The sequence below is a fragment of the Rhinoraja longicauda genome, chromosome 39 (assembly GCF_053455715.1).
Source record: "Rhinoraja longicauda isolate Sanriku21f chromosome 39, sRhiLon1.1, whole genome shotgun sequence".
Taxonomy (NCBI): Eukaryota; Metazoa; Chordata; class Chondrichthyes; order Rajiformes; family Arhynchobatidae; genus Rhinoraja; species Rhinoraja longicauda.
The window spans coordinates 6,127,936-6,181,174 of record NC_135991.1 but is presented as its reverse complement, the minus strand read 5'-3'; the positions used below and the strand labels follow the sequence as shown (position 1 = coordinate 6,181,174).

At 46.5% G+C, this 53,239-nt stretch overlaps 1 protein-coding gene and 2 pseudogenes across 1 annotated transcript; all 3 read left to right on the top strand.

Annotated features, from left to right (window-relative positions):
• Window positions 1-4,544: 4,544 nt before the first annotated feature.
• Window positions 4,545-8,117, top strand: LOC144611151 (tubulin alpha chain-like). Its single transcript, XM_078430215.1, has 5 exons — window positions 4,545-4,679; window positions 5,483-5,705; window positions 5,806-5,954; window positions 6,522-7,202; window positions 7,821-8,117. Exons 1-5 carry the CDS (start codon window positions 4,545-4,547, stop codon window positions 8,115-8,117), a joined length of 1,485 nt encoding a protein of 494 aa, XP_078286341.1.
• Window positions 8,118-34,900: 26,783 nt separating this feature from the next.
• Window positions 34,901-35,720, top strand: LOC144611116 (putative G-protein coupled receptor 139; annotated as a pseudogene).
• A 14,057-nt stretch (window positions 35,721-49,777) lies between these two features.
• LOC144611150 (tubulin alpha chain-like) overlaps window positions 49,778-53,239 on the top strand; it is a 3,580-nt pseudogene continuing 118 nt past the window's right edge.

Below are 53,239 nucleotides of genomic sequence, written 5' to 3'. Positions count from 1 at the left end.
CGGACCCTGACGTGAGAGGACGCTGGCGCTGTCTATTCGCCGCTTCTCCGTTAGGATAGTTTGTTTGTTTTTATGTTATGATTGTTTTTGTAAAGCGCTTTGAGCTTCTGGTAAGGCGCTATATAAAATAAATGCTTATTATTATTATTATTATTATTATTATTATTAACTCCACCTCCCATTCCCAGTCTGACCTTTCTGTCCTTGGCCGCCTCCATTGTCAGAGTGACGCCCAGCGCAAATTGGAGGAACAGCGTCTCATATTTCGATTGGGAAGCTTACACCCCAGCGGTATGAACAATGACTTCACTATCTTCAAGTAACCCGTGCTTTCCCTCTCTCTTCATCCGCCCCCTTCCCAGTTCTGGGACCAGTCTGGCTGTCTCCGAGTACATTTTGTCTCTGTTTTCTTTGATGTTATCTGCTCCCTGCTGAAAATGATCTATTCTACATTTTCCCTAATCCCCATTCCCGTTGCCCTGTTTTCACACCTTACACTTCCTTATCTATGTGTCCCCCTGTCCCCTGACATCAGTCTGAAGAAGGGTCTCGACGCGAAACGTCATGTAGTCCTCCAGAGATGCTGCCTGTCCCGCTGCGTTACTCCAGCGTTTTGTGGCTATCTTCATCGACAACTTATCCTGGTCCACCCATACAGTGGGCAAGAAACCACAACAATGCATTTACTTCCTTTAAAAGGAAGTTCGTCATGTCCCCAACAACTCTCACCAACCTCTACAGATACGTCCAAGAAAGCCCCCCCCCCCCTCCCATCATCGCTTCACAAGTACTCACAGAATGCTTCCTGTTTGCAAAGACTGGCCCCCTTCCCCCCGCCCCACTATATGCCTGAAAAGATATTAGTTTGAAAAATGCCTTTAAGATTGTGTCTGCTTACAATCGACGAGTACAGATAATGCTGAAGGGGAGGAGAATTAAATGAGAGCTTTAAACAGGAACAACGGGATAGGTCATAGCTGGAGGTGATCACCTTGTTGCGATTGGATTACAGGACTACAATTGGATAAAAGGTCCCCAAACACATTGAAAATCTAGCATGCAGCTGCTTCAGAGGCACATACACCCTGACAACACTGAACATCCAATATTGAATGGACAAGGGCCAATTAGGGAGAGTTAGCATGGTTTTCTAAGCGAAATATCTTGTCTCACGAATTGTTTTTTCGGAAGATGTGACCAAAAATGTTGACCAAAGCAGAGCTGTCGATGTTCAATATATGGGCTTCAACAAAGCAGTTGACAAGTTTCCACACGGTAGACAGCTCTGGAAGGTTAGTTCGCAGGGGATCCAAGGATAGATAGTTGAACTGATTTAAAGTTGGCAGAATTCTGGGGCGCAGACGGTGATGGCGGAAGGTTGCTTCTCGGATTAGAGGCCTGTGAATAGTGTTGTGCTTCAGGATTCGGAGATGGACCCCTTACTGTTTGTAATCAATATCAACAAAATTGGATGAAAACGTACATGGCAAGATTAGCAAGTTTGCAGCCGATACAAAGTAGGTTGTACTGCAGATGGTGAGGCAGGATGTGAATAAATGACAAGTGGGTTGACGAATGGTTGATGGAATGTTATACAGAGAAATGTGAGTTGTTGCCGTTTGGAAAGTCTCGCCTGGGCAGGGCCTACACCGTGCGTGGTCGGGATCTATGGTCTGATGCGGAGCAGAGGGATCTAGATGTGCAGGTATATAGTGCCCTGAAGGTGGGGGTCACTGGTGGTGGTGAGAGAGGCTTTTCGCATATTGGCCGTTACCAACCGGAATACTGAGTCTGGACGCTCGGAGGTCATTTTGTAGTTATATGAGATTGGTGAGGTCGCATTTCGTACTGTGCACCATGTTGTAGGAAAAATGACGTCAAATTGGAAATGGTATAGAGTGGATTTACAAGGATGATGATAGGATTCGAACGTCTCGGGAGAGGTTGAGTAGGATGGGAATTTATTCCTTGGAGGGCCGGAGGGTGAGGGGTGCTCTTCTAGTGGTGCATTAAATTATGAGAGAAATCGGTCGGGTAGACGCACGGACTCTCATGCCCAGAATAGGAGAATCCAGAATGAGAGGACAGAGTTTTAAGGTGAAGAGGGAAATATTTAATAGGAATCTGAGGAGTAACATTTTCACACAAAGGGTGGTGGGTATATGGAACAAGCTGCCAGATGAGGTTGTTGAGTCAGGGCTATTTCAAAGGTTAAGAAACAATTAGACAGGCACATGGGTAGGGGACGTTTGGAGGAATATGGACCAAATGCAGGCACGTTCGAATAGTGTAAATGGGGCAGGTTGGGCCGAAGGACCCGTTTCCACGCTGTGTGACTCTGTCACTCTATGACTCTACAGAACTCCTAACGATTGCTCAATTGCGCTTAAATGGTGCAAATCAAATATAAATGTCACATTAATTATGTCTCCTCACCAATTCCACTTTAAACGTAATTGAAAACAATCGAATCGAATACAGAGGAGATTCACCGACATGTAACCTTGAATGTGATATTTTGGTAACGGGGAGAGAATGGATGGAATGGGTTTAATGTCCGCTGAGCCTCGGAGGTTGAGGGGGGAGCAGGTGAGATCCGGTCAAAACTGTGAGGAACGAAGTCAAGGTGGACAGTAAGACACCTTTCCTCAAAATGCTGGTAAGGCATTATTATAGCTGCTTTTATCGAGATACCATGAACAACGGTATCTGCACGCTATCCATTCGGATCGTACCATACATGAATACATCAGGTAAGTGAAAAGAAAAAAATAAACATCGTGTTGCAGCTACTGAAAAAGTGCAGATAAAAAAAACTGCAAGGGGAGCAACGATATAGATTGGACGACCAGGAATTAGGCCTTCGCTTATGAGAGGTATGTTGAAGTGTGTGGAAACAGTAAGAAGGACCCTGCCCCCAATCTGATGATACAGGCTTTCTGGGTTTTGTATCTTCTGCCTGACGGTAGGGGGAAGAAGAAGAAATAATAATATATTAAATAATAAACATTTATTTTATATAGCGCTTTTCCAAGTGCTCAAAGACGCTTTACAAAAACAGTCAAGACATAAAAACAAACAAACGAACTGTCCAGACGGAGAAGCGGCAAACAAATGGCGCCAGCGTCCTCTCACGTCAGGGTCCGGCAGTAGACGATAAAGAACACAAGACACACAATTACAATTTTAACACAAACAGCCATCACAGTGATTGCTCCAGGCACACCCTCACTGTGATGGAAGGCAAAGAAAAGTCTTATCTCCTCCTCATTCTTCTCCCGTGGTGCCACGAGGCGATCGAGGCTCCCGACTTTTGAAGCCCCCACCGGGCGATGGAAAGTCCCAGGACCGAGCCGAGCATGCCGATGAAGGTCCTGAGCCCCCACCGGGCGATGGAAAGTGCCGCGGCCGAGCCACGCAGGGCGATGAGGGGTCTGCGAGCGGGTCAATCAAACCTCGCGCTTCGGGGCGGTCGAAGCTGCTATGGCTGGAGCTCCCGAAAGCCGGTCGCCAGCCAGGGACCTGCGAACTCCAGATGTTGCGGTCTGCAGGGCCCACGGCCGAAGCCTCCGAGATGGTAAGTCCAGGCCCTGCGACCGGAGTCTTCAAGGTCGATCCCAGCTGGAGGCCGCCAACTCCACGGTGTTAGGCCGTAGCGCGAACGGAGACACAACACGGTAAAGGTCGCATCTCCGTTGAGGAGGAGATTGGAAAAAAAGGTTTCCCCACCCCCCCCACCACCACCACCCCCCACATATACAGAGTTAAAAATAAATCAAAAGAAACATTTAAACGATAACAAAGACAAAAACAAAAAAAGACAGAGAGACTGCCGGTGAGCCGCAGCTGCAGAACGCAGCCACGCCCCCACTTGGCCGTGTGTGTGTGTGTGTGTGTGTGTGTGTGTGTGGTTGTGTGTGTGTGTGGTTGTGTGTGTGTGTGTGTGTGTGTGTGTGTGTGTGGTACTTGATTATGTTGGCTGCTTTCCCGAGAGGACGTGAAGTGTATATGAAGCTCATGGGGGAAGTTGGTCTTTCTGATGGACTGGGCTACATCCACGATCCTCTGCCATCTTTCGCGGTCTTTGTCAGAGCTGTTGCCAAACCAAGCTGTGATGCATCCTGAACTTGGGACGATTAATTGGACACATGGGAAATTCAACTACGCTTCGGAGAAAGTAGAGGCACTGGCGTGTTTACTGGCCCATGGCCTACTCCGTTGTAGACCAGAGGATATGGGTGGAAGGTAGAGACTGAAAAAAGATGTAAGGATTATTTTCCGCAGAGTGGTATTGGAACCACAACGCAGAGCCGAGCAATGGGATTAGTGTGGATGCGTTAGTGAGGATGACTGGTGGGCCGAAAGGCCTGTTTCTGTGCCATATTATTCCACTCGCTGATGGGATTAGGTGGGCGCGTTGGAGGAGGGGTTGGTGGCTGGATGATGCTAGCTGAAATGACGTAGACAAACCTGACTTGCTCGTTGCTAAGTGCTATTCGTCAGCTCAGGTGTGACGCGCATCACGCCGGCCTTTGTTTACTACAATGTCTCCGAGCAACCGCGGATCAATTGTCCCGAGAGGCCAATCAGAGGCCGTTATTGCTGGGCGGGCCGGCGGTATAAATAGGGCGAGCGGCGAAATCCGCCACCGACCGCCGCAACAACAGAGAGAGAGGATGGTAAGCCCACGTGACAGAACCCCAGCGCCGCCGCGTTCCATCGAGCCGGGCCACACAGCGCAGCGGTCACCAATCACCTTTCACGTCCGGTTTTATCTGTTGACCGGAGGATCCATTCACACCTTGAGCGGAGGTGTCGCTAACCGAGATCACATCCAAGTAGAACAGGGACGTGAAACGTATAAGATTATTAAGGGGTGGACATGTTCGAGGCAGGAAACATGTTCCCAATGTTGGGGCAGTCCAGAACCAGGGGCCACAGTTTAAGAATAAGGGGTAGGCCATTTAGAACAGAGATGAGGAAAAACTTTTTGAGTCAGAGAGTTGTGAATCTGTGGAATTCTCTGCCACAGAGGGCAGTGGAGGCCAATTCTCTGAATACATTCAAGAGAGAGCTAGATAGAGTTCTTAAGGATAGTGGAGTCAGGTGGTATGGGGAGAAAGCAGGAACGGTGTACTGATTGAGAATGATCAGCCATGATCACAATGAATGGCGGTGCTGGATCGAGGGGGCGAATGGCCTACTCCTGCACCTATTGTCTACTGTCTATTGTCTATTGGGACACATTGGTTCCTCATCCGCATCTTTACCTTGCCCTCAATCGATCGCGTCTTCCACAAATGTTCAACGTGTATTTTGTTTTTTTATGTTCTTATTTATTGGCGAACGGGGTGTCGTAGAAAGCATCTACTACAATTGAGAAGGGATAGGTGATCCAGCATCTGTTACGGCCCCAGTCCCTCTGGTGTCAATGAGTTGTAATTGTAAATATTGTATTTTTGTTATTTCACATCGCCTCCAGCGCGAGTGTATTTCAGTCCACATCGGCCAGGCCGGGTGCCAGATCGGCAACGCTTGCTGGGAGCTGTATTGCCTGGAGCATGGGATCCAGCCGGATGGACAGATGCCCAGCGACAAGACCATCGGAGGCGGCGACGACTCGTTCAGCACCTTCTTCAGCGAGACGGGGGCGGGCAAGCACGTCCCGCGGGCTGTGTTCGTCGACTTGGAGCCCACGGTGATCGGTAATTTGGAATGGCGGGCGATTGATCACGGATTGTCTCAGAACCGCCGCCATCATGCCACGCTGGTTAATTAGCCGTTCTCTGCTCCCCTCCCCTGTAGATGAGGTGCGTACCGGTACTTACCGGCAGCTATTCCACCCCGAGCAGCTAATCACCGGAAAGGAGGACGCGGCCAATAACTACGCCCGGGGTCACTGCTCCATCGGCAAGGAGATCGTGGACTTAGTCCTGGATCGAATCCGGAAGGTGGTAAGTTGATTCGCAATAGAACTTCATATAATACGTTCGTTACTGCCGCATTTCCGGGATCAGTTTCTTGTCCGGGAACCCCCCTAGAATTTCTATTGTGCACCGAAAATACCTGCTGACTTTACCCTTCCAAGTTGACATTTGCGTAATGCAAAAGGCGTTCGGAAAAATGATATCCCATCTATGCCTTTCATATTTTATACACTTTTATCATGTCTCCGCTCATCCTCCCATGTTTCATAGAACACACTCCCAACTTGCCAATGCTTTCCTTAACCTTTTCTGCTACCCTCGAATCGACGAAGCAATCTTTCTAGTAAATTTATTCTGCGCCCTTGCTTAAACTTCGACGTCCAGAACACCTTTGCGTATTCCGAATGGTGCCTAATGCGAATGTTATAAGTTTATAACATGTGCGTTGTGTCCAATGCAGACATATAGGTCGATCATTGACTGCAAACTTATTCTCTATGTACGTGTTAAGTGGAAGTGAAAGAACAATCTCATCCCAGCTCACGAACGTTATATCCTGTATTCTATTCACGATTCCCGCTTTCCTTTCCTCAGGCCGACCAGTGCACCGGACTCCAGGGGTTCCTCATCTTCCACAGTTTCGGCGGCGGCACCGGCTCGGGTTTCACCTCCCTCCTCATGGAGAGACTCTCCGTCGACTACGGTAAGAAATCCAAGCTGGAGTTTTCCGTCTACCCAGCGCCTCAGATCTCCACCGCCGTAGTCGAGCCCTACAACGCCGTGCTGGTCACCCACTGCACCCTGGAGCACTCCGACTGCTCCTTCATGGTGGACAACGAGGCCATTTACGACGTGTGCCGGCGGAACCTGGACATCGAGCGCCCCACCTATACCAACCTCAACCGCCTGATGGCGCAGATCGTGTCGTCCATCACCGCCTCGCTGCGCTTCGACGGCGCCCTCAACGTGGACCTGACTGAGTTCCAAACCAACCTGGTCCCTTACCCGCGCATACACTTCCCGCTCGCCACCTACGCGCCCCTCATCTCGGCGGAGAAGGCTTTCCACGAGCAACTGTCGGTCCCCGAAATCACCAACTCTTGCTTCGAGCCGGCCAACCAGATGGTGAAGTGCGATCCCCGCCAGGGCAAGTACATGGCGTGCTGCATGCTGTACCGCGGGGACGTGGTGCCCAAGGACGTAAACTCCTCCATCGCCACCATCAAGAGCAAGCGCTCCATCCAGTTCGTGGACTGGTGCCCGACCGGATTCAAGGTGAGTGGAGGGATTAGGATAACATGACCCGATGGGATGATTGGACATTGCCTTCTAAAAAGCAATACCCCAGAAAAATCGTTCATCTACATCTGTTTAATAAATGCCCCAACTTTCTTTCACAATAATTGGACAGAAAACCTCCCTCCCCCCCTACCTGTGCGCTCCCTCAACAACACCTCAAGCCATCCTGATCCCAGCACACATCCAAATGAATATTTCTTGTCAATTTTCCCAACTCAATCCTTGAATCCCGGCATCAATTGCTCAGGTTCGGCACAAGCCTGAAGGAGGCGCTATCGAAGGAGCAGGGGAGGATGGGATTGATAGGATTGTTGTGCGCGTAGACGGCAGTGACCCAATGGTATGAATTGGCACATTTTGCCAAGTAATCCTTCAGACCGACTACTGCAGGAAACGTTCGACTTTTGGTGGTACAGGAAGTAAATAATTGCATCACTTCTTATTGCATCCCTCCCGCCTTACAACGCCACCTTGCGGGAAAACAGCATTGCATTTCTCCCGCGGCAGCGGGTTTTCAGAGCGAAAGAGTTGGGACTAACGAACTAAGAGTTGAGACACAAGTGTGGGATTTAATTCAATGTTTGCGCGTTGCAGGTGGGCATCAACTACCAGCCCCCTACCGTGGTGCCAGGGGGCGACCTGGCCAAGGTGCAACGCGCGCTCTGCATGCTGAGCAACACCACCGCCATCTCCATGGCGTGGACCCGCCTCGACCTCAAGTTCGACAAGATGTACGCCAAGCGAGCTTTTGTCCACTGGTACGTGGGAGAGGGGCTGGAGGAAGGGGAGTTCCAGGACGCGCGGGAGGACATGGCGTCGCTGGAGAAGGACTACCAAGAAGTGGCGCTGGATTCCTCGGATCTCGAGAAGGCTTCGGAGGAGGAAGAATAGAGGAAGAATTATATAAAATTAGATATCATATTAAAATTAGAATAGATTTAGTGGTTCAAAAGTTTAACAATTCAACACACATTATAATCGCGAAAATAAATTAATTTGAAAGTGATTTTTCAAAGTGTGATTTTTCGAAGTACTTGATATATCGGGGGGAGGGGGTTGGAGAATGTGGATGCTCCACCATAATCATGGGCACAAGTTTGGTGCGGACCACACCTCGTATAATAGAGGGGGGTAATGTTGCTAATCTATTTATTAACAACATTAGAGGGAGGGTCTATTTCTCTATCTTTCTTATTTCTTTTCTGTTTTTATACCTGGACTATGGAGGGGAGCACACTGAAATACGGCACAATGTAAATACCGGAAGAGGTATCAAGGTAAGGGAAAAAAAAAAGGAATGAATGGATAACACATTAAATTTTTTAAGCTATAATGTGAATGGGTTAAATGGACCGATAAAAAGGAAGAGAATTTTAACACAGATGAAAAAATTGGAAGTAGATATAGCTTTCTTGCAAGAAACACATCTAACGGAAAAAGAGCATCAAAAGTTAACGAGAGATTGGGTAGGAAGTATGGTCGCATCTTCTTTTAACTCAAAAGCAAGAGGGGTTGCTTTCCTATTTAAGAAAACGCTACCAATTAAGATACAAAATATTGTAAGTGACCCAGTAGGTAGATTTGTAATGGTACATTGTCAAATTTTCTCAGAATTGTGGACCTTAATGAATATATATGCACCAAATATAGATGATGAGAAGTTTGTGCAGGGCACCTTTTTAAATCTGGCGGAAGCACATGAAAATATATTGATAGGGGGTGATTTCAATTTTTGTTTAGATCCAGTAATGGATAGATCATCAAGGACAACGACAAGGACAAGAGCAGCGAAGACAACCTTGAATTTAATGGAAAATTTAAATTTAATAGATGTTTGGAGGAAAAGGCATCCCAGGGAAAGAGACTACTCCTTCTATTCCAATAGACATGATACATATTCTAGAATAGATCTATTTTTGATTTCAGCTCAATTAAGGGGTAGAATAATACAAATAGATTACAAGGCTAGATTGTTATCGGATCACTCACCATTATTAATGAGAATTACGATGCCAGATAAAGAACAGTCAGTCTATAGATGGAGACTCAACTCTTTACTATTGAAAAGGCAAGACTTTTATGATTTTATTCGAGGACACATTGAATTATTTTTGGAAACAAATTTAAATTCAGTTGATGATAAATTATTTTATGGGATGCAATGAAGGCTTATTTGAGAAGCCAAATTATAAGCTACTCATCTAAGATAAAGAAAGACTATAGGAAGGAATCTGAAAGATTAGAAAAAGAAATCACCGTATTAGAAAAAGACTTACAGAAAACGTCTTCAGATACGAAAAAAACACAATTTGCAAATAAAAAATTTCAATACAATACTTTACATACTTACATAACAGAAAAACTAATATTACGAACTAACCAAAGATATTATGAATTAGGAGAAAGAGCGCACAAGGTATTGGCATGGCAACTGAAAGAAGAACAAATATCAAGAACAATAAATTCAATTAGAACAGATCAAAACATTATTACTTATAAACCTAGAGAAATCAATGAGGTATTTAAGCAATTCTACACTCATCTGTACCATTCTGAATCTGAAAAGGATGAAATTAAGATAAATATTTTTTTATCCAAGATACAATTACCAACAATCTCTAATGAGGATCAGATGGGACTTAATGCCTCCTTTACTTTGAGAGAGGTGGAGGAAGTATTATATTCTTTACCAAGTAATAAATCTCCAGGGGAAGATGGTTTCCCGCCTGAGTTCTATAAAAAATTTAAAGATTTGTTGTTACCAGTATTTATGGAAATGATACATCAAGCGGAAAGAACTTCTACATTACCAGAATCCTTCTCACTGGCAATTATAACCGTAATTTAAAAAAAGGGAAAGACCCTTTAAATGCATCTTCTTATAGACCAATATCATTGTTGAATGCAGATTATAAAATAGTTGCTAAACTTTTGGCAAGGAGATTGGCAGAATATTTACCGAAGCTAGTTAAAGAGGACCAAACTGGATTTGTCAAAAAAAGGAAAATATCTGATAATGTAGCAAGATTTATAAGTATTTTACATTTAGCACAGAAAAGAAAGGAATTGAGCGTAGCAGTTGCTTTAGATGCTGAAAAGGCGTTTGACAGGATAGAATGGGATTTTTTATTTAAAGTATTAGAGAAGTACCGATTAGGAAATGGTTTCATTAACTGGGTAAAAGCTCTTTATAAACAACCTAAAGCCAAAGTGGTGACAAATGGCCAATCTTCTCAATCATTTAATTAGGAAAGATCTAGTACACAGGGATGTCCCTTGTCACCAGCTTTATTTGTATTGGCCATTGAACCTCTGGCAGAGCTAATAAGATCAGATTTAGACATTGAAGGATTTAAAGTGAATCAGGAAAATCACAAAATTACTTTATTTGCAGATGATGTTTTAATTTGTCTTACTAGACCATTGGAATCCTTAAGAAAATTATATTTCAGACTGGAAGAATATGGGAAAGTATCAGGATATAAAATTAATAAAGATAAAACTGAAATAATGCATCTTTCTGAAGGTAATTATGATCAATGTAAAAGAGAAAGTCAGTTTAAATGGCAAAAAGAAGGCATGAAGTACTTAGGGGTTAAAGTAGATAATAAGTTAAATAATCTGTATAAACTAAATTATAAACCACTAATTAAAAAAATTGAGGAGGACTTGAAGAAATGGATGAATCTTCCAATTACATTGCTAGGGAGAGTGAACTGTATTAAGATGAATATTTTTCCGAGGTTACAATATTTATTTCAAACACTGCCTATACCTTTACCAAATAATTTTTTTCAAGAATTGAATAAAATTGTGAGAAGTTTTCTTTGGAAAGGTAAAATGCCAAAAGTGTCTGTGGAAAAATTAACATGGAAATTTGAATTAGGAGGACTGCAATTACCAAATTTTAAAAATTACTATCTGGCAGCACAAATGAGTTTTATTTCATCCTTTTATCAAGAGGGTGGAAAAACAGCATGGGTTAAAATTGAAATGGATAAAATAAAAGAACTATGCCCAGAAGAATTTATCTATAAATGGGAAGCGAAGCTATTAGTTAAGGATCAAGAGTCACCTTTGCTAAAACATTTAATTAATATATTGTTGAAAACAGTTAAAGCTAATGATAAAAGATTTTTTCTAACAGCTAAAACTCCATTAGTAAAAAATAGATTACTGCCGTTTGCTTGGAATAATCAAATATTACAAGCCTGGGAACAGAAGGGTATTAAACATATGGGAGATTGCTACGAAGGAAATAATTTTTTGACATTATCTCAATTGAGAAACAAATATCAAATTCCAGGGAATAGTGTTTTTTTCTATTATCAATTACAATCTTATTTAAGGGAAAAGTTAGGTAATTCAATGTTTTTATTTCAAATTAAAGGAATTGAATCCCTGATTCAGGGCAAGGGAACTAAAAAAATTATATCTTCAATGTATAAATTGTTACAAAAATCTAGTCCAAAGACAGGAATTCAAAAATCAAGACAAAGATGGGAAACAGATCTGAATATTAGCATTGCTGAACCAAGTTGGGAAAGATTATGTTTAGAAAGTATGAAAAATACTATTAATGTGAGATATAGTTTAGTGCAATACAATTTTTTACATCAACTATATTTAACTCCGAAAAAATTAAACAATTTAAATCCAAATTTACCTGAAATGTGTTTTAGATGCAACCAGGATGTGGGTACTTTTTTCCACTCCACATGGGCATGTCCTAAGGTAACTCCTTTTTGGAAAGACCTAAAAAACTTTCTGGAACAATTGATGAATAAGACCATACCATTGGATTCAAGGTTGTTTTTATTGGGAGATACTAAAGGAATATTACCAAGATTAATTTTGGATAAATATCAGGAAAGATTTCTCAAAATAGCAACAGCAATAGCAAAGAAATGTGTGGCGGTCACTTGGAAAGATCACAATGAAATAAGAATTGCAAAATGGTATGCAGAAATGCGTAGTTTTATCCCATTAGAAAAAGCTACTTATAATCTGAGAGATAAATATGATTTCTTTTTGAAACTTTGGAACCCATTCACTTTAAAACTAGGATTAAGAATTGGAAATATTTAATTTCAGGATTCTTTTGATACCCCTAAAAAGAATTTAATAAGAAATTAGCCGGAAGTGTTTCCTTCTTGTCTCCAGGTTCCCTTCTTTCTTCTTTCTTTCTTTCTTTCTTTCCTTTTTAATTTTTTTTAATTTCTTTATCTTTCTTCTTCTCCCTTTTCCTCTTTTTTCTAACTGGGGGGTGGGGGGAGGGGGGTTGTGGGTGGGGAGATAATACAGAACAATACAGGTATAATCGAATTTAAATGTATAATCGAATTTATAATGTAGGTACCATCGCGTACTATGAGTTCATACATGTATTTGTTTTGTTAAAATTTAAATAAAATTTAAAAATTTAAAAAAAGACATGCAACCGAACAAAACATAGCTGGAAAGATACTAGAGAGTTTGCTGACGGAAAGGAAAAACAAACATTTAGATAAACAAGGTTTGATAAGGGAGAGGCAGCATGGTTTTGTACGCGGGACGTCTTGTGTCACGAATCTGATTGAGCTTTTGGAAGATAAGACCAAAAAGGCTGACCAACGGAAAGCTGTTGATGTTGAATATATGGAATTCAACAAAGCATTTGACAAGGATCTACCTGGTAGACTGCTCTGGAAAGTTAGATCGCAAGGGATCCAAAGCGGGATTGTTGAAAGGATATAAAATTGGCATAATGGAAGGAAGCAGAGCAGTTGAAGGAGCGTTAGGAGGGAATGGATGGGAACAGCCTGACAGTAACCTGGTGACTTTAAGCCCCACCCCACACCATCCGTGTCTCATAGGGACGCCAATGCAACTTATCCATATCCGATACTAATCCCGTGTTTCCCCCGCATCTCCAGCGCGAGTGTATTTCAGTCCACATCGTCCAGGCCGGGTGCCAGATCGGCAACGCTTGCTGGAAACTCTATTGCCTGGAGCACGGGATCCAGCCGGATGGACAGATGCCCAGCGATAAGACCATCGGAGCCGGCGACGACTCCTTCACCACCTTCTTCAACGAGACGGGGGCGGGCAAGCACGTGCCGCGGGCTGTGTTCGTCGACTTGGAACCCACGGCAAAGAAAAGCTGTTTGCGTGCTATCCAGTCAAATGAGATTATACTTTTACCCAAGTACAATCAGGCCAAGCACACGCACAACAGGTAGTGCAAAATGAAAAATACCAAAGAGCAGAATAGAATGTAGTCCCTGTACACACATGACTGTGTGGCCAGGTTCAGCTCAAACTCCATCTAAAAAGTTTGATGATGACACTGCGGTGGTGGGCCGGATCTCCGACAACGATGAGAAGGCCTACCAGGAGGAGGTGGCTGATCTGGCACTCTGGTGTCGGGACAATAGCCTCCTCTTGAATGTCAATAAAACTAAGGAGCTGATTGTGGACTTTAGAAGGGCTCAACATCCAAGGACGTACACGCCACTGGAGATAAATGGGTCTACTATGGATAGGGTGAGCAGTTTTAAATACCTGGAAGTCCGCATCACAGAGGATCTGACATGGACAACGCACATTGCCACACTGGTGGGTAAGGCAAAGCAGCGCCTTTACCGCCTCAGACAGCTGAGGAAATTCAGATTGTCTCTGAGGATCCTTCAATGCTTCTACTCTGGGGCTTTAGAGCGCATCCAGTCCGGCAAAATTACAGTCTGGTTTGGGAACAGCTCTGCCCAGGACGGGATGGCCCTGCAGAGAGTAGTGCGTTCGGCAGAACGCACCATGGGAATTACACTCGCCCCCTGCAGGACCTATACATCAGGAGGTGCAGATCAAGAGCAAGCAAGATTATGAGCGACCCCTGCCACCCCAGCAACGGATTATTCCGGCTGCTACGGCCAGGCTAACGCCTCCGCTGTCACGCTGTGAAAACGGAGAGGTTGAGACGGAGTGTCTTCCCACAGGCAATCAGGACTGTTAACTATTATAACTCCAGGGACTACATTTTCTTTTCTGTATTAATTTGAATTTTATTGCTGTAATTGTAATTTTTTTGCACAATCCGCAGGCATTGCCACTTTCATTTCACTGCACATCGTGTATGTGTAGGTGACAAATAAACTTGACTTGACTTGGATTGAGTTTATAGTTCAGTTTAGTTTAGTTTCGTTTAGTTTCGTTTAGTTTAGTTTAGTTTATTTCCGAGATACAGCGAGGAAACAGGCCCTTCGACCCATCGAGTCCGCGCCGACCAGCGTATTACCATCTTACACACACGAGGGACAATTTATAAATTTACCTAGCCAATTAGCCGACAAGCCTGTACGTCTTTGGAGAGTGGGAGGAAATCGGAGCTCCTGAATAAAACCCACGCAGGTCACGGGGAGAACGTACAAACTCCGTACAGACGGCGCCTGCGGTCAGGATGGAACCCGGGCCTCGGGCTCTGTAAGGGAGCAACTCTACCGATGTGCCACCGTGTTTTATTTCAGAGATGCAGAGAAAGTGTCCAAGGGCCGCAATGATCTACGTCGGAAGATTGGGACAACACCGCCGCTTATGCGAGGACCGTTCAGTGGTCCGATCAGAGCTGGAATAAGCTGTCCGTGAGTATGTTGGTAAATACTTTTCCAGTTATTGTGTCTTCTGCACGATTGGAGAGGGGAGAAGGGGGGTCGGGTGAGTTGTGAATGGACATTGATTATGTCGGGTGCGTTCCCAAGGCATGGTGAAATTTAGATGGCGTCCATGACGGGAAGCTGTTTGTGTGATGCACTGGGAGAAGTAGAGGAGGGAATGGCAATTGGTCGGTAGCGGGCTGACGTCGCGCCGTCCGGAACATCAGAATCACTTCCCTATTACATACCGCTTGCCTTTAATGATTCCGGGAGTCAGATCAACGGCATGAAAATAATGGGAGGGGATATGACGTTTGTTGACTGCCTTGCGTGTGAAGTACACCAGCATTTTGCGTCTATCTTCGGTGTAAAACAGTATCTGCGGTTCCTTGCTACACATCGAGCATCCGGCAGATGGGGATGGTAGATTGGGACGTTGTTTCCTTTGAGTGTAGGAAGCTGAGGTGTGACATTATTACGTGGGGAAAGTTCTCCAGTTCCTTCTTACACATTACGTATCCGGCAGCTGCGGACGCCACAGACATGAAGGAAAACAGAAAGAGTAAGCCAGCAGATTGTGTCCAAGCCGAGCCTCAACCACTCACCCCATTTGCTAATGCAATTTCGAAGCCCGTCTGTCACCCGGGCTTACTTTCTTAAGCCTTAGGGGAGGGGGCAATGTTGTCAGGGACGTTAGTTCTGTTGAGTTTAGGAGGTTGGGGTGTGCCATTATTCCGGTGCATCAGATCAAGTTGGGCGTGGATAGAGTGCAGATGCACAGCCTGTTTCCTCGGGAGGATGGTTCACAAATGAGACTGTGTAGATTTAGGATGAGAGGGATATCGGGTGCAGTTTTCCCACTCAGGGTAATTCGTATCCGAGATGAGGTGCCAGAAGAAGCTCGAGATGCGGATTGAATTACAATGTTTAAAAGACATTTGGAGGTAAAAGTGGATAGGACGGGTTTAGGGGGCTATGGGCCAAATGCTGGAAATGGGAGTAGCGCAGTCTGCCACCCCGATCGCATTGTCATGTGTGGACTGATGGCCTGTTACCGTGCAGTACGGTTCTCTGATTCTGTGAAGTCATTCCGACGGCTACCCGGCCCTGGCCAATCGAGTGCTCGCACTGATACCTCCTAAAAGTTGTGAGAGTCACTGCCGCCCCCAATGCCCAGGCACGTGACTCGTGGGGCCTGATTGCTAGGGCATCATGTATGGGTGTCTCAAGTGGGGTACTCCAAGCTGGTTTAAAGTTCTGGTCCCCACATTGTCCGGAGGACGTCATAGCGCTGGGTAGTGTGCAGAGGAGATTCATTGTGACGTTGGCTGGAATGGAATGTTGAAGTACGGGGTAGAGGCCGGATAGACTCGGTTTGCTGTCCACGGAGCGGTGGAGATGTGTGTGTGCGTGGGGCGGGGGGGGCGGTAGCGGTGGAGATATTGAGAGACGGAGACATGGTGGCTATTGAGAAACGTACCCCCATCGTAGTGGTATTGATTTGCAATTGACACGTGTACAGAGATTCAGTGAAAAGCTTTGGTTTGCACGATATTCTTGTACTTGTGATCAATGTACTGAACTTTATACAAACATGTATTTCACTGTACCTCGGTACACGTGACCAATAGAGTACCATAACGTACCGGATCCGACCATGCCATACATGAGTACAACAGGTAGAGGGAACGAGAAGCTGAAGAGTGCAAAGGCCGCAACGAGATTGATTGGATGATCGATAACATAATTATTTGCTTATGAGAGGCATGTTCAAGTGTCTGATAATAGCACGGAGGACGCTGTCTCCAATCAGGTCGTACGGGCTTTCAAGGTTTTATATCGTCTGCCCGACGGAAGAGGGGAGAACAAAGATAGACACAAAGTGCTAACGTGTTCTCGCCAAGATTGGGCAGTCATTTCTGGACACCTCAGGCACTTGGATGATCTAATGTATTCTCGCTCTGCCTGGAGCTCCCGACTTGCGTTCCCTCCAATAAACGATCTTGATAAATTTGGGAGGGGCATTTACACGCATCTGTTATGGAGACATTGAGTGTTACGTCGTGTAAACGGGTTACTTGGCCGAACTTGACCTCAAAGGTCAACATATCCCGTCAACACTAGTCCCACTTGCCTGCGTTTGGTCCATATTCCTCTAAGCCTTATAAAGGACGAAATTGCGGAGCGTTTGGTTATTAAGGGGTTGGACAAGTTAGAGGCAGGAAACATGTTCCCAATGTCCGGGAGTCCAGAACCAGGGGCCACAGTTTAAGAATAAGGGGTAGGCTATTTAGAACGGAGATGAGGAAAACCCTTTTCAGTCAGAGAGTTATAAATCTGTGGAATACTCTGCCTCAGAAGCCAGTGGAGGTCAATTCTCTGAATGCATTCAAGAGAAAGTTAGATAGAGCTCTTAAGGATAGCAGAGTCAGGGGGTATGGGGAGAAAGCAGGAACGGGGTACTGATTGAGAATGATCAGCCATGATCACATTGAATGTTGGTGCTGGCTCGAAGGACCGAATTGCCTCCACCTCCACCTATTGTCTATGGTCTATTTTCTATCCATGTACCTATTTAAATCTTTCTTAAATACTCCAGTTCTATTTGGCTCAACTACGTCCTCCGGTAACTGATCAATTTCACTCACCACCCTTTGCGTGAAAAAGTGACCCCTCAGATTCCGATAAAATCTTTCCCCCTTCACCTTAAATCTATGCCCTCTGGTTGCTGATTCCCACCACGCTGGGCAAGAGACTGTGCGTCTACCCGATCTATTCCTCTCATGATTTTATACCCTTCTAATAGATCACCTCTCATCCTCCTGCGCTCCATGGATTAGAATCCCAGCCTACTCAACCTGTCCAGATAGCTCAGACACTGGAGCCCTGGCAACATCCTCGCAAATCTTCTCTTCGACGTTTCCAGTTTAACAACATCGTTCCTGTAACATGGTGCGCAGTACTGGACACAATACTCTGAATGCGGTCCCACCAACGTCTTACACAACTGCAACATGACATCGCAACTTCTATACGCAATACTCCGACTGATGAAGGCCAATGTGCCAAAAGCCTTTTTGGCCGCCTTAATCACCTATGACTCGACCTTCATGGAACCATGCACCTGTACGCCTAGAACCCTCTGCTCTACAACACCCCCAGAGGCCTACCATTTCCCGCCCTTGTTAGACGTCCCAAAATGTATCACCTCACACTTTCTCAGTAACAACCTTCTTCACTATCTGCAAAACCACCCACATGAACTCCCTTTTTTCTGTTCTCAAAGAAAAACCAATACTTATTTGATGACAGTGGTGAAGTTGAGTCCTATATGAAACAATATAAACCAGTCGACATCGATGCCATTCTCTCTAGAAAGAATGTCAAGAAGCTGAAGCCATTTTGAGTCACATTTAAACCCGCAAGGCATTTTGAAGTTTTAAAGCTAGAAAAGGCTGTACTTGGAAGCATGTCGAAATGCCTAAGCACAATTGGAAAAACTCTACGGAACGCTCATGGTGTCATAGAGTCTCACAGCGTGGAAACAGGCCTTTTGATCCAACTTGGTCACACTGGCCAACATGTCCCATCTACACTAATCCCACCTGCCTGCGTTTGGCCCATATCCTTGTCTATGTAACTGTCTAATTGCTTCTTAAACGCTGGGATAGTCCGTGCCTCAACTACTTCCTCCAGTAGGTGGTTCCACACACCTACCCTCAAAGATACTAGAGGAGCAAGATGAACCACTCCTTCGAATCGCCTGTACTGGGGTGTAGTAAGCAAAGGAGCGTAACGTTCGCCATTCTAGTAGACAAAACCCACCGTTCGCTATGCCTCTCGGAGTGTAATCAGTGTTTTGGGGGAACAGTATGTGTTTTTTATACAGTATATTTTTATACCATAAAAATACAGAATATACCTCATCAATCAATTCACAGATTTTTTGCTGTTTTTCTTTTAAAATGTTTCTGCAAGGTTCTGCCTACTAAAATGGCGCCATGACACACTCCGGATTTAAGGGTCGAGTGGTCTATCTTGCTCTGCTCTATTGTCTTTGCCCGCCACCCTCTGTGTGAAAGATAGGTACCGATAAAATCTTTCCCCCTTACCTTAAACCTATATCCTCTGGTTGTTGAATCCCCTACTGTGGGCAAGAGGCTCCGTGTGTCCACCCGATCTATTGCTCGCATGATTTTGTACACCTCTATAATATCACTCCTTATCGTCCTGCGCCCGAGCCTGACAATTGCTCCTTGCTCAGTTGACACTGGTTAAAGATGGAGGAAGAGGATTGTTTACCATTTGATATTGGTGCGATCCTCTTAGCTCCAATAAATTTAAATAAAAAAACATATGGAGGTAATCCCATTATACACAGTGTTATCCGTACATGGAAACAATTAAATCTTACTTTAAAACTGAGTGCATTATCTGCTTTCCTCCCTATTGCGAATAACCCTTCTTTTAAACCGTCTGTCTTAGATAGAGGATTTGCTCAATGGAAAAGTTATGGAATTAAAAGGGTGGGAGATCTTTATCATAAGGGAACTTTTCTTTCTTTTCAGGATTTACAGCAGAAGTACGGATTACATGTTAATAATTATTTTAGATATTTACAACTTAGAGATTATGTAAAATCACACATGCAAGAAAATAAGTTTAGAGGTCCAGAAATACTTGATGTATGCCTGAATCGACATTATAATTCAAATAAATTAATATCCTTTATTTATAATACTCTCCTTGACACCGACATTCCGTCATCTGAATCTTATAGACGAGCATGGGAGGACGAATTGAATCAACTTATAATGCAAGATATATGGGATGAAAGTTTACAACATATACATCAATGTTCATTAAATACTAGACATTCCTTAATACAATTTAAAATAATACATAGATTACATTATTCGAAGACGAAATTAAATAGGATTTTTCCTAGTATCTCTCCTATTTGTGATAAATGTCAATTTCAAGAAGCTAATTTAACTCATATTTTCGTAACTTGTATAAAAATGCAAAACTTCTGGTTGGAGATTTTTAAAATAGTTTCTAAAGTTATTAACAAAAAATTAGATATGGATCCAAAATTAATTATATTAGGATTATCAGAACATACTACAAATTTTACAGCAAGTCAGGTACATTTTCTTGATTACAGTCTAATAACTGCGAAAAAATTAATACTTAAATTTTGGAAAAAACCAATAACCCCCACAATTAAAATGTGGACTACGGAAATGACAGAGACCCTGCATTTGGAAAAAATAAGATTTGCCTTAATTGACAAACCTGAGTTATTTTTTAAAATATGGTCTCCATTTATTGAATTTTTAGAAAAGTAAATGGGTTTGGCACAGGACTAAAATAAAAAATTTAAATTAAAAGTTGTAACTTGAGTTAGGGGTTGGATGTACTGCTATTGTCTCCCGGATCTACTCCCTTTAATTTTTATAGTTAGATCCTTTTTTTAAAAATATATATAATAATAATAACAATATATTTATTTTATATAGCGCCTTAACACATGCACAAAGCGCTTTACAAATACAATTAACATAGAAACAAACAGACAAACAGACAAACTATCCTGACGGAAAAGCGGCGAATAATCAACGCCAGCGTCCTCTCACGTCAGGGTCCGGCAGTAGACATTAAAGAACACAAGACACACAGATACAATTATATATATATTTTTTAACCCTTTTATTCTCTCTCCCCAAGTTTATAGTTTTTTTTGTTGTTGTTTTTTTTCTACTTTTTCTCTTCAAAAATTTAAAAATTGAAGCTATGTAAGAACTCTGTAACAAATGAGTTTTTTTTAAAATTCCTATTTGTACATATGCTTTTCAAAAAAGATTTTTTATTTTTTATTTTTTTAAATATATATATATTAGTGTTGCTGGCCTCTTTGGTACAAAATAGCGCACATCATTGAGTGATGAGACCGTTGATACCTTATGTTATTTGAGATCTTACCAAATGACACCCGACAGTATGCCCACGTTCTTGTCATAAAAGTAAATTTAACAAGACAAGGTTTGTTGAAGTAGAGATGGTTGAAAGCTGCAAATTCCGAGGTGCAAATATCACCAATATCAAGCGCAGGCTCGGCGAACGTTTCGTTGAACACCTCCCCTCAGTCCGCCTACACCTACCTGATCTCCCGGTTGCTAAACCCTTTAACTCCACCTCCGATTCCCACACTGTCCTTTCTGTCCTTGGCCGCCTCCATTGTCAGAGTGAGGCCGAGTGCAAATTGGAGGAACAGCACCTCATATGTCGCTTGGGAAGCTTATACCCCAGCGGTATGAACATTGATTTCACTATCTTCAAGTAACCCGTGCTTTCCCTCTCTCTTCATCCGCCCCCCTTCCTAGTTCTTGGACCATTCTGGCTGTCTCCGAGTACATTTTGTCTGTTTTCTTTGATGTTATCTGCTCCCTGCTGAAAATGATCTATTCTACATTTTCCCTAATCCCCATTCCCGTTGCCCTGTTTTCACACCTTACACTTCCTTATCTATGTGTCCCCCTGTCCCCTGACATAAGTCTGAAGAAGGGTCTCGACGTGAAACGTCATATAGTCCTCCAGAGATGCTGCCTGTCCTGCTGCGTTACTCCAGCATTTTGTGGTTATCTTCATCGACAACTTATCCTGGTCCACCCATACAGTGGGCAAGAATGCACAACAATCCCTTTACTTCCTTTAAAAGGAAGTTCGTCATGTCCCCAACAACTCTCACCAACCTCTACAGATACGCCCAAGAAAGCCCCCCCCCACCCATCATCGCTTCACAAGTACTCACAGACTGATTCCACTTTGCAAAGACTGGACCCTTCCCCACCCACTCCTCCCCAAGCAGCAATTCACACCTACTCACAGACTGACTCCAGTTTGCAAAGACTGGCCCCTTCCCCCCGCCCCACTATATGTCTGGAAATATATTAGTTTGAAAAATGCCTTTAAGATTGTGTCTGCTTACAATCGACGAGTACAGATAATGCTGAAAGGGAGGAGAATTAAATGAGAGCTTTAAACAGGAACAACGGGATAGGTCATAGCTGGAGGTAATCACCTTGTTGCGATTGGATTACAGGACTACAATTGAATAAAAGGTCCCCAAACACATTGAAAATCTTGCATGCAGCTGCTTCAGAGGCACATACACCCTGACAACACTGAGCATCCAATATGGCACTTCAATTTTGCAGAAATTACTAATAAATGCTAAGACAGGCAAAACAAAACAAAATACATAGTTGGAAATTTACTAGAGAGTATGCTGACGGATAAAAAAAATTAAATTTGAATGGACAATGGCCAATTAGGGAGAGTTAGCATGGTTTTCTAAGCGAAATATCTTGTCTCACGAATTGTTTTTTCGGAAGATGTGACCAAAAATGTTGACCAAAGCAGAGCTGTCGATATTGAATATATGGGCTTCAACAAAGCAGTTGACAAGTTTCCACACAGTAGACTGCTCTGGAAGGTTAGTTCGCATGGGATCTAAGGATAGATAGTTGAACTGATTTAAAGTTGGCAGAATTCTGGGGCGCAGAGGGTGATGGCGGAAGGTTGCTTCTCGGAATAGAGGCCTGTGAATAGTGTTGTGCCTCAGGATTCGGTGCTGGACCCCGTACTGTTTGCAATCTATATCAAGAAAATTGGATGACAACTGTAGGTTGTGCTGCAGATGGTGAGGCAGGATGTGAAGAAATGACAAGTGGGTTAAGGAATGGTTGATGGTATGTTATACAGAGAAATGTGAGTTGTTGCCGTTTGGAAAGTCTCGCCTGGGCAGGGCCTACACGGTGAATGGTCGGACTCTATGGTCTGATGCGGAGCAGAGGGATCTAGATGTGGAGGTATATAGTGTCCTGAAGGTGGGGGTCACTGGTGGTGGTGAGAGAGGCTTTTCGCATATTGCGCACAATTATAAGAAGAATAGATCGGGTAGACGCACGGACTCTCATGCCTAGAATAGGGGAATCGACAACGTGAGGACAGAGTTTTAAGGTGAAGACGGAAATATTTAATAGGAATCTGAGGTGTAACATTTTGACACAAAGGGTGGTGGGTATATGGAACAAGCTGCCTGATGAGGTTGTTGAGTCAGGGCTATTGCAAAGTTTAAGAAACAATTAGACAGGCACATGGGTAGCGGAGGCTTGGAGGAATATGGACCAAATGCAGGCATGTTCGAATTGTGTAAATGGGGCAGGTTGGGCGAAGATCCCGTTTCCACGCCGTATGACTCTGTCACTCTATGACTCTATAGAACTCCTAGTGATTGCTAATTGCGCTTAAATGGTGCAAATCAAATATAAATGTTACATTAATAATGTCTCCTCACCAATTCCACTTTAAGCGTAATTGAAAACAATCGAACAACGTACGTTTGCCTTAATTGCAAGAGCAATTCCTGCCCCAAGGTTCTACCGTGAGCTTGCTGTCGGCACCGCTAACATCCCTGGACCACGCGGCCAGGAACCAACCTGAGATCTTCTAGTGTGCACCGTCCATATCTTAAAAACATGCACCTTCTAACTTAACTATCAATCCTACATATGCCTTTCTTATATTTATGCACACCAGTCAGGTCTCACATCAACGTCGATGTTTCAGATATCACACCCCTAAATTGTCCAACCTCTCCATATAGCAAATACCTTCTAATCGATTAAGCATACTTTCCAGTCACCCTCTTCTATACCATCGCCTAAGCCTATATGAGCTTCACGGAATGCGGCCACCAGAACTCTGAATGAGGCCTAACGAGATTGTTATAGCTTTATTCTCGCGTCATCCCAAATTTAAGGCGCGTCTCCTCTGCTGACACTCGTCGGAACCCCTTTGCACACGGCTTTCAAAAGGAACCGGCAGGAAGCACTGTAGGGGCGTGCCGGAAGTTGCGGCTGTCTTGCAAAGGATATAGTTTCCGAAGTCGGGAGCAGGTCGTTCGTCGTGACGCACACCGACTGCGAAATCATGGCTTCAGCATATCGTTCCGCTCTCAACGAGTTACAGCAGAACCTTGTCTTCCGGGATTTTTCCAGAGGTATTGGACACACCTTTCATACTCTCAGGGATTCTCAATCTATCAATGGAAAATTAAACGTGAACCTATTGTTTAGAACTTACTATCATTTCGACAGTTTTGTGTATCTTTAATTGATGTACACACAAACACACACACACACACACACACGCGCGCACACACACACACACACACACTTATGTGTGTGTGTGTGTGCGTGTGTGTATGTGTGTGTGTTTGTATATATGTGTATATGTGTATTCACATTTCTATATTTGTGTATTATATATTGTATATGTACATTTGTGTACATATATATACAGCATTTTAATAGCTTTTGAAATGTCTCCGCACCTTAACAATTTCCGAGATTTTCTGCCTCTCTCTCCAGTGTCCACTCCCCATATTTCTCACTGTCTCTATCCCTTGTGCTACACGTTCTTGTGCTGTACTGTTCCATTTTCATTGATCTTTAGGATCAGTGCGGCATTTATATTGATGCAGATTGCAAATGCCAATTCGGCGATACTTTCGGACAGGCAGCACAAGAAGGTGTTCCGGTTAACAAATACCACCCCTGAACACATTCAATGACGGAATGCTTGGCAACATATTTTTCGTTGGACACAAAATGCTGGAGAACTCAGCGGAACAAGCGGCATCTCTGGAGCGTAAGAATGGGTGGCGTTTCGGGTCGCGACCCTTCTTCAGACTGAACGGCACGAGAATGGGAAGCGACAGATATCGACGAGGATGTGGAGAGATTATAGAGCAAGGAACGCAAGATAAGCAACAAAGTAACGATGAGAAAGGAAGCAGGCGATTGTTAACTGTTTGCTGGGTGCAACCGAGAAGCTGGTACGAATTGGGTGGGGGAGAGTTGCACAGAGAGGGAATGCAGGGGTTACTTGAATATCGAGAAATCAATATTCCTACCACTGGGGTGCCAGCTCCCCATGCGAAATATAACATGCTGCATTAAGGTTAGCGTTTGGGATTTCGTTATCGTTTCGTGGTATTTCTGGGAGAAAAGCTGACTATTGTTGACGCTGTGGATGCCGTCATTGTCTATTACTGTGCCGACCTCCCGGGGGGTCGTGGTTGGACCCCGGCAACGGGACACCGTCGCCCGCAACAAAATCGGGAACACCACTAGTCGTGGCAGCCTCTTTGGAGCCTTGTCCGAGGCCTGTCTCCATCTTGGCCACGAAGACCATAAACCGGAAAGTACAGCGAATCGGCGGCCAAAGGACTGGTAAGGATAACCCGTGGCTCTTATCGTCCTGGATTTCAAGATGGGTCGGAGGAGGCCCCACTCCCCCAACCCCCCCCCCCCCCCCCCCCCTCTGGGCACTAACACTAAGGTGGCCGGACGAATGTTGGACGCCGATTCGCTGGCGATCCGGATTGAGATTGATGGCGACGCCTGCAACGGGGCTTTATGTTCAGCTATAGCCCGGAATCTCAAAACAGCGCCAACGCCTGGGGAATCCTGCAAATGGCTGCTTTATTTATGGAGAAATACAGCGTGGAAACCGGCCCTTCGGCAAACCGAGTCCGCACCGCCCAGCGATCCCCGCACATTGACACTATCCCGCACGCACTTGGGTCAACTTGTACACAAAGCCAAGTAACCCACCACCCCCTCACCATACACTGCCTCCACCTCCACCTGTCCCCCTGCCTCCATCCGACCCCAACCCCCACCATTGCCGGGTGTTCACCATCCCCCCTGACCTCCCCTTTCAGAAACCGAACGGTCTGTCCTCAGCAGAGGCCTTACCTTTGTTACCCTCCGCCCCCACATCAACGAGTTTCGCGTCCGCCATGACGTGAAGCTCTTCTTCCGCCGCCTCCGCCTCCGAGCCTTTTCCATGGGAAGGAGTCCTCACCCCCCACTGATGACCCCTTCTTCGTTCTCCAATGGACCCCCTGCTCCTGGAACCCCCCCCCCTCCTGGTTGGCCATTTACAATAGACAATAGACAATAGACAATAGGTGCAGGAGTAGGCCATTCAGCCCTTCGAGCCAGCACCGCCATTCAATGCGATCATGGCTGATCACTATCAATCAGTACCCCGTTCCTGCCTTCTCCCCATACCCCCTCACTCCGCTATCCTTAAGAGCTCTATCCAGCTCTCTCTTGAAAGCATCCAACGAACTGGCCTCCACTGCCTTCTGAGGCAGAGAATTCCACACCTTCACCACCCTCTGACTGAAAAAGTTCTTCCTCATCTCCGTTCTAAATGGCCTACCCCTTATTCTCAAACTGTGGCCCCTTGTTCTGGACTCCCCCAACATTGGGAACATGTTATCTGCCTCTAATGTGTCCAATCCCCTAATTATCTTATATGTTTCAATAAGATCCCCCCTCATCCTTCTAAATTCCAGTGTATACAAGCCCAATCGCTCCAGCCTTTCAACATACGACAGTCCCGCCATTACCCTCACTAGAACTTTTTATCTCCAACTGCCGGCGTGACATTAACCGCCTCCAATTCTCCACTCCCGTGACTAACTCTAACCTCTCCCCTCCTGAACGTGCAGCCCTCCACTCACTCCACATCAACCCGGACAGTGCTGTGGTAGTCTGGCGTGCTGACCTCTACCGGGCCGAGGCCAGACGACAACTATCAGACACCTCTTCCTACCTATCCCTGGACCATGACCCCACCGACAAACACCAGACCTTCATCATTAGCACCATCACGGACCTCACCATCTCCGGCGATCTACCCCACAATGCCTCCAAACTCATAGTTCCCCAGCCCCGCACGGCCCGATTCTACCCCCTACCCAAAATACTCCTCCCACTTCCTCCAAACCAGATGCGTAGCTATGGGCACTCACATGGACCCTAGCTACGCCTGCCTCTTTGTCAGGTACGTTGAACAATCCCTGTTCCGCACGTACACCGGCCCCATCCCCGAACTCTACCTCCGCTACATCGACGACTGCATTGGTGCTACCTCTGGTACCCATGCAGAACTCACTGACTTCATACACTTCACCTCCAATTTCCATCCTGCCCTTAAATATACCTGGAATATCTCCGACATCTTCCTCCCTTTTCTGGACCGCACCATCTCCATCACAGGAGACAGACTAGTGACGGACATTTACTATAAACCCACTGACTCACACAGCTATCTGGACTACACTTCTTCCCACCCGGTCCCTTGCAAAAAGTCTATCCCCTACTCCCAATTCCTCCGTCTACGCCGCATTTGCGCCCGGGATGAGTTGTTTTACACTCGGGCTTCGGAGATGTCCTCGTTCTTCAGGAAACGGGGCTTCCCCTCCTCCATTATAGATGAGGCTCTCACTAGGGTCTCTTCTGCATCCCGCAACTCCGCTCTTGCTCCCCCTCCCCCCATTCGCAACAAGGACAGAAACCGCCTCGTTCTCACCTTCCACCCCACCAGCCAGCGCATCCAACAAATTATCCGCCAACATTTCCGTCACCGACAACGGGACCCCACCACTGGCCATATCTTCCCATCCCCTCCCCTCTCTGCGTTCCACAGAGACCGTTCCCTCCGCAACTCCCTGGTCCACTCGTCCCTTCCTACCCAAACCACCCCAACCCCGGGCACTTTCCCCTGCAACCGCACGAGATGCAACACCTGTCCCTTTACCACCCACTCAACTCCATCCAAGGACTCAAACAGTCTTTCCAGGTGAGACAAAGATTCACCTGCACCTCCTCCAACCTCATCTATTGCATCCGCTGCTCTAGATGTCAACTTATTTACATCGGCGAAACCAAGAGCAGGCTCGGCGATCGCTTCGCTGAACACCTGTGCTCGGTCCGCATTAACCAAACTGATCTCCCGGTGGCCGAGCACTTCAACTCCCCCTCCCATTCCCAGTCTGACCTTTCTGTCATGGGCCTCCTCCAGTGCCATAGTGAGGCCCACCGGAAATTGGACGAACAGCACCTCATATTTCGCCTGGGCAGTTTGCAGCCCCTTGATATGAACATCGACTTCTCCAACTTTAGATAGTTCTTCTGTCCTTCACTTCCCCTCCCCCTTCCCAGGTCTCCCTCTATCTTCCTGTCCCCACCTACAACCTTCCTTTGCCCCGCCCCCTGACACCAGTCTGAAGAAGGGTCTCGACCCGAAACGTCACCCGTTCCTTCTCTCCTGAGATGCTGCCCCACCTGCTGAGTTACTCCAGCGCTTTGTGAATAAATACCTTCGATTCGCACCAGCATCTGCAGTTATTTTCTTATACTATATATTTAACCTACAAACCTGTACGTCTTTGGAATGCGGGAAGAAACCAAAGATCTTTGCGAAAACTCACGTGGTCGCGGAGACAAACGTACAAATTCCGAACAGCCCGGCACCCGCAGTCAGGGTCGAACCGCGCGCCGTAAACACTGTAAGGCAGCAACTCCGAGGCTGCGGCACCGTGACTCCCTGTACATTCTGTTTAATTGGGATTGTATTTATCTACGGTAATAATCATACTGGTTTGTCTGCGAAAAAATATTGAATGTAATTTTACTTAGCCATGCCTATGTGAGTAATACTGAGGAAAAACATCTAAAATGTCGTATTGAAGCAACGGCTGGCTCTCTTCATTTCTCATCCAACCCGGTTGTCTAAAATGTGTCTTCAACTTACTATGTTGCTTTCTTCGATATCGTTTTTTAAAATACAAATAAATCACAATCAATAACAATGCAAATACATTTGACTTATTTCTTAACCATGGGTGTGAATTCAGTCCCCACTTCCAGCCTCATTCCCTTTTTTTCCTACAATACAATATATCTTTATTGTCATTGTACCCAGGGGTACAACGAGATGTCCTGAGTGCCCTGTACATCTCTGTCGTATTTTCGAATTAGAGTCATAGCGTCATGGAGCGATGCAGTGTGGAAACGGGCCCAACTTGTCCATACCGGCCTCACCAACGTCTTATTCTACTGGAACATCACCTCAAAACTTCGATACTCAATTCTCTGAGTGACGAAGACCAATGAGCCAGGAGCCTTTTTGACCACCCGATCTACCTGCGACAACTGCGGTTCCGGAAGCACATTGGACAGCGGCGTTTAACATGTTTTTGGAAGGCAGACGGAAGTGAAGGCAGTGGACGGACATGGACCATGTATCGGCAGATGCGATCAGTTAAAATTGTCGTCATGTTCGGCGCAAATACTGTCAGCTGAGGGGCTCGTACTTGTGTTGTATTGTTCCATGTTCTTCCTGTCTCAGCTGTTGCCTGATCTTTCGAGTTCCCGCAAAACCTTTGTTTTAACACTGATGGTTTTGCTGCTCCCTGTAGAGTCGTAGAGTCACAGAGTGATAAAGCGTGGAAACAGGCCCTTGTGCCCAACTTGCCCACAACGTTCACCATGTCCCATCTAAATTAATCCCACCTTCCCGTGTTTGGCCCATATCCCTCCAAACCTGTCCAATCCATGTACCTGTCTAACTGTTTCTTAAACGTTGGGGAAGTCCCAGATTCAACTATCTCTTCTAGCACCTTTTCCCATACAACCTTTGTGTGAAAACGTGACTCCCCGATGCCTATTAAGTATTTTCCCCTTCACCTTAAACCTATGTCCTCTGTTCCTCAATTCACCTACACTGGGCAAGAGACTCTGTACATCTACCAGATCTATTCCACATGATTTTATACACCTATTTATTTAAATGCATGACTGTACACTTTGCTAAGCTGCGTTCCATTTGACAATTCTTCGCTCACTCTGCCAACCTGCCCATGCCCTTTTCATCCAAATATCTCTTAATATTGAGATATTTACTCTATGCGGACAATTCCTTCGCACGCACCGGTAGCATCCATGGGCCCGAGCCGCCGATTGCCAACGGGTCCGTGCCTCCGCAGTTGTAGAGAGGATGGGGTGTGTGAGTGGGGAGAACAATTCCCTTTTTTTTAAACCGTTAAAACAATTTTAGCACCACCTTAATCACCACTGTCCTGGCAACTGTTTATAACAAGTTTTACTTAAATTCGCCTTATATTTTTTACGTTAAAAGATTTTTAAGGTTAAAAATGTCCTTTCTAACCGAATTCTTCAAAGTACTCAGCGTACGGCGTCACTGTGTGGCACGTACGACTTCCATCGCGCTTCTCTCATCACTTTGCCCAATCAAGATGGACGCCGGCCGCGGGGCCGCCCGCCCGGGGTCAGTGGCTCCCTCTCCTCTCTCCCGTCTCCCCTCTCCCCACTCGCCCACACCCGGAGGACAGCCCGAGCAGGAGGGAGATGGTCGGCCTGGTGGTCAACTGATCCTTCCCTCCGTCCCTTCAACCGACAGCGTCCCCGAGTCCCCGCTCCCGCCCGGGCCCAGCGCCCCGGAACATACCCGCAACACAAGCCCCAGCGGGAGCTTCTTCTCCTCCTCCTTCAGCGGCCGCTTCCACCGACGACGTCGTCGACGAGGGCCGCTTCCACCGAACGGCCTCGTCCAGAAAAATGGTGGCCCCATCCCTCCTCCTCCTCCTCCTCCTCGTCCTCCTCCTCCTCCTCCTCCTCCTCCTCCTCCTCCTCCTCCTCCTCATCATCATCATCATCATCGTCGTCGTCGTCGTCGTCGTCATCTTCATCACCTCAACATTATCATCATCATCGTCGTCGTCATCATCATCATCGTCATCATCCTCATCATCCTATCCTCCTCCTCATCCTCCCCCTCCTCCCGCTCCACCCCTCCCCCCCGAGTTGTCCCAGCCCGGCCGGGGCCCCACCGCCGCCGGACTCGAGTAGTTCCAGCTCCGCCGGGCCCAACCGCCGCGCTGCCCGCCTCGAGTAGTCCCAGCTCGGTCGGGCCCAGGGAGAGTGAGAGAGTGGGAGAGTGAGAGTAGGGGTGGGAAAGGAGGAGGAGGGGGAGGGGGTGGGTGAGGAGGGGTAGGGGTGGGGGAGGAGGCGGTGGGGGAGGAGAGAGTGGGGTGGGGGTGATTGGGGGGTGGGGAGGTGGGGAGGGTGGGGTGGGGAGAAGGGATGAGTGGGCAGGAGGAAAGATTGAGGGTGGGGGAGTGGGGTGCGGGAAGGGAGAGTGAGGGTTGGGGAGGGGAGGGAGGTGGGGCGAGTGGTGGTGACGGGAGGGTGACGGGAGGGAGAGATAGAGTTGGTGGGTAATAGAGGTGGAGAGGTGCATATAAATTGATATAGTTAGCTGTATATATAAATGTGTATTTGTGAGTATGTCTGTTCCACACGGAATTTTATTATGTCTCTCTCGTTTATTACATTGTTTACCGTGGACTACGTTTACATATTATGTTGTGCTGCTGCATGTAATTGTGTTATTGTTCAAATTGGGATCTTCTGCGGCAGAGAATTCCGCAGATTCACAAATTTCTGGGTGAAAAGTATTTTCCTAATCTCAGTCCTAAACCCTTATCCTTAATCCGTGACCCCTGGTTCTGGAATCCCTCAACATCGGGAACATATTTGCTGCATCGAACCTGTCCATTCCGTTAAGAATTTTAGAACGCTTCTAAAAGATCCCCTCACATACTTCTAAATTCCAGTGAACAAAAGCCCAATCGATCCATTCATTCATCATATGTCATTCGCGCCATCCCGACAATTAACCTAGTGGACCTTCTCTGCACTCCCTCAATAGCAAGAATGTCCTTCCTCAAATTAGGAGAACAAAACTGCACACAATACTGTCCGCGTGGTCTCACCAGGGCGCTACACAACTGCAGTAGATCTACCTTGCTCCTTTACTCACTGGGGAGGGTCACATGCCATTTGCTTTCTTCACTTCGTGGTGTACGTGCATGCTCACTTTCAGTGACTGATGAACAAGCACACCCAGGTCTCGTAGCTGCTCCCCTTTTCCAAATCTGATGACATTCAGCTAATAATCTGCCTTCTTGTACGACCCACCAAAGTGGATAACCTGCTCTTTCCCAAAAAATAACCATTGAAACATTCACTCAGTGCCCTCTGTCTGTAATTTAAAAACGGCGTTCTGTTGTTTAACGTGTTATTGCAAATAGCTGATCCCAACAGATATATTATCCTGGGAGTATTTGACGTGCCTTCATTGTTCATTAACTGTCACTAAGATGAATGATCAGGTGACTGGCGTCGCTCGGGACTTCTGTCCTATATATTAAGTGATGTGTGGACATCTCATCACTGGTTTGATACTGGGGTGCTGTGTCACGTCAAGCGCGGAATCGTCACTTTTGCGAAAAATGGGAAGTTGGATAGTGGGTCAAATAATTACCATTTACTATCCCGTTCTGGCAGCTATTGGTGTTCCCGGTAAGTCGACTTTCATTTTATCCTCATTGTCTTCATCTTGTTGACTTTAGTGACCGACACACTTATGATCACGCAAGAATCTGCATATTCTCCAACCTTGAGCATAGTCCTGGAGGAACTCGGCGGCTCAGGCAGTATCTGTGGAGGGAATGGAGGTTGAGATCCGAAACGTCGCCTGTCCATTCCCTCCTGAGATGCTGCCTACCACGCTGAGATCCTCAACATACAACCCAGTGGGATGAATATTGATCGTTCTTATATCAAGTAGCCCCTGCATTCACTCTCTCTCCATCCCTCCTCCACTCACGACGGCTTCAAAATCGTCTTGTTTTGTCATTGGCTGTATTCGGTCTCATCTAAAAAACAACTAACAATGAGCTGTTTGTTTTACCGTCGTTACTTTTTTGTATATCCTTCTTTACTTTGTTATTTTTCTCTCTATATCATCGTCTCTCTGCCCCGTTATTCAGCGGTCGATCTGAATTGGTGAATAGACAATAGACAATAGGTGCAGGAGAAGGCTATTCGGCCCTTCGAGCCAGCACCGCCATTCAATGTGATCATGGCTGATCATCCACAATCAGTACCCCGTTCCTGCCTTCTCCCCATATCCCTTGACACCGCAATCATTAAGAGCTCTATGTAACTCTCTCTTGAAAGCATCCAGAGAATTAGCCACCACTGCCTTCTGAGGCATAGAATTCGACAGATTAACAACCCACTGAGTGAAAAGGTTTTTCCTCATCTCCGTTCTAAATGGCATACCCCCTTATTCTTAAACTGTGGCCCCTGGTTCTGACTCCCCCAACATTGGGAACACGTTTCCTGCCTTTAGCGTTTCCAATCCCTTAATAATCTTATATGTACCAATAATATCCCCTCTCATCCTTCTAAATTCCAGCGTACACAAGCCCAGTCGCTCCAGTCTTTCACCATACGACAGTCCCACCATTCCGGGAATTAACCTAGTGAACCTACGCTGCACTCCCTCAATAGCAAGAATGTCCTTCCTCAAATTTGTAGAACAATGCAAGTCATGCTATCCTTGCCAGACAATGTCTTCACGAATCGAGGGGACCACGAAACTTGCACTCAACGCCAGCGCCGCCGCTCAACACACTACTATCAGTTATTCGTCCAACCCAGTGGACCCAGTGGATTCTTCATTAGTACTGGTGTCAAGGTTATGGGGAGCAGGCAGGAGAATTCGATTAGGGAGAGATAGATCTGCCAGGATTGAATGGCAGAGTTGCCAAATTCTGCTCCTATCACTTTGGAAGTTATGAACTTACTTTCGGCTTGTACTCAACACGTTGCACCTTCTCAGGATATCGTTTCTGCTGAAGCTTCAACATGCCAACTTGGAATTTCAACCGACTTGCCAGGATCACACTGCGTCTTCAGTCTGCCTCGTCCGCACTGCATCTTCACCCTGACAAGTCCTAATTTCCCCTTCACCCCGCCCAATCCCCAGCGCACTTTCATCCGGAGCACTCTGCACTACAGCTTCACCCAGTGCAACCTCCGCTGCACCTTCACCTTGCCCAGATCGCGTCGTACGTCCTCCTGGTCTGGATCCCGCTGCACACACACCCTGCCGAGTCCGCGCCGCACCTTTACATTATCTAGACCAACTTCGCCTCACCCTCCATAACTGAAACTGCAGTTCTCCTCCCAACTACACACTACCCGAAACCATGTGTATTCGCTTCTTTCGTACTCGGTTCTTTTCCCCAAACTTCTGCACGTTGTCATTAATCCCTCATGCCCGTCAACGCCATTACAAATTTATCTTGCCCATTTAACAACGCGCATTTATCCCGTGCAGTTCTCATGAATATTTCCAAAGCCGTTTACTTCATTCGCCGTCAAATAATATCGTGGATGGATTTTTATTTCACATTTTATTTCAGTCTGGGGGCGAGTGGAATCAAGGGACATGGGGAGAAGTTGGGCACAGGTTACTGATTGTGGATGATCAGCCATGATCACAGTGAATGGCGGTGCTGACTCGAAGGGCCGAATGGCCTACTCCTGTACCTATTTTCGATGTTTCTATGTTTCTATGAATTATGTAGATAAAGAAAACAGTTCGTTGACGCGTGTTTTCCAAGCTATAGCTTCTATCCCTGTTGTCACGGCTGACTCCAATGACTTTCTAACAATAGTTATTGTTTTAAAGGAAACACACAACGTGCAGGTATAACTCATCAGGTCAGGCAACATCCTTGGAGAACACCGTTAGATGTCGATGAAGCCAAGACCTTCCCATTGACCCACGTGGACTCGCTCCTACTTCCACCCTCCCAATTCCCCATTCACGTACATTCGCTCCTCTGGCTCATCCTCTGGCAACTCTTCAATCCTCTTGTATCAAACGTTCTGATAGTTTCATCTCTCGCGTTTGTCCAAGCATCTGCCCACTGACGCTCCCGCCTGTGTTCACCTCCTCCCTGACACGCTTTGTGCTGCAAATCCTATCTTCCGCCTTTCATTTCACCGTACAATCAGATGAAGAACGGTGCCGGCCGGCAACGTCACCTACCCATTTTCTCCAGGGATGCTGCCAGAAAGTCGTTTCTGCGGCTCGTTGTTTCCACAAGTCGTCGTTGATCTCGGGTATGAATTCCGTCCTTTCTTTTTTCTTTCGCTTGCAGTGAACATGCTGACGATTCTGATCCTGTCCCGAGGGAGGTGCGGCCTCTCCAAGTGCATCACTCGCTACCTGGTGGGGATGTCAATCGCCGATCTGCTGGTCATCATCACCGACGTCTTATTGAGAACAGTTGTTGTTATGTATTTTCCACGTTCATTTCTGAACATCACGCCTGTCTGCTCCACTAACCTTGTCCTCGCAGCTGCAGCCACGGTAATCTCCGTCTGGTTCACGGTCGCGTTCACATTGGATCGATTCGTGGCCATTTGCTATCAGAATGTGAAAGCAAAGTATTGCACGGGGAGAGCGGCGGCAGTTGTTGTGGGGATTGTGAGCGTGTTTAGCTGTTTAATAAGTGTGCCCGGTTATTTTACAATGGACCCAGAATACAATGTGGACAATATACGATGGGGCTGCATCTGGAAAGAGGCTTACTTAATGCTAACTTCATGGGCTTCACTTGAGGTGTTGATTATACAGCTTAATATCGTGGGTCCCGTTCTTTTTGTTGCTTTTGCTCAATTCACTGACCGCCAGACACATTTTAATATCCGGTCGAGTCCGCAAAGGGCTCCGCGGCCGCAATACTGGAGCTAATGACCCAGAGATGGAAAACCGAAGGAAATCTGTCATTCTCCTCTTCTGTCTATCCGGCAGTTTCATATTGTTATGGGGCACATCTATTGTATATATATTGTGCGAGCGTGTTTTCGGAATGCCGTATGTTCCGGGTAATGACTTCGAATCAATCGCGTTCATGCTTCAGTCTCTGAGTACCTGTACAAACTCGGCAATATATGTTCTGACACAAAGCAAATTCAGAGAGCAGATGTGGAGCGCCGTGAGGTACCCAATATACCTAATTGTGAAGTTAGTGAAAAATATCGATGCTCCTTAGAGAGAGAGAGAGAGAGAGAGAGAGAGAGAGAGAGAGAGAGAGAGAGAGAGAGAGAGAGAGAGAGAGAGAGAGATCGTGTGGAATGGAGATGGAGCCGGATGAGGGAAAAGGTGGATGATGCAGTAGAGACAAGACGAGAAGGGAGAGTGGCAGAGTGAGTGGCAGAATAAAGACAGATGTGGGAGATGGAGAGAGGGGGGACAGAGAAGAGAGAGAACCAGCGGCTATATTTCACCCTCCGGGATCATTGGAGCCCAAGATCAATTTTACTCCGCAATCTCTCAGGTCCTAGTTCCCCAGTCTCAACTAAAGAATGTAAGGGTATATAGAAAGGAACTGCTGATCCTGGTTTAAACCGATGAGAGACTCAAAATGCTGCAGCAACTCTCCAGATCAGACTGCATCTCTGGAGAACAGGGAACAAGGGACGTTTCGGGTCCACACCCTTCTTCCGAAGAAGGAAAACATCAGGTATTCCTTTTCTCCAGAGATGCCGTATTATCCGCTGAGTTACTCGTTCGTTTAGAGATACAGCGCGGCAACAGGCCCTTCGGCCCACAGGGTCCACGACGACTAGCGATCCACGCACATTAGCACCATTCTACACCCACGAGGGACATTTTTTACATTTACCAAGCCAATTAACCGACAAACCTTTACGTATTTGCAGTGTGGGAGGAAACCGAATATGGCGGAGAAAACCACGCAGGTCACGGAGAGAACGTACAAACTCCGTACAGACAGCACCCGTAGTCGGGATCGAACTCGGATCTTCCGCGCTGCATCCGAGCACTCAAGTTGGCTCGAAAAGTCGTGGACGTATTGGTGATTATTTTCCAATGTTCTATAGATTGAGGATCAGTTCTTGTAGATTGGAGGGTAGCTAATGTTATCCCACGTTTCATGAAATGAGCGAAAGAGAAAACGGGGAATGAAAGACCAGTTAGCCGGTGGTGAGGAAGATGCAGGAATCTATTAATAAAGAGGTAATACGTCGCATTCGCGATATATATTAATGATTTGGATGATGGAATTAAAAGTCACACTAGAAAATCTGCAGATGACACAAAGCTGGGTGGCAGTGTGAAATGCGAAGAGGATGTGGGCAGTTTGCTGGGTGACTTGGACAGGTTGAGTGAGATGGTAGATGCATGCCAGAAGCAGCATCGTATAGATAAATGTGAGGTTATCTATTTTGGCGGCAAAAACAAGGAGGCGGATTACTATCCCAATGGTGTCAGGTTAGGTAAAGGGGAGGTGCAACGAGACCTGGGTGTCCTTGTACACCCGTCACTGAAAATAAGGGTGCAGGCACAGCAGGCAGTGAAGAAAGCTAATTGTGATGTCTATGTAATGTAAATGTCAGTGCCTCCTTGAGGCCAAGAGCAGAAGCGGGCCAATGGGCTTGTGCCTTGTGACTGAGGTCAGGTGACCCTTCTAGGGCCAATGGGCTTGTGCCTTGTGACTGAGGTCAGATGACCTTCTAAAAGTTTCCTGGTGAAGGATCAGTAATAAAATCTTCTTACAAGATGTCGGGCGTATATTCATTGTGCTAGCCACAACAGGGTCTTACAGTGGACATTACACTAATGACATGTTGGCCTTCATAACGAAAGGACTTTAGTATATGAGGAATATGGAGTCCTTCTGCAGTTGTATCGGTCCCTGGTGATACCACATCTGGAGTATTGTCTCCAGTTTTGGTCTCTCAATTTAAGGAAGGACATCCTTGCTGTTGAGGCAGTGCAGCGTGGGTTCACGAGGTTAATCTCCGGGATGGCTGCAGTAACTCAGCGGGTCAGGCAGCATCTCAGGAGAGAAGGAATGTGTGACGTTTCGGGTCGAGACCCTTCTTCAGACTCCCTTCGGGCTGGAGAAGGGTCTCGACCCGAAACGTCGGTCTGAAGAAGGGTCTCGACCCGAAACGTCACCCATTCCTTCTCTCCTGAGATGCTGCCTGACCCGCTGAGTTACTCCAGCATTTTGTGAATAACTACCTTCGATTTGCACCAGCATCTGGTGTTATTTTCTTACATCATATGAGGAAAGATTGGAAAGACGGGGCTTGTATTCTCTGGAGTTTAGACGGATGATGTGGGATTTTATAGAGACGTATAAAATTATAAAATGATTGGACAAGCTATAGACAGTAAAACTATTGTCAATGTTAGGGAAGTCCAGAACCGGGGCCACAGTCTAAGAATTAAGAGGAACCCATTTAAAACTGAGGCGAGAAGAAAGTTTTTCATTCACAGAGTTGTGAATTTGTGGAATTCTCTACCACAGAAGGCAGTGGAGGCCAAATCAGAGGGTGAATTTAAAAGAGAGTTTGGTAGAGCTCTAGGGGCTAGTGGAATCAAGAAATATGGGACACACGTTACTGATTGTCGATGCACAGGTTACTGATTGTCGATGATCAGCCATGAGGACAATAAATGGCGGAACTCGCTCGTAGGGCCAAATGGCCTCCTTCTGAACCTACGTTTCTATGGCGGGAAGCTGTTTGTGTGATGAACTGGGAGAGGTAGAGGGAGGTGTGACGGTTCATCGGTGGGGGGCTGACGTTGCGCCGTCCAGATCATCGAGAACTACTTCCTTATTTCATGCCGCTTCACTTCAGTGTTTCCGGGGGTCAGATCAACGACATGAATCTAGGAAGAGGGGGTTTGAAGTTTATCATTAGGTTTGTATTATGTGGGGAGTGATGATGGGGAGGGAGGGGTTGGTGGGGTGTGGGGGGAGGGGTGGAATAGGGGGGAACTTTTCTTATCTCTTTCTTCGACGGAGATGCGCCTTTTTCAGTGTCGTATCCGAGTCAACTTTAACATCACGGAGCTCACGGTCCCTGGTTTTAGCCACCGACTTCGGGAACTCCAAGCAGCTGGAGCTCCACCGCCCCGATGCGGGTGTTTCGACCGCCCCGACGTGGAATCTCGATCACCAGCTGCGGATGAACCGACTCCCCCGACCGTGGGAGGGAAGGAGGAAAGAAGATACGACTTTTCAGCCTTCCTTCGCAGTGGGGAATGTGGAGGAGCCGCTGTGGTGGATGTTTGTGGCAGATTTGTGTCGTTTTGTTTCTTGATGCTTTTTTGGTATAACTGTGTGGCAAACCAAATTCCTCCTATGTTGCGAAAAATACTTGGCTAATAAATTACGATTATGATTATGATTTCTCAAACCGTCTCCTTCCTGGTCTTGCTATCCTGAGATGTAGTGATAGGCTGGGTAGACTGGGCTTTTTCATTCGGATGTAGTACGTGACTGTTTATGGTATAGAGTTGTACAAGATCACCAGGGCCGTGGATAAAGTGACCGCTCAGAGTCTGCTTCCCAATGGAGGAGATTCTCAAACTAGATGGTATGCGTAATTATGAAAGGAAAATCAAGCTTGATTAATCTTCTGGAATTTTTTTAGGATGTAACAAGTGGAATGGATAAGGGAGAACCAGTGGATGTGGTGTATCTGGACTTTCAAAAAGCCATTGACGGGTCCCACACAATACATCAGTGTGCAAAATTAGAGCACATGGTATTGGGGGTAGGGTTTTGACATGGATAGAGAACTGCTTGTCAGACAGGAAGCAAAGAGTAGAAATTAACGGGCCCTTTTCAGAATGGCAGGCAGTGACCAGTGGGGTGCCGCAAGGCGCCATGCTGGGACCCCAGTTATTTACAATATTTGTTAACGGTTTAGATGAGGGAATTATATGTGACATCTCCATGTTTCTGGATGACACAAAGCTGGGGGGCTGAGTGAGTTGCAAGGAGGATGCTATGAGGCTGCAGGGTGACTTGGATACGTTGGGTGAGTGGGCAGATGCATGGCAGATGCAGTATAATGTGGATAAATGTGTGGTTATCCACTTTGGAGGCAAGAACATGAAGGCAGATTATCTGAACGTTGTCAGAACAGGAAAACGGGAGGTGCAACGAGACGTGGGTGTGCTGGTACATCAGTCACTGAAGTGAAGGAAGTTAATGGCATGTTGGCCTTCATTGCGAGAGGATAGGCGTTTAGGAGCAAGGGGGTCCAACTGCAGTTGTACAGGGACCTGGTGAAACCGCACCTGTAGTATTGTTTGCAATTCTGATCTCCTAATTTGAGGAAGGACACTATCGTTATTGAGGGAGTGCAGCGTGGGTTCACCTGATTAATTCCCGGGGTGGCCGGACTGACATATGATGAATGGGTCGACCGGGCTTGTATTCACTGGAAAATTTAGAAGGATGAGAGGGGATCTTATAGAAACATTAAATTCTTAAAGGATTGGACAGGCAAGATGCAGAAAAAATGTTCACGATGGTGGGGGAGTTCAGAACCAGGCGTCACAGTTACACAGTTACTACACCCTACACAAGGGGTAGGCCATTTAGGGCTGAGATGAGGAAAAAATTCTTCACCCAGAGAGTTGTGAATCTGTGGAATTCCCTGCCACAGAAGTCAGCGGAGGCCAATTCACTGGTTGTTTTAAAGAGAGAGTTAGATTTAGCTCTTTGGGCTAAAGGAATCAAGGGATAGGAGGAAAAAGCAGGAACGGGGTACTGATCTTAGATTATCACCCATGATAATATTGAATGGCGGTGCTGGCTCGTAGGGCCAAATGGCCTACTGCTGCACATACTTTTCCATGTTTCTATGTATATCTGTTTAAAGTTAATGCATTACTATAGCCGCTTGAATCGAGATACAGGGAACAACGTTGTCTGCACGCTATCCATTCGGATCATACAATACATGAATACATCAGGTAAGGGAAAATAAAAAAATAAACATAATGTTGCAGGTACTGAAAAAGTGCAGATTAAAAAAACTGCAAGGGGAGCAACGATATAGATTGGACGATCAGGAATTAGACCTTCGCTTATGAGAAGTATGTTGAAGTGTGTGGAAAGAGTAAGATGGACCCTGCCCCCAATCTGGTGATACAGGGTTTCTAGGTTTTGTATCTTCTGCCGGACGGTAGGGGAAGAAGATGAAATGGCCGTGTGTGCGCGCGTGTGTGTGTGTGTGTGTGTGTGTGTGTGTGTGTGTGTGTGCGTGCGTGCGTGCGTGCGTGCGTGCGTCCGTGTGTGTGTGTGTGTGTGTGTGTGTGTGTACGTGCGTGCGTGAGTGTGTGTGTGTGTGTGTGTGTGTGTGTGTGCGTGTGTGTGGTACTTGATTATGTTCGCTCCCGAGAGGGCGTGAAGTGCATGTGAAGCTCATGGGAGAAGTTAGTCTTTCTGATGGACAGGGCTACATCCACGATCCTCTGCCATCTTTCCCGCTCTTTGTCAAAGCTGTTTGTAAACCAAGTTGTGATCCATCCTGAACTTGGGACGATTAATTGGACACATGGGGAATTCAACTACACTGCGGAAGAAGTAGAGGCACTGGCGTATTTTCTTGCCCATGGCCTACTCTTTTGGAGACCAGATGGTATGGGTGGAAGGTAGAGGCTGAAAGAAGATGTAAGGAGTATTTTCCGCAGAGGCAGGTATTCCTGTGAATAATGCAGAAGTTCCAGGATCAATTTATCCCAAAGAGGAGGAAAGATTCCAAGGGGAGTAAGAGGCACCCGTGGCTGACAAGGGAAGTCAAGGACAGCATAAATATAAAAGAGAAGAAGTACAACAAAGCAAAGAAGAGTGGGAAGCTAGTGGATTGGGACTCTTCAATAGAGCAACAGAAGATGACTAAGAAGGCAATACGGGGAAAAAAGATGTGGTACGAGGGTAAACTAGCCAATAATATAAAGGAGGACAGTAAAAGCTGTTTTAGGTATGTAAAGAGGAGAAAAATAGCCAAGGCAAATGTGGGTCCCTTGAAGACAGAAGCGGGGGAATTTATTATGGGGAACAAGGAAATGGCAGACGAGTTGAACCGGTACTTTGGATCTGTCTTCACTCAGGAAGATACAAGCAATCTCCCAGATGTTCTAGTGGCCAGAGATCCTAGAGTGACGGAGGAACTGAAGGAAATCCACATTAGGCAGGAACTGGTGTTGGGTAGACTGATGGGACTGAAGGCTGATAAATCCCCAGGGCCTGATGGTCTGCATCACAGAGTACTTAAGGAGGTGGCGCTAGAAATAGTGGACGAATTGGCGATCATTTTCCAATCTACTGTAGATTCAGGATCGGTTCCTGTGGATTGGATGGTAGCTAATGTTGTCCCACTTTTTAAGAAAGGAGGGAGAGAGAAAGCGGGAAATTATAGACCAGTTAGCCTGACATCAGTGATGGGGAAGATGCTGGAGTAAATTATAAAAGCCGAAATTGCGGAGTATTTGGATAGTAGTAACAGGATTGTTTCGAGTCCGCATGGATTTACGAAGGAGAAATCATGCTTGACTAATCTTACTGGCAGACAGTAACTGGTGGGGAACCGCTAGGCTCGGTGCTGGGACCGCAGCTATTTACAATATATATTAATGACTTGGATGAAGGGATTAAAAGTACCATTAGCAAATTTGCAGATGATACAAAGCTGGGTGGTAGTGTGAACTGTCTGGAAGATGCTATGAGGTTGCCGGGTGACTTGGGCAAGTTGTGTGAGTGGGCGGATGCATGGCAGATGCAGTTTAATGTGGATAAGTGTGAGGTTATCCACTTTGGTGGTAAGAATAGGAAGGCAGATTATTATCTGAATGGTGTCAAGTTAGGAAAATGGGACATACAACGAGATCTGGGTGTCCCAGTGCATCAGTCACTGAAAGGAAGCATGCAGGTACAGCAGGCAGTGCAGAAAGCCAATGGAATGTTGGCCTTCGTGACAAGAGGAGCTGAGTATAGGAGCAAAGACGTCCTTCTGCAGTTGTACAGGGCCCTAGTGAGACCACACCTGGTATACTGTGTGCAGTTTTGGTCTCCAAATTTGAGGAAGGATATTGTTGCTATAGAGGGCGTGTACCGTAGGTTTACTAGGTTAATTCCCGGAATGGCTGGACTGTCATATGTTTAAAGACTGGAGCGACTAGGCTTGTATACAGTGGAATTTAGAATGATAAGAGGGGATCGTATCGAAACGTATAAGATTATTAAGGGGTTGGACACGTTAGAGGCAGGAAACATGTTCCCAATGTTGGGGGAGTCCAGAACAAGGGGCCACATTTTAAGAATAAGGGATAGGCCATTTAGAACGGAGATGAGGAAACCCTTTTTCAATTAGAGAGTTGCAAATCTGTGGAATTCTCTGCCTCAGAAGGCAGTGGAGGCCAATTCTCTGAATGCATTCAAGAGATAGTTAGATAGAACTCTTAAGGATAGAGGAGTCAGGGAGTATGGGGAGAAAGCAGGAACAGGGGACTGATTGAGAATGATCAGCCATGTTCACATTGAATGGCGGTGCTGGCTCGAAGGGCCGAATTGCCTACTCCTCCACCTATTGTCAACGGTTTATTGTCTATCCATGTACCTGTCCAAATCTTTCTTAAATGTTCCAGTTCTATTTGGCTCAACAAGCGTCTTCCGGAAACTGGTCAATTTCACTCGTTGCGTGAAAACGTTACCCCTCAGATTCTGATAAAATCTTTCCCCCTTCACCTTAAATCTATGTCCTCTGGTTATTGATTCCCCCACTCTGGGCAAGAGACTGTGTGTCTACCCGATCTATTCTTCTCATGATTTTATACCCTTCTAAAAGATAACCCCTCATCCTCCTGCGCTCCAGGGATTAGAATCCCAGCCAAGTCAACCTGTCCAGATAGCTCAGACACAGGATTCCTGGCAACATCCTCGCAAAACTTCTCTGCGACGTTTCCAGTTTAACAACGTCGTTCCTATAACATGGTGCCCAGAACTGAACACAATACTCTGAATGCGTCTCACCAACGTCTTACACAACTGCAAAATGACATCCCAACTTCTATACGCAATACACTGACTGATGAAGGCCAATGTGCCAAAAGCCTTTTTGGCCGCCTTAATCACCGGCGACTCGACCTTCAAGGAACCATGCAGCTGTACGCCTAGATCCCTCTGCTCTACAACACTCCCCAGAGGCCTACAATTTACCGCTAGACGTCCCTAAATGTATCACCTCACACTTCTCTATATTAAATTCCATCAACCATTCCTCAGTAACAACCTTCTTCACTATCTGCAAAACCACCCACATGAAGCCAATTGAGTCGCATTTCAACCCGCAAGGCATTTTGAAGTTTTAAAGCTAGAAAAGGCTGTACTTAGAAGCATGTCGAAACGCCTAAGCACAATTGGAAAAACTCTACAGAACGCTCATGGTGTCATAGAGTCTCTCAGCGTGGAAACTGTCCTTTTGATCCAACTTGGTCACACTGGCCAACATGTCCCATCTACACTAGTCCCACCTGCCTGCGTTTGGCCCATATCCTTGTCTATGTAACTGTCTAATTGCTTCTTAAACGCTGGGATAGTCCGTGCCTCAACTACTTCCTCCAGTAGGTAGTTCCACACATCTACCCTCAAAGATACTAGAGGAGCAAGATGAACCACTCCTTCGAATCGCCTGTACTGGGGTGTAGCAAGCAAAGGAGCGTAACGTTCGCCATTCTAGTAGACAAAACCCACCATTCGCTATGCCTCTCGGAGTGTAATCAGTGTTTTGGGGGAACAGTATGTGTTTTTTATAAAGTATATTTTTATACCATAAAAATACAGAATATACCTCATCAATCAATTCACAAATTTTTTGCTGTTTTTCTTTTAAAATGTTTCTGCAAGGTTCTGCCTACTAAAATGGCGCCATGACATACTACGATTTTTAGGGTCGAGTGGTCTATCTTGCTCTGCTCTATTGTCTTTGCCCGCCACCCTCTGTGTGAAAAAGCCGCCCTAAGGTTCCGATAAAATCTTTCCCCCTTATCTTAAACCTATATCCTCTGGTTGTTCAATCCCCTACTGTGGGCAAGAGGCTTCGTATGTCCACCCGATCTATTCCTCGCATAATTTTGTACACCTCTAGAATATCACTCCTTATCGTCCTGCGACCGAGCCTGACAATTGCTCCTTGCTCAGTTGAAACTGAAAGATATTTTAGTGTTACTGGCCTCTTTGGTACAAAATAGCGCACATCATTGAGTGATGAGACCGTTGATACCTTATGTTATTTGAGATCTTACCAAATGACACCAAACAGTATGCCTACTTTCCTGTCATAAAAGTAAATTTAATAAGACAAAGTTTGCTGAAGTAGAGATGGTTGAAAGCTGCAAATTCCGAGGAGTAAATATCAGCAATGTCAAGCGCAGGCTCGGCGAACGTTTCGCTGAACACCTCCGCTCAGTCCGCCTACACCTACCTGATCTCCCGGTTGCTAAACCCTTTAACTGGGACTTTCCATCGCCCGGTGGGGGCTTCAAAAAGTTGGGAGCCTCGATCACCTCGTGGCACCACGGGAGAAGAATGAGGAGGAGATAAGACTTTTCTTTGCCTTCCATCACAGTGAGGGTGTGCCTAGAGCAATCACTGTGATGGCTGTTTGTGTAAAAATTGTATCTGTGTGTCCTGTGCTTTTTGTTGTCTACTGCCGGACCCTGACGTGAGAGGACGCTGGCGCTGTCTATTCGCCGCTTCTCCGTTAGGATAGTTTGTTTGTTTTTATGTTATGATTGTTTTTGTAAAGCGCTTTGAGCTTCTGGTAAGGCGCTATATAAAATAAATGCTTATTATTATTATTATTATTATTATTAACTCCACCTCCCATTCCCAGTCTGACCTTTCTGTCCTTGGCCGCCTCCATTGTCAGAGTGACGCCCAGCGCAAATTGGAGGAACAGCGTCTCATATTTCGATTGGGAAGCTTACACCCCAGCGGTATGAACAATGACTTCACTATCTTCAAGTAACCCGTGCTTTCCCTCTCTCTTCATCCGCCCCCTTCCCAGTTCTGGGACCAGTCTGGCTGTCTCCGAGTACATTTTGTCTCTGTTTTCTTTGATGTTATCTGCTCCCTGCTGAAAATGATCTATTCTACATTTTCCCTAATCCCCATTCCCGTTGCCCTGTTTTCACACCTTACACTTCCTTATCTATGTGTCCCCCTGTCCCCTGACATCAGTCTGAAGAAGGGTCTCGACGCGAAACGTCATGTAGTCCTCCAGAGATGCTGCCTGTCCCGCTGCGTTACTCCAGCGTTTTGTGGCTATCTTCATCGACAACTTATCCTGGTCCACCCATACAGTGGGCAAGAAACCACAACAATGCATTTACTTCCTTTAAAAGGAAGTTCGTCATGTCCCCAACAACTCTCACCACCCTCTACAGATACGCCCAAGAAAGCCCCCCCCCCTCCCATCATCGCTTCACAAGTACTCACAGAATGCTTCCTGTTTGCAAAGACTGGCCCCCTTCCCCCCGCCCCCACTATATGCCTGAAAAGATATTAGTTTGAAAAATGCCTTTAAGATTGTGTCTGCTTACAATCGACGAGTACAGATAATGCTGAAGGGGAGGAGAATTAAATGAGAGCTTTAAACAGGAACAACGGGATAGGTCATAGCTGGAGGTGATCACCTTGTTGCGATTGGATTACAGGACTACAATTGGATAAAAGGTCCCCAAACACATTGAAAATCTAGCATGCAGCTGCTTCAGAGGCACATACACCCTGACAACACTGAACATCCAATATTGAATGGACAAGGGCCAATTAGGGAGAGTTAGCATGGTTTTCTAAGCGAAATATCTTGTCTCACGAATTGTTTTTTCGGAAGATGTGACCAAAAATGTTGACCAAAGCAGAGCTGTCGATGTTCAATATATGGGCTTCAACAAAGCAGTTGACAAGTTTCCACACGGTAGACAGCTCTGGAAGGTTAGTTCGCAGGGGATCCAAGGATAGATAGTTGAACTGATTTAAAGTTGGCAGAATTCTGGGGCGCAGACGGTGATGGCGGAAGTTTGCTTCTCGGATTAGAGGCCTGTGAATAGTGTTGTGCTTCAGGATTCGGAGATGGACCCCTTACTGTTTGTAATCAATATCAACAAAATTGGATGAAAACGTACATGGCAAGATTAGCAAGTTTGCAGCCGATACAAAGTAGGTTGTACTGCAGATGGTGAAGCAGGATGTGAATAAATGACAAGTGGGTTGACGAATGGTTGATGGAATGTTATACAGAGAAATGTGAGTTGTTGCCGTTTGGAAAGTCTCGCCTGGGCAGGGCCTACACCGTGCGTGGTCGGGATCTATGGTCTGATGCGGAGCAGAGGGATCTAGATGTGCAGGTATATAGTGCCCTGAAGGTGGGGGTCACTGGTGGTGGTGAGAGAGGCTTTTCGCATATTGGCCGTTACCAGCCGGAATACTGAGTCTGGACGCTCGGAGGTCATGTTGTAGTTATATGAGATTGGTGAGGTCGCATTTCGTACTGTGCACCATGTTGTAGGAAAAATGATGTCAAATTGGAAATGGTATAGAGTGGATTTACAAGGATGATGATAGGATTCGAACGTCTCGGGAGAGGTTGAGTAGGATGGGAATTTATTCCTTGGAGGGCCGGAGGGTGAGGGGTGCTCTTCTAGTGGTGCATAAAATTATGAGAGAAATCGGTCGGGTAGACGCACGGACTCTCATGCCCAGAATAGGAGAATCCAGAATGAGAGGACAGAGTTTTAAGGTGAAGAGGGAAATATTTAATAGGAATCTGAGGAGTAACATTTTCACACAAAGGGTGGTGGGTATATGGAATAAGCTGCCAGATGAGGTTGTTGAGTCAGGGCTATTTCAAAGGTTAAGAAACAATTAGACAGGCACATGGGTAGGGGACGTTTGGAGGGATATGGACCAAATGCAGGCACGTTCGAATAGTGTAAATGGGGCAGGTTGGGCCGAAGGACCCGTTTCCACGCTGTGTGACTCTGTCACTCTATGACTCTACAGAACTCCTAACGATTGCTCAATTGCGCTTAAATGGTGCAAATCAAATATAAATGTCACATTAATTATGTCTCCTCACCAATTCCACTTTAAACGTAATTGAAAACAATCGAATCGAATACAGAGGAGATTCACCGACATGTAACCTTGAATGTGATATTTTGGTAACGGGGAGAGAATGGATGGAATGGGTTTAATGTCCGCTGAGCCTCGGAGGTTGAGGGGGGAGCAGGTGAGATCCGGTCAAAACTGTGAGGAACGAAGTCAAGGTGGACAGTAAGACACCTTTCCTCAAAATGCTGGTAAGGCATTATTATAGCTGCTTTTATCGAGATACCATGAACAACGGTATCTGCACGCTATCCATTCGGATCGTACCATACATGAATACATCAGGTAAGTGAAAAGAAAAAAATAAACATCGTGTTGCAGCTACTGAAAAAGTGCAGATAAAAAAAACTGCAAGGGGAGCAACGATTGGACGACCAGGAATTAGGCCTTCGCTTATGAGAGGTATGTTGAAGTGTGTGGAAACAGTAAGAAGGACCCTGCCCCCAATCTGATGATACAGGCTTTCTAGGTTTTGTATCTTCTGCCTGACGGTAGGGGGAAGAAGAAGAAATAATAATATATTAAATAATAAACATTTATTTTATATAGCGCTTTTCCAAGTGCTCAACGACGCTTTACAAAAACAGTCAAGACATAAAAACAAACAAACGAACTGTCCAGACGGAGAAGCGGCAAACAAATGGCGCCAGCGTCCTCTCACGTCAGGGTCCGGCAGTAGACGATAAAGAACACAAGACACACAATTACAATTTTAACACAAACAGCCATCACAGTGATTGCTCCAGGCACACCCTCACTGTGATGGAAGGCAAAGAAAAGTCTTATCTCCTCCTCATTCTTCTCCCGTGGTGCCACGAGGCGATCGAGGCTCCCGACTTTTGAAGCCCCCACCGGGCGATGGAAAGTCCCAGGACCGAGCCGAGCATGCCGATGAAGGTCCTGAGCCCCCACCGGGCGATGGAAAGTGCCGCGGCCGAGCCACGCAGGGCGATGAGGGGCCTGCGAGCGGGTCAATCAAACCTCGCGCTTCGGGGCGGTCGAAGCTGCTATGGCTGGAGCTCCCGAAAGCCGGTCGCCAGCCAGGGACCTGCGAACTCCAGATGTTGCGGTCTGCAGGGCCCACGGCCGAAGCCTCCGAGATGGTAAGTCCAGGCCCTGCGACCGGAGTCTTCAAGGTCGATCCCAGCTGGAGGCCGCCAACTCCACGGTGTTAGGCCGTAGCGCGAACGGAGACACAACACGGTAAAGGTCGCATCTCCGTTGAGGAGGAGATTGGAAAAAAAGGTTTCCCCACCCCCCCCCCCCCCCTCCCCACATGTACAGAGTTAAAAATAAATGAAAAGAAACATTTAAACGATAACAAAGACAAAACAAAAAAAAGACAGAGAGACTGCCGGTGAGCCGCAGCTGCAGAACGCAGCCACGCCCCCACTTGGCCGTGTGTGTGTGTGTGTGTGTGTGTGTGGTTGTGTGTGTGTGTGTGTGTGTGTGTGTGTGCGTGTGTGTGTGTGTGTGTGGTTGTGTGTGTGTGTGTGTGTGTGTGTGTGTGTGTGGTACTTGATTATGTTGGCTGCTTTCCCCAGAGGACGTGAAGTGTATATGAAGCTCATGGGAGAAGTTGGTCTTTCTGATGGACTGGGCTACATCCACGATCCTCTGCCATCTTTCGCGGTCTTTGTCAGAGCTGTTGCCAAACCAAGCTGTGATGCATCCTGAACTTGGGACTATTAATTGGACACATGGGGAATTCAGCTACGCTTCGGAGAAAGTAGAGGCACTGGCGTGTTTTCTGGCCCATGGCCTACTCCTTTGTAGACCAGAGGGTATGGGTGGAAGGTAGAGACTGAAAAAAGATGTAAGGATTATTTTCCGCAGAGTGGTATTGAAACCACTACGCAGAGCCGAGCAATGGGATTAGTGTGGATGCGTTAGTGAGGATGACTGGTGGGCCGAAAGGCCTGTTTCTGTGCCATATTATTCCACTCGCTGATGGGATTAGGTGGGCGCGTTGGGGGAGGGGTTGGTGGCTGGATGATGCTAGCTGAAATGACGTAGACAAACCTGACTTGCTTGTTGCTAAGTGCTATTCGTCAGCTCAGGTGTGACGCGCATCACCGCGGACAATCCGCCGGCCTTTGTTTACTACAATGTCTCCGAGCAACCGCGGTCAATTGTCCCGAGAGGCCAATCAGAGGCCGTTATTGCTGGGCGGGCCGGCGGTATAAATAGGGCGAGCGGCGAAATCCGCCACCGACCGCCGCAACAACAGAGAGAGAGGATGGTAAGCCCACGTGACAGAACCCCAGCGCCGCCGCGTTCCATCGAGCCGGGCCACACAGCGCAGCGGTCACCAATCACCTTTCACGTCCGGTTTTATCTGTTGACCGGAGGATCCATTCACACCTTGAGCGGAGGTGTCGCTAACCGAGATCACATCCAAGTAGAACAGGGACGTGAAACGTATAAGATTATTAAGGGGTTGGACATGTTAGAGGCAGGAAACATGTTCCCAATGTTGGGGCAGTCCAGAACCAGGGGCCACAGTTTAAGAATAATGGGTAGGCCATTTAGAACAGGGATGAGGAAAAACTTTTTGAGTCAGAGAGTTGTGAATCTGTGGAATTCTCTGCCACAGAGGGCAGTGGAGGCCAATTCTCTGAATACATTCAAGAGAGAGCTAGATAGAGCTCTTAAGGATAGTGGAGTCAGGGGGTATGGGGAGAAAGCAGGAACGGGGTACTGATTGAGAATGATCAGCCATGATCACATTGAATGGCGGTGCTCGCTCGAGGGGCCGAATGGCCTAATCTTGCACCTATTGTCTATTGTCTATTGGGACACATTGGTTCCTCATCCGCATCTTTACCTTGCCCCCAATCGATCGCGTCTTCCACAAATGTTCAACGTGTATTTTGTTTTTTTATGTTCTTATTTATTGGCGAACGGGGTGTCGTAGAAAGCATCTACTACAATTGAGAAGGGATAGGTGATCCAGCATCTGTTACGGCCCCAGTCCCTCTGGTGTCAATGAGTTGTAATTGTAAATATTGTATTTGTGTTATTTCCCATCGCCTCCAGCGCGAGTGTATTTCAGTCCACATCGGCCAGGCCGGGTGCCAGATCGGCAACGCTTGCTGGGAGCTGTATTGCCTGGAGCATGGGATCCAGCCGGATGGACAGATGCCCAGCGACAAGACCATCGGAGGCGGTGACGACTCGTTCAGCACCTTCTTCAGCGAGACGGGGGCGGGCAAGCACGTCCCGCGGGCTGTGTTCGTCGACTTGGAGCCCACGGTGATCGGTAATTTGGAATGGCGGGCGATTGATCACGGATTGTCTCAGAGCCGCCGCCATCATGCCACGCTGGTTAATTAACCGTTCTCTGCTCCCCTCCCCTGTAGATGAGGTGCGTACCGGTACTTACCGGCAGCTATTCCACCCCGAGCAGCTCATCACCGGAAAGGAGGACGCGGCCAATAACTACGCCCGGGGTCACTGCTCCATCGGCAAGGAGATCGTGGACTTAGTCCTGGATCGAATCCGGAAGGTGGTAAGTTGATTCGCAATAGAACTTCATATAATACGTTCGTTACTGCCGCATTTCCGGGATCAGTTTCTTGTCCGGGAACCCCCCTAGAATTTCTATTGTGCACCGAAAATACCTGCTGACTTTACCCTTCCAAGTTGACATTTGCGTAATGCAAAAGGCGTTCGGAAAAATGATATCCCATCTATGCCTTTCATATTTTATACACTTTTATCATGTCTCCGCTCATCCTCCCATGTTTCAGAGAACACACTCCCAACTTGCCAATGCTTTCCTTAACCTTTTCTGCTACCCTCGAATCGACGAAGCAATCTTTCTAGTAAATTCATTCTGCGCCCTTGCTTAAACCTCGATGTCCAGAACAGCTTTGCGTATTCCGAATGGTGCCTAATGCGAATGTTATAAGTTTATAACATGTGCGTTGTGTCCAATGCAGACATATAGGTCGATCCTTGACTGCAAACATATTCTCTATGTACGTGTTAAGTGGAAGTGAAAGAACAATCTCATCCCAGCTCACGAACGTTATATCCGGTATTCTATTCACGATTCCCGCTTTCCTTCCCTCAGGCCGACCAGTGCACCGGACTCCAGGGGTTCCTCATCTTCCACAGTTTCGGCGGCGGCACCGGCTCGGGTTTCACCTCCCTCCTCATGGAGAGACTCTCCGTCGACTACGGTAAGAAATCCAAGCTGGAGTTTTCCGTCTACCCGGCGCCTCAGATCTCCACCGCCGTAGTCGAGCCCTACAACGCCGTGCTGGTCACCCACTGCACCCTGGAGCACTCCGATTGCTCCTTCATGGTGGACAACGAGGCCATTTACGACGTGTGCCGGCGGAACCTGGACATCGAGCGCCCCACCTATACCAACCTCAACCGCCTGATGGCGCAGATCGTGTCGTCCATCACCGCCTCGCTGCGCTTCGACGGCGCCCTCAACGTGGACCTGACTGAGTTCCAAACCAACCTGGTCCCTTACCCGCGCATACACTTCCCGCTCGCCACCTACGCGCCCCTCATCTCGGCGGAGAAGGCTTACCACGAGCAACTGTCGGTCCCCGAAATCACCAACTCTTGCTTCGAGCCGGCCAACCAGATGGTGAAGTGCGATCCCCGCCAGGGCAAGTACATGGCGTGCTGCATGCTGTACCGCGGGGACGTGGTGCCCAAGGACGTAAACTCCTCCATCGCCACCATCAAGAGCAAGCGCTCCATCCAGTTCGTGGACTGGTGCCCGACCGGGTTCAAGGTGAGTGGAGGGTTTAGGATAACATGACCCGATGGGAAGATTGGACATTGCCTTCTAAAAAGCAATACCCCAGAAAAATCGTTCATCTACATCTGTTTAATAAATGACCCAACTTTCTTTCACAATAATTGGACAGAAAACCTCCCTCCCCCCCCCCCCCCCCACCCTACCTGTGCGCTCCCTCAACAACACCTCAAGCCATCCTGATCCCAGCACACATCCAAATGAATATTTCTTGTCAATTTTCCCAACTCAATCCTTGAATCCCGGCATCAATTGCTCAGGTTCGGCACAAGCCTGAAGGAGGCGCTATCGAAGGAGCAGGGGGAGGATGGGATTGATAGGATTGTTGTGCACGTAGACGGCAGTGACCCAATGGTATGAATTGGTACATTTTGCCAAGTAATCCTTCAGATCGACTACTGCAGGAAACGTTCGACGTTTGGTGGTACAGGAAGTAAATAATTGCATCACTTCTTATTGCATCCCTCCCGCCTTACAACGCCACCTTGCGGGAAAACCGCATTGCATTTGTCCCGCGGCAGCGGGTTTTCAGAGCGAAAGAGTTGGGACTAACGAACTAAGAGTTGAGACACAAGTGTGGGATTTAATTCAATGTTTGCGCGTTGCAGGTGGGCATCAACTACCAGCCCCCTACCGTGGTGCCAGGGGGCGACCTGGCCAAGGTGCAACGCGCCCTCTGCATGCTGAGCAACACCACCGCCATCTCCATGGCGTGGACCCGCCTCGACCTCAAGTTTGACAAGATGTACGCCAAGCGAGCTTTTGTCCACTGGTACGTGGGAGAGGG

What these genes read in the sequence shown, in the direction of transcription:
- LOC144611151 (XM_078430215.1), top strand. Translation starts at nt 4,545, where the DNA reads ATGTCTCCGAGCAACCGCGGATCAATTGTCCCGAGAGGCCAATCAGAG. An exon ending in CTTGGAGCCCACGGTGATCG is followed by an intron (nt 5,706 to 5,805) that starts GTAATTTGGAAT and finishes CCTCCCCTGTAG; the next exon opens with ATGAGGTGCGTACCGGTACT. An exon ending in TGGATCGAATCCGGAAGGTG is followed by an intron (nt 5,955 to 6,521) that starts GTAAGTTGATTC and finishes TCCTTTCCTCAG; the next exon opens with GCCGACCAGTGCACCGGACT.